The sequence below is a fragment of the Neophocaena asiaeorientalis genome, unplaced genomic scaffold (genome assembly GCF_003031525.2).
Source record: "Neophocaena asiaeorientalis asiaeorientalis breed wild unplaced genomic scaffold, Neophocaena_asiaeorientalis_V1.1 scaffold1, whole genome shotgun sequence".
Classification (NCBI taxonomy): domain Eukaryota; kingdom Metazoa; phylum Chordata; class Mammalia; order Artiodactyla; family Phocoenidae; genus Neophocaena; species Neophocaena asiaeorientalis.
Genome location: NW_020171981.1, coordinates 5,625,206 through 5,689,348, shown reverse-complemented (window position 1 = coordinate 5,689,348; position 64,143 = coordinate 5,625,206). Strand labels below are relative to the sequence as shown.

Below are 64,143 nucleotides of genomic sequence, written 5' to 3'. Positions count from 1 at the left end.
GGAAGAGAAAGCGTGCGGGTCACCTTCCCCTGGACCCGCCGCCCTCCGCCTCCCACCCTCTTAAAATGGCCCTCGTTTCCTTCTGGATCCGACGTCCCCGGCCCGCAGCCCAAGGCAGGTCTCCCTTCCCAACCACCAGGGGCTTGGGTCTGGGGGCGCAAGAGCGTGTTGATTTCCTAGAGGGGGAGCCAACGGCGCTGCGCGGCGACGCCAGACGCGGCCGTCCCCCGAGCCGTGTTGGCGCGTGGGTCACGTGCTGCCCCCGTACCCCCGCGGGTTGCCGGCCAGAGGCCAGGGAAGCCCGCGCGAAGCGCCCCCAGCCATGCCGGCTGGAGCAGAGAGCCCGCGGGGGAGAGGAGGCAGCTGGGACAAAGCGTGGCGCGGCTGTGACCGCTGCGGCCCGAGTACTGGCTGAAGACAGACGTCAGCTTCAGAAGGGACTCCATTAACAAATGGAGGGGACCCCCACGTCCCAAGCGTCAGCCTCCCGTCCCTCCCCCAGACTTCTGCCTTGACCTGCAGTGCACCCTAAGGTGGCCTCAGGCGTTGGAACCTGTCCACCACCCCCACCTCCGCGCCCCAGGCACACTTCTTGAGGCTGAGGAGTGAATGAAAAGTAAACCTCTCTCTCTCCAGACCCTCCCTGTGGTCCCCTGAAGCCCAAGTGTGGTTGCAGGATGGAGAGAAGGTGACTGCCCATCTCTGGACCTAGCTAGGAAAAGAGGCACTGGACAGCAGGTCTGTAGTGTCTCGGTGTAGCCGTGGCCCTTCTTCCAGAGGAGAAGGGGGAGAGCAATTCGGGAAAGACCTTAGCAGGGTGGCCTCCCCTCTCCTGACCCAGAGGCAGTGATACACACTGGGCCAGGAAGAAGGGGTGGCTGAGGGCGGGGCTTGGCCTGAGAAGATCTTCGCCTTTATCTGGGAATTTTGGCTCAACCGAGGTTGTGAGAAGGAGACAACGCCGCTCCTCTTCATAAGCCTGAGAGTGACCTCGATCCCTCTGAAACCCTGGCTCCTGGGGAGGGTCCCCACACTTCAGTTGTGTGGGGATGGGCTTGCAAGGGCCTGCCTTCCTCATAGACTAGCTCACAGACTCTGATAGCCCAGCCCAGGGAATGTGGGGCGCTAGGGAGTATCCCAGGTCTGGGTACCAAGCCCTGCTTGGCAGACTCTGCTACTAGCTTGCTGGGTAGTCATTTCTCCTCTCTGGGCCTGTGAAGTGAGGAGTGGATACTGAGCTTGCAGGCCCTTGCACTTTCTTTGCTAGTTTGAGGATCCTGGAGGGGGAAGGGTGGAATGAGTCCCTCCCGGAACTTTGCTCCAGACTCAGCTTTCCACACACTGGGCTTTCCTGACTTCCCAGACATAGATGTCGTGGAATCACAGCCACCAGTTTCAAGATATCTCCCCCATGCCACCAGGCTCTTCATGCCAGGCTCTTCAAGGACGTTATCTCTGCCCTCACAATCAACCTGCAAGGAACAGGCATGCCTTGGAATGTGTCTCTGTTTTTATGGATAAAGAAATTGAGACCCAAAGCGGTTCAGCTACTTGTCCAGGGTCAAGGTGGGCTCAGTGAACACAAGCCAAGGCTCTGTCTATACTCAGTTTGTGGCTTTGGGCAAGTCACGGGGCCTTTCCAGCCTCAGTCATCTTTAAAATGGGAATAATACTAGCCTCACACAGAGGGCTGGTGTAATCACTGAGTACAATAGCACAGAACTGGTACTCAGCCAGTTTTCAGTGATGGTTAGTTTCTTTTTCCATCCTCTTCTTCCTCCTGTGTCTACACTCTGAGACCTTCCTCTGCGTTAGGTATTGCAAACCTTTTTAAAATTTTTTTTAGGAGGAAGAATTACTTTTCATCTCTGCAAAGCCTTGAGAGCTGTGGTATGCACTGGTTTCAAGGAAGGTGAGGAGGGCTGGGGGAAAGAAAAATGGAAATGCCTAATGTGAGAGTTCCTGAGTCCGGGTAGCAGATCATGGTGACCAGAATTCTTGGGTCACTTTGAGGGAGTGGGTAGCTGGGCACATTGGCCATCCATGCCCTCCAACTTTCCTCCCTCATCCGTCAACCAACTCAGTTCCTCATAGCTCCCCAAGGGGCTTCCTGCCTGATCCCAGCATATCTGCTTGTGCTACATGTGACCTGCATGATTTATGGCCCCTGTGATTTTGCTTATGCCTTTGGCTACCCTGAGAAAGCCCTTAGGCCTTCCCCTTTGCCAATTTCCTCCCCTTCCTGTGCTTCAAAACCGGTCTCATACTGTAAACATAATTTATTGATTTTTTTAAAAAACTTCTTAGCATCAACCTATGAAAAAGTCCAGAAGACTTAACTGAAGTTAGGGAACAGAATGTAAATGCTACAAAACTTGGAAGTCACACTTGACAGTAGTGTTGAGAGGGAAGGGACAGGAGATGAGAGTGGAGGCAGATACTCTAACCTTACAAACTGAGGTGTCAAGAGATCCTGTTTATTGATGATGGAGCATGAAATAAAGGAATGTGTCATTTAAAGTTACAAAGCAACCAGTGTACGTACAAAAATAACGATAAAACTATATTAGAAGGACATGAGGAGGAAAGATGGGAGTGCGAATCCTTACCTTTTAAACAGAAAATCAAGAAATGTCTGAATAAGTATATTGTTTAGAGGTAAATAACAGAAAATAAAACAGAAACAGTTAAAGTAATTCAGATGGTTCCCTTTGGACTTTTCTTTTCTTCTGGCATTTCTATAACTTTATTGAACAAGCACAGTTAGTTCTCATCCACATTAACTGTCTGTAGATTTTTGAAAGTGGGAACAGGTACATAGGTAACCAACATATAGGGCTTGTTTGGTGAATCTTCAACTTCATTATGTTTTCTGGACAACCACACACAGAGATGGTATGGGGCCTTCCTTATTCCTTTGGCGCAGACAGCTTTGTTGAGCCTAGTGTCAGTGCGTACATCTGGAGTCCCCATCTCCTTCATGGCAAATGTCCGGATTTCTGAGTGCCTGAGGGGCACGCTTCTTGAAACCCGCTCCATGGATGTGCTTGTGAATGTTGAAAGTGTATTCTCTGGTCACCACCTCGTTGATGGCTGACCAGCCCTTCTTCTTCTCGCTGCACTTTGCAGGAGCCATCCTGCCGGGCTGGGGTTGGAAAGGATTCCCTTTGGACTTGAATAGACATTTCTCCAAAGAAGATGTATGAATGGCCCACAGACACATGAAAAGGTGCTCAACGTCACTGGTCATTAGGGAAATACAAATCAAAACCACAATAAGTTACTACCTCACATGCTTTAGCATGGCTACTATCAAAAAAACAGAGAACAGTAAGTGTTGGTGAAGATGTGGGGAAATTGGAACACTTGTGCATTGCTGGGGGGAATGTAAAATGGTGCAGCGGCTGTGGAAAACAGTATGGCAGTTCTTAAAAAAATTAAGAACAATTACCACATGATCCAACAATTCCACTTCTGGGTATGCACCCAAAAGAATTGAAAGTAGGGACTTGAGCAGACATTTGTACATCAGTGTTCATTGAAGCATTATTCACGATAGCCAAAGGCAGAAACAACCCAAATGTCCGTGGATGGATGGATGGATGGATGGATGAACAAGATGTGATGTATACAACAGAATATTATTCAGCCTTATAAAGGAAGGAAATTCTGACTTATGCTACAAGGGTCAACCTTGTAGCAACATTTAAGGTATGCTAAGTATGATGAGGACAAATACTATATGATTTCACTTATATGAGGAGTCTACGGTAGTCAAATTCATAGAGACAGGAAGTAGAATGATGGTTGCCAGGGGCTGCAGGGAGGGGGAATAGGGACTTCTTGTTGTAGGATACAGGATTTTAGTTTGGGAAGATGGAAAAGTTCTGGAGATGGGTGGTGGTGATGGTTACAAACAATGTGAATGTACTACTACTTTTTGTTAAAAAGCCTTTTTCTTGTTTTATTTTCCTAAGACGGTGTACATGTTTTCTCTTAATAAATTTTTTTATTAACAGCCCAAGGGAGGCATCCTGACTAGTGGCATTGATCATTTACAGAGACTAGCATGTTTCATGAGGTTTTCAATGGGTGCCAAGGGGTTACATAGGCCTGCAATCGGCCTCGGAGTCAGGTCTGGGAAGAATCCAGCTCTGCTGCCTTTCCTCTCAATGACCCTGAGCAACGTTCTTTTCTCTGGTGTAATTTTTCAAAGCTCTCTGTTGTAAATGACTGTTTCCAAGTAGTATATGAAAAATGTCTCTTTCAAAGAAATTTCTTCTCTGTAAGTCTGAGAAGGGAGCTGTCTAATAAGAGATGCAGTAGTCATGAAGGAAAGGTGGGAAAAAAGACACTGCTGGCAGCCACATAAAGAAGAAAAAGGAGGATGAGGGAGGGACTTTTACATAAAGAAGAAAAAGGAGGATGAGGGAGGGACTTTTAATTTTGAAAGAAGAGATGACAGTGACTTGATACATGATGCCTATACTCTACCAATCAGATCCAGTAGCCAGTATCAAAAAACAAAACAAAACAAACAAAAAAACAGGGCTGATAAAAATTGTTCTAAAAACGATGTTTCTGATTTTCTAGCTGAAAGTGAAAATAAGGAACTCGTTCTGAACTGCTGTGTAAAGTAAAATTATTTGATCACAACTGATGATGGCAGACACAGACAGTCATGATCTTAAACAATCAGTATTTTCTTGCTGACAACTCAAAATTGAAAAAACTAAAGAAACTGCAATCCCAGCAGCTGCCAAAAATTGTGAAAGCCTTGCTTTCATAAAGAGTGTGGTACAAAAATCTTTCTTTAGACGATGTAATTTTAAACTTTTCTTGGGTCAAAGTCAAGAGCTGAAGTCATCTGTCAAGACTTGAATAAGACCCAGTGTTATCAGACCAAATCTAATTTATCTTCCTTTACTCAATCATTGGTTCAACAGACATTCCCTGAGTGCCCACTAGGTACCAGGCAAAAGGCTGGGCTCTCAGGCTGCAGATATGAATAAGACAGGTGGGGCTTCCCTGGTGGTGCAGTGGTTAAGAATCCGCCTGCCAATGCAGGGAACACGGGTTCGAGCCCTGGTCTGGGAAGATCCCACATGCCGCGGAGCAACTAAGCCCGTGCGCCACAACTACTGAGCCTGTGCTCTAGAGCCGCGAGCCACAACTACTGAAGCCCGCGTGCCTAGAGCCTGTGCTCTGCAACAAGAGAAGCCACCACAAGGAGAGGCCTGCGCCCCGCAACAAAGAGTAGCCCCCGGGGCTTCCCTGGTGGCGCAGTGGTTGGGAGTCCGCCTGCCGATGCAGGGGACACGGGTTTGTGCCCCGGTCCGGGAGGATCCCACATGCCGCGGAGCGGCTGGGCCCGTGAGCCATGGCCGCCGAGCAACGGGAGAGGCCGTAGCAGTGAGAGGCCCGCGTACCGCAAAAAGAGTAGCCCCCGTTCACTGCAACTAGAAAGCCCACGTGCAGCAGCGAAGACCCAATGCAGCCAAAAATTAAATAAGTGAATAAATAAATAAATTTAAAAAAAATAAGACAGGTGTCTGCTCTCAGGGAGCTCACTGTCTAGTAGAGAACACCAACCCTGAGACTGATGGTGGCATGTGGTGTGGCCAGTGCCATGGGAGACAGGGGACAGGCACCTACCCCAGGTGTGTCACCGAAGGTCTCTTAGAGGTCTGAGCTGAGTGAGTAGTGTATTAGTTTCCTAACACTGCTGGAATAAATTACACAAGTTTAATGGTTTAAAACAACAGAAATTTATTCTCTTACAGCTCTGGAGGCCAGAAGTCTGAACTGAGTCTTGTGGGACTAAAATCAAGGTGTTTGCAGGGCTGGTGCTTTCCAGAGGCTCTGGAGAGAATTGTTCCTTGTTGCTTCCAGCTTCTGGTGGCTCCAGGCACCACACGCATCTCTGCCTCCTTGGTCACATTGCCTCCTCCTCTTCTATGTCCAACCTCCCTCTGCCTTTCTTATAAGGACACTTGTGACTACATTTAGGGCCCACATGGTTAATCCTAAAAAACCTCTCCATAGCAAGATCTTTAATTTGGTTACAGCTGAAAAGTCCCTTTTGCCATATGAGGTAACATATTCACAGGTTCCAGGGATTAGGACATGGCTAACTCTGGGAGCCATTATGCAGCCCACCCCAGATAGGATTGGGAGGCGAAACTGTGGACGGCCAATGGGATGTTTATAGGGGGAGAGTATATAAATGGGAGTGTGGAGAAAGTATATGTGAAGGCAGGGAGCACATACATTCTGGAAGTTACTAGTATTGTTATGGGAGTGCTTTTTTGGGAGTAGTGGGAGGCAAGGCGGGGCCTTAAGAGAGAGGCAGGCAAAGTGTATAATGATTACGGATTTTATTTCCAGCATGTCCTTAGCTGGCAGGTGGTATGTGGTAGGTACTCAATATATTTTGGGAGATTTGAGTCAAATGAATGACTCAAACAAGTTATATTCTTAGAATGCCTACTATATATTTGTTGGAGGTATAAATAGAAAAAGAATCCCCATTTGGTGGTATTCAAACCCTATGACCAATAAGTGAGGCCTTTCAAGGCCTAGGCAGTATGTCAGGATGCTTCCAGATGCTCGTACCATGACCTAAGCTAATCCATCTTGCCACTCTGCCACTTTCAGCGTACAGACAATGTCTTCTTCCCTGATGGTCTCACCATGGCAGTTCCAGGCATCACACACAGACAGAATCAGCAGAGAAGCATAGCAGCCTTTGATTAGCAAGGAAAGCCTTTCTCTTGAGCTCCCCAGCAAACGCCCTGGGGTTCAATCATTGTTATCCCTGCCAACAATTCGAATGCAACCAGGGCATGAGGTAGCCATAGGGCATCAGTGGAAAGAGCTCACTTTTGGTCAGGGTGATCAGAAAAGTATTTCTGAAGAAGGTGGCATCTAGACTGTGCCTTGAAGGATGAAAAGGATGGTGACAGTGGAGAGGGAGGAAAGGGCATTCTAAGCTGAATGGCATGAACAAAGAGGAGGAGGTGGAAACATACAAGGGTTGATTGGTTTTACAGGAATTATTTTTTAAAGTGCCTTCTAGGGACTGAGAACTTTGTGTATTTTTTCCCATTTAATCCTTATTCAAAATATAGCTTCCTCTATAGGTGGAAATTTATGATTGAGGAAATCCAGGATTGGAGAGATTCTGTGATGTGTCCAAAGTTGGCAGAACCAGGACTTGATCTCAAGTTATATCCAACCTACGGTGATTTTTATTCATTCATTCATTCATTGTTTATTTATTTATATTAAACTTTTCTACATTATAATTTATTACAAATTTATAATACATGTGCCTTGTAACCGATGTTCAAGGTAAGCAAGATTAAAAGTGTGGGTATTCCATACCTTTCCCAAGCTCTTATACACGTGTAGACATATGTAAATGTTTCTTCACCTCTCCCTTTATGTATTTTTTCCAAAAAATGAAATCATCCTGGAAAATTTATGAAATCTGAATAAGGTCCATAGATTGATAATAGTATTGATCAGTATTAACTTGTTGATTTTTATAACTATCTTGCGGTTATATAAGAGTTTTACTTGTACTTGGGAGAGACACACTGTTGTATTTATGGATGAAGGGATATCATGTCTGCAACATACTCTTAAATAGTTCAGAAATATGTGTATATTTCTGTAGTAAAATGTTAATAGTTGGGAAATTTGGGTGAAGGGTATCCAGGAATTCTTCCTTCTATCCTTGCAACTTTTAAGTCTGAAATAAGGTCAAAGTTTTAAATTTTTTAAAACTGAGATCATGCCATGCATCTTACTCAGTGACTTGCATTTTTTTGCTTGAGCGTATACAACAAACATTTTTTTTCCAGGTCAATACATGTAGTTCTATGAATTCTCTTTAATGGCTGCATCATGTCCCACAGTGAGGTTCCATTGTGTAAATACATTCTAATTTGTTCAACTACTCCCCTTTTGATGGATTTGACTTTAAATACAATGTTAATTATATATTAAGGACTCCTGTAAGTTTGTATCTGTTTCCACGCTCTCTATGTTGTTCCACTGATAACTGCCCATGACAATGCTATACTCATGGTGACAATAGCCCCCCTCATGGCTATTTTTTAATTTCATGAAGTGTTCTTGGCAATTCTCATACACTTACCCTCCCATATGAATTAGATTTTTTCCATCTTATATGCATTTTAAGATCACTTTTACCTAGTTCTAAAAACAAAACAAAAATCTTTTGGGGGGCTTCCCTGGTGGCACAGTGGTTGAGAGTCCGCCTGCCGATGCAGGGGACACGGATTTGTGCCCCGGTCCGGGAAGATCCCACATGCCGCGGAGCGGCTGGGCCCATGAGTCATGGCCGCTGAGCCTGCGCGTCCGGAGCCTGTGCTCCGCAACGGGAGAGGCCACAACAGTGAGAGGCCCGCGTACCGCAAAAAAAAAAAAAATAAATAATCTTTTGGGGATTTCTAATTGCAATTACTTTAAATTTGAAGTTCACTTTGGGACGGACTCATTTATAGGAACATGGTTTATCTCTCTACATGTGGAAGTATTTAAAGCAAATCTATGTAAATAAGTAAGCTATATATACAGAGATCATGTGCCTTAAAAAGCTCTTTGGGGCCTTTTTCAGAGGCTCTCTGAGTCTGACTTTTTTTCAGTCCACCTCTGGCTGTGGGTTGAAGCATGAAAGGAGCCAACTGCCCTCAGAAAGGTTGACGTCACTGCACGGTGCCATTCAGCTCTTTCCTGCATGTATCTCTCCGTGGGTCCTTGACACACTTTCCCATTTTATTATCCCCATTCGACAGAAGGCGAAACAGAAGCTTGGAGTGCTGGATCAACTTGCCAGGATCGCACTGGACCTAGCAGTGGCAGCGCTGGCCTGATGCCCAAGGTTTTTCCAGGAAGCCGCTGCCTCCTGTCCTGGTCCTGAGCTTTGTCTTCTCAAGGGCTATGCTACCTGTGTTCTCTTTGGCAGCTGCTCAAACAACCTCAGTATCCTGACACAAGGTGGCACTTCGTTTGAGGAGCTGCAGCGCAGGGCTAGTCTATCGTTCCTGAGGAAAAAGCTGTCAACAGATAACAGGCTTCACTTTCTCATGAAGTTGTGGTTTTCCAACCTCAGAGTGAAAAAATCTTTCTCAAAGTGAAGAGCTGCTGTCAATTCCTCACTGTGCTGCCCTGCTTCCCTGGGCTGCATCTCTGCCTGTCTGAATCTGACCCATTCTTTTTTTTTTTTTTTAAATTTATTTATTTATTAATTTTTGACTGTGTTGGGTCTTCGTTTCTGTGCGAGGGCTTTCTCCAGTTGCAGCAAGCGGGGACCACTCTTCACCGCGGTGCACGGGCCTCTCACTGCGGAGCACAGGCTCCAGACGCGCAGGCTCAGCAGCTGTGGCTCACAGGCCCAGTCGCTCCGTGGCATGTGGGATCCTCCCAAACCAGGGCACGAACCCGTGTCCCCTGCACCGGCAGGCAGACTCCCAATCACTGCGCCACAAGGGAAGCTCCATCTGACCCATTCTTCAAAGCCCAACTTAAATGCCACTTCCTCCATGGAGTCTTTTCTGATTTCTTCCTTCTTCCCAGGCTCCTCCTCCCTGCCATGCTGGGTATGACCCACCTTCTTCCAAATACACTCACTTGCTGTGACTGTCCTTAAAGAGATAAATAGTTGACTTCTCTGAGCCTTAATTACTTCCCTTCTAAAACTGAAATAATATCTGCCTTTTATATCTGGCTGTTATGAGTTAAAAGAAATAATATATGTAAGTCACAGTCCTAGGCACACAGGACGCTCTTACATATGTTAGTCTGGTGTTATCACACTCAAATGTACACCCGCACAGCCCTGCACATTCACACGCACATTTTCTCTGTATGTGTTAGGACCCTTATTCTTTCTACCTTCTATAATAATTATGTGTGTAGGTTCCTGGGGTGGGGGTAGGGAAATAGGGTGTAGTGAAAAGAAACAGGATTTGGAATAAAAAATTTGGGTCTTCCCCTCAACCAGCTGTGTGACTAAGGTCATGTTTACTTCTCCCCGAGTTTCTTCCTTCATAAAAGAGAGATAACAAAAAAATGTGCTTCATAGTTTCTTCATGTATCAATACATTATCAGAATAAGACTGGTGTATATGTATAGCTGATTCACTTTGTTATAAAGCAGGAACTAACACACCATTGTAAATCAATTATACTCCAATAAAGATGTTAAAAAAAAAAAGGATGCTCAAGGGCTTTAGAGATTGCCAAGTGCTAATGTATTGTTACCCAATTGCTCTTGTCTATCTCCCAGAAGCCTAGAGCACAGTGCCTTGCTGGGGATGGGGAGGGGTGCACACGATGATTTGTTAAATGAGTAGGCCACGGCACTGACTTCTTTTGGTCTTCATAATTCCCCTCTGAGAGAAGTTTTAATATCCCCATTTCAAAGATAAGCAAACTGAAGCTTGGAGTGGGTAAAGTGCCTCATTCATTCATTCAACAGACCCCTGAATGAGCAACTACCCTGCATCAGATTCTGGGGATACAAAAACGAAATCTCTGCCATCACAACGTAGAATGGAGGAAAGAGACATAAAGGTAAGTATAACACAAGGTGGATTATAAGTGATAGCTAGTATTTATTGGGTACTTACTAAGTGCCAGACACTGCTGTAAGCTCTTCATGTGTTTTACTCCTTGCATCCTCCCCAAACTCTATCAGCCAGGTACCATTGTTATGCGTGTTTCTCCTGTATCCATAGATGAAGCATGGTGATTGCTTAAGGATTCATAAACCTCGGGGAAGTTTTCCTGAAGGACTAGTAATTAGCTAGGCAGAGAAGGTGAGTGGAGAAGGCAAGGCCATTTCAGGAGAGGGAAAGGTTTGGAGGCCACCTACTGGAAGCCTCCACAGCATCCCAGGCAGGGGCTGGTCAGGAGGCTGCAGGAGCACGCAGGGCTCAGTGTAGAAAAGAGAGTGGTCCATATCCTACAGGTAGTTATTTGAAGGGTTTTAAGCAGAGGAGAGACTTGGCTAGATTTTTAGAAAGATCATCTGGGCAGCTGGGTGGAGGTGGATGGAAGGGAGAGAGACTCAGAATAGTAATCCAAGCTCAAGCTGATGGTCGCCTGGACCAGGGCTTGGGGCAGTGAGGAGGAGATGAGAGAGAGAGGCAAAGTTTTCCGGATCATGATGGTTTGGGGATTGATAGAGGACAGAGAGCAATTTTGAAGGACACCCAGTTTCGGCTGCTAATCCAGGGAGGTGGGGGAGATCTGATGAGGTCAGTTTTGGATGGGGCCCAGGTCTTCTGGCCCCCAGTCTTTTCGCCTCCTGGCGCTGCCAGCGACGACTGCCCGCGGGCGTGCTCTCCCAGCACCAGGGAACACAGCTGCTCGGCTGGCGACTGAACTCGGAGCCGGAACCTCACGCTGCCGGCGGTGGCGGGCGACAGAGGGCGCTCCCGCACACGCTCAGGCCGCTCTGGCCCAGCCCGTCTCAGTGGCCACGGAAGGTGACGTGGACACGGAAGTGGTCGTCGTCGTGGCTGCACCGGTGGGAACGGGGCGCAGGGCTCAGAGGGCGGGCGGACGGGCGGCGGCGGTCTCGCACCTGTGGCGGCCGGGGACGCAGGCTTTGTAGGTTGGGTGCGAGTCTGCTGAGCCGACGAGCGGCTTCTCAGCCCTTCTCTTGCTCGTCGGAGCCGGGACTCGTTCAGCCGGCGTCACCATGACCAAGGCCGGTAGCAAGGGCGGGAACCTCCGCGACAAGCTGGACGGCCACGAGCTGGATCTGAGCCTCAGCGACCTGAATGAGGTCCCGGTCAAGGAGTTGGTCAGTACAGTCCCGCGAGGCCCAGGCGCCCACCCACGACTGGCGCTGGCCCCTGCGTTGGTCGCTTTCTTTCGCATGTCTCAGTCTCCATGGCTTAAAATGAGGTGGGGGGAGTGGGACTAACTCCCCGGGGGAGGCCGCGTCCGGCCCCAGTTTTCTTCCTGGGATGTACACGTGTCACTTTGGCACAGTTCCAGAAGATGGGAAGGAGCTGCTTGTCTGGCTATGGGCTTTTTACGGGTCAGGAGTGAATCCCCCCCGCCCCATTTCAGGGGCTTTCGCAGCGCTCAGCTCCTTTCCCGACCTAAAGTAGGAGCCCTCAGAGCGCGATTGCTGGATGTATTCGGAGAATGAATGAACAGATGAATGAATGACTTGGTGCAAGTAGGCCTCCGGTTAGGCCTGGGTGTGGCCCAGACCTGGCTTTTCTTGGAAGCCAGAAATCCCAGCTGGCTGCCCCAGCCCTGAGGCATGCTTCCTTGAAGAATGTGACATCTCACTGCTTGGTTGGCAAAGTCTCTTCCCAACTCTGAAACTGGTGGGAATCCGCACCATCGTGGCCCACCCCTCCACCCGCCTACTCCCGTACCCCCAACCGGGGAAACAAGCCTGAGGCCCCAGGAACGTTACAAGACTAGTTTGTTGCCAAAGTGGAGTTAGATGGTACATCCCTGCTTTGCCCACCTGGTTCCCCACCCGCATCCCCCACAGTAGCCTCCCTTTGGATGACCTGCACTTTCCTCACTGCCTTTAACAAATTATATTTGCGTTTGGCACTTGGCCCAGTCTTCCCTCTGCCTTGGCTGTGTAGTATGGAGGTTAGAATGGGAGTCCCAGTTCATATATCAGCTTCATTGCTTAATAGCTGAGTGCCCTTGGCAAGCTTAGTTCTCCTTTAAGCCTAGATTTCCTCATGTATAAAATGGTGATAATTATTCCCATCGCATAGGGTTGTTGGGAGAATTAAATAAGACTGTAATGTAAAATACTTGGCAGGTAGCAAATGTTGATGCATGTAACTATTACCACGGTGTGCTTCCCACTGTGATATCTCAAACTTCTTTAGGTGGTCAAACTTCATGCTTGGGACTTTGACATTTGGAAAGTCCACGTTGGCCCAGTGTCCTTAACTGCATATTTGCCTTCTTCCCCGCCCCATGTTTCAGCCTGGCCCTAGAACTGCTGTCCGAAACCTTTTACTCCAGGCCTCCGGTTGGTGCAGCATTGCCCCTGGGAGAACGGAAGGGTCAGTTTTGCTGAGCCTGTCCATCCCAAACCCCATGGGAAAACAGAGCTGGGTTGTGAGGGCCTTGATTTCACTCTGCATTCACTCATTCATTCAGGTACGAATCAGCCAACGGGTATATTGAGTGCCTGGAAGACCCTGCACTGGAGAATATGGAAATCACAGAGCTATATTAGACACAGTCCCTGCCCTGAAACCTAATAAGGAGCAGTGCTAGAGAGAATCTTAAAAGTGCTATGGAGAATTTCTGAGAATCTGGTCTTTTTTCCTTGGATGTTCCCCAGCCAAATCCCTACTGTGCATTCTTCTCTAGGTCGTGGGTGACTGGCTCATTTTTCCTTTCATGTCTCCAGGAACATTATACTTCAGTGCTATTTTTTGTTTTTAAAGGCCTTTTTTTTTTCCTTTGTTGAAAAAAAATTTTTTAACATCTTTATTGGAGTATAATTGCTTTACAATGGTGTTTTAGTTTCTGCTGTATAACAAAGTGAATCAGCTATACGTATACACATATCCCCAAATCTCCTCCCTCTTGCATCTCCCTGCCATCCTCCCTATCCCACCCCTCTAGGTGGTCACAAAGCACCGAGTTGATCTCCCTGTGCTATGCAGCTGCTTCCCACTAGCTATCTGTTTTACATTTGGTAGTGTATATATGTCCATGTTAAAGGCCTTTTCTAACCATGGGAACTTTCTGTGGAAAATGCTTCATTAGCAGATGTCACTGAATTGTTCCATGTGTTGATCTGACATTTTGTTCTCATTCCCTTTCCTAGGCTGCCCTCCCAAAGGCCACCATACTGGATCTGTCCTGCAATAAACTGACTGCTCTACCGGTAAGACTGGCAAGCAAGCATGATTTCTTCTAGAGCCCTGCTGCTTCTCCTTCCTGTCTGGGGGAGTTGTGTCATAAGGCATAATTTCAGGATAGGCCTGCAGGCAGGCTACCACTAAAAAGGCCTAAGCCCTTTTGCACACACGGCTCACGGCTCACCACCAGGAGCTATGCCTGCTATCTCCATTTTCATTCGAGCTGGAGCAGCTAGTAAAAGGTAGAGTCAGGGGCTTCCCTGGTGGCGCAGCGGTTGAGAGTCCACCTGCCAATGTAGGGGACTCGGGTTCGTGCCCCGGTCCGGGAAGATCCCACATGCCGCGGAGCGGCTGGGGCCCTGAGCCATGGCCGCTGAGCCTGCGCATCAGTCCGGAGCCTTCCGCAAAAAAAAAAAAAAAAAGGTAGAGTCAGGATTTGCGCATAGGCGCCTCTGACTCGGGGCCTCCTGGACTGTTACATCGCAGTGTGTGAGCCCGAGGCCAAGGTGTTCTCTCTTTGGGTCCTAGTCGGATTTCTGTGGCCTCACACACCTGGTGAAGCTGGACCTGAGTAAGAACAAACTGCGGCAGCTACCAGCAGACTTTGGCCGCCTGGTCAACCTCCAGCACCTGGACCTCCTCAACAACAGGCTGGTCACCCTGCCTGTCAGCTTTGCTCAGCTCAAGGTAACAATTCATGACGCAATGTTTCATGGCCAGGTGCAGCAGAGGCCTCCGGGACTGAGGGAGTGTGGCTGTGAGAGAGGCCGAGAGGAATACCACCTTGTTGTCACAGCCTCGGACGGCTTTCCCTGCGGCCGGAACAGAGAAGGGCTTTCTCTCTGCTCGTTTCGTTCCACTTTGAGGGGCTCTTTATGTGAACTCGGGCTTACCAGACTCTCTGCCCCATCTGTTTAGAGTCTGAAGTGGCTGGACCTGAAGGATAACCCCCTGGATCCTGTCCTGGCCAAGGTGGCAGGGGATTGCTTGGATGAGAAGCAGTGTAAGCAGTGTGCCAACAAGGTAAGCACGAGGCTCCCCAGCGGCTCCTTCATACGTTCCCCTGGGACTTGCCTCCGTCGCCTCCTGTTTTCCCCTCCCAGGGCACCCATGGCTGTGTCTTTTTTTTTTTTTTTAAAGAAGATGTTGGGGGCACGAGTTTATTAATTAATTTAGTTTTGCTGTGTTGGGTCTTCATTTCTGTGCGAGGGCTTTCTCTAGTTGTGGCAAGCGAGGGCCACTCTTCATCGCGATGCGCAGGCCTCTCACTATCGTGGCCTCTCTTGTTGCGGACCACAGGCTCCAGACGCGCAGGCTCAGTAGTTGTGGCTCACGGGCCTAGTTGCTCCGTGGCATGTGGGATCCTTCCAGACCACGGCTTGAACCCATGTCTCCTGCATTAGCAGGCAGATTCTCAACCACTGCGCCACCAGGGAAGCCCCAAATAGCTGTGTCTTTTAAAGCATGAAGGCCTCTGAAGATGTCTACTCTGAACCTGTCAGGCAAAGGCACCTTTGTTCCTCTCTTTCCAAGCAGTAGAATACTGTCTTCTGCTCTACTGCAGTACTTCTGTTCCTAGAAATCAGGACCCTGCATGATCCAGCACTGCACTGTTGACAGTTTATATGGAGCAAGAGGGTTAGGCACTGTAGCCTTTCTGAGTCACAGTTACTGAATTTTGATAATAAAGGTATTGTTAGTATTTGTAAGTTTATACCTGTAAACAGACACATCCTGGGCACATCTGGCATTCGACTTCAGTTGAGTCATCTGACAGGAGGAAGGAACTAACTGGCAGCCTGGAAGGCAAATATTGCCAATAACCTTGAAGGTGCTTTGCATTGTTTCTTAAGAACGGCACTGTGCGCATCTCTCAAAAACTCTAGCTACAGTCATTTTCTCCCTCCAGCTTTAGAACAGATTGCTGCTGCTTCTGCTGAGCGCCAGATGACTTACTTGGCTATGTTTAGGGGGCGTTGTGAACACAAAAGAGTTAACTTTAAATGCTAGATTAATGTAAGCGAAATGTGGGTATGATGGGTCTCTGTGAATCTCGGGAGTAATGGCCTTTCTTTTCTTATCACTAGCTCAGGGCTTCTTAGATAGTCTCATCATCTGTGTCACCCTTTGTTACAAGAAACCAAGCACAGCCTCAGTGCATCCAAGAAGCCAAGGCAACAGTTTGCCCTCAGCTGGGAACAGTACAAGTGATCTGTGAATCCTGTTCTAAAAACTTGGTGCTTTAAGAATGTTGTCTGTTCTGAAGACTAACAGTAGCTACCATTGACTGCTCTTCCTCTGTTGTGCCTGCTTTGCATGTTTCATCTCATAACCCTCATGAACCTGGGAAGTAGGTGTTACTTCTGTATCTCTGACCCGAGAAACCCTCAGTATGCAACACCTTTCATTTATCCATTTATTCATTCAACTAATACTATATTAAACCAAAGTTGCTGATATTCCAGTTTTTGACCTACAAAAATAACTTTTGTTGAGTGTAAAGATCTTTAGTATTCACAGGTATTTTCCAGACAAAGCTCCGGGGAGCACGGTGCGTTGGGGACGTGGTGAGAAGCCATGCTCCGGCACCGCTGCCCTCTCCTGCACACACCTTTAGGCACGTACAGGAGTGGCGTGGGCCAGTCAGAAGGAGGTCACTTGCCTCCAGGAGTTAGTTTAGGTCTCGTCAGTTCTGACCTTGTGGGTGCATAGTAACTAATCAGCTTGGCACATAGTGAAGCACCTTTTAAAAATAATTTGCTAGTTCAACAGTAATCATCAGGTGCTTACTACCTGCTGTGGACTGGGATAGGTAGACAAAAGCAACCCTCCAGAGGCTCTAGAAGAGCCTCTCCCATTTCGGACTGGGCTGTGTTGTCAGGTAACTAACTCCTGATGTATTGTAGCCAAGCTAAAAGGGGCGGCTCTTAAACGTCCAGGTTCTTTATTTAGCCAGTTTTTACCCCCTAAAGCCAACTGAATGGTTGGTGCTTATATAAAATTCAGAGTTCAGGGTGAGACAGGGACTTTGAACTTGGGCCCCCTCTCCACATCATGCTTGACCTTCCTCCAGATCCTGCAGCCCCTTGTTGAGCGGCCATTTTTTAGTAAGCTTGACTCCTCTGGAGAGGTGCCAGCTGGTGCAAGTCCTGGGTTACTCGGGACAGGGTTCCTTGTGGCTTTAAGCCAGGCTCTTGGAGGGAGTGGCTTTTGCAGACCTGCTCCTGTGTCCCTCTTATGATAGATGTGGGCATGTCTGAAGTTTCCATGAAGTGAAATAATTACATTTGAATACATGTCTGTCCTGCAGGTTGTCTAGTGCAGTAGCGAAACAGAAAATTAAGACAATTTGCTGTCTTCATTTAGAATACTTGAGCTTTTCTTCTCCAGTGTTCATTGAGCTCATAAAATGCCTTTCTCTTACAGCCCTCCTGCGTCTGTGCACTATGCGTAAGAGGGACAAGCTCTGGCCTAGGGACTCAGCAGACGCCCACTCTCAGCTGTGCTACTTCCTAGCCCTGTGACACCAGAGCCTGGGTGTTCTTCCTTATTTTTACAGTGGGCATCCGGTCAGTTGCTCATCACACCTGTATTGAGTGCTATAACTAGCTAAACGCTGTGCTCGCCTGCAGAGCTAAGGACAGTAGTCCCTAGCCCTTAGGGAGCTTACAGTCTAGGACTGAGATGGACAAGAAAACTCCCACGAGTGGGAGGAGGGAGCCTGAGGCAGCCAAAAGAGGTCAGGAAAGTGTCTTAGAGGAAGTGCTGTCCCTGTTTAACACAAAAGTTGCTGGGAGAATTACATGAAGCGATTGTGAATGGCAGGACTTTTTAGATCCCAGTTGGCATTGTGTTTCACAGACTTCTTTCCTGACCACTTTAGTGAACTGGGCTTATATGGCTCTTCTAGGTTAACTCCATTAGCTCTGCACAGCTTCCAGGGCCTCTGGAAAGAACAGTCTCTTTCTTGAGACTCTCCGCAGTGAAGACAACTGCGGGGAGCACTTCAGCACCCTCCTCTCCCTTTGCAGGTGTTACAGCACATGAAGGCTGTGCAGGTGGATCAGGAGCGAGAGAGGCAGCGGCGGCTGGAAATAGACCGAGGTAGGTGGCCACCCGCCTCATGCTTGAGGAGCTAGGATCCAGGATAGGAGCCGTGCAGAGCAGTGGGGAACAGCGTGGTGGTAGATGGCAGCATCTCTCCAGTCCTGGCTTCTCCACTGAGCCCCACAGTCATAGTCAACTGCTTATCTTTCTGTCTGCTTGGAGGGTTAATAAGTATCTCAAATTAAACATGCCTAACCAGATCCCCTTCAGCACCTTGTGGTGTCCCCCCATAATGGGAGATCACCATCCCTTTAGTTATTCAAGCCTGAAATTGGGAAGATGTCCGTGATTGCTTTCTTCTGTTACTCCCACGTCTAGTCTATCAGCAGTGGCAACTCCAGTGCCACCACCGCAGTCAAGCCTCCAGCCGGTGGACTGCCATAGTACCTCCTAGCACCATGTCCTGGCTCCACACTTGTGCCGTCTCCACACAGCAGCCAGGGAGATCTTTTCAAAACACAAATCACTTCTGCTGCTATTTGCTTAAAACCCTCTCACGGCTTCCAACTGAACTTAGAATGAAATTCAAACTCAGTAACATGGCCAACAAAGCCCGCCATGACCCAGGCCTGCTTGCTTCTCCGGCCTCGTTCCACACACCAGGGAGAGAGTGCAGTTACCGTCAGCCACACGATCCTCTGCTGTTGCTTGAACACACCAAGAACAGTCTCATCTTAAGGGCTTTGTTGGTTTCCTTTTCCCTCAGGTCTTTACGTGGCTGCCTACTGGCTGCCTGCTGGCTTCATGTGGTCCTCATCTGTTGCCCCAGGTTAACCGTAACCGTTTCAGAACCACTCAAACGAGAAGAGCCAACCCACCTGCCACTCTCTGTCACATCCTCAGTTATTTCCTTTATGGCACATATCACTGTCTTTTCCCCTATTTGTTCACTTGTTTATTGTTTGTCTCCTTCTGTAGAAAGCAGATGACTTAGGCAGTAGAGCTTGACTTTTCTTCACTGCTGTATCCGAGCACTTGGAACAAGGCCCGGCACACAGTAGGTGCTCTGTTGACGAGCCGGCTGACTTCTGAGCCCGCTTGCTGGAGGACTCCCGCGGTTAGAGGGACATGTGTAGTACTGGTTACAGGCGGCCCCTGAGATTGGAACCCCTGAGTTGTGACCATTCCTTGTACACGCATGGCCGCTGTGCTACCCATGTTTACTGTGACCACTGCTGCTTTCGCCTCTGGATGGCACATGTTCTCTTGAGGCTGGGCAGAGTGTGTTCTTGGCATTCTTGGTGCTCAGCTGGAACTTGGAGCTTGTTTGTATGTAGAAAAGCAGTGGAAAGCTACAGTGACAAGAATAGTACTATTCAGCTCCATGATAGTTCAAATAGGCTTTTGAGCCCTAAAAGGACATTCAACCACCATTTGTGGCATTCTGGCTTTGGAAAAATGTGCTTCAGTCTTCCAAATAATTTGGGAATGCATTTTTAGAAACCAGTAATTTGTAAGGTGGGTGCTGTATGTAAACATACTTGAGCTGTGGAATAAATCGGAATGTTACATAGACTCCTGAGTTGAAGTCTAGGGTACCCTCTGACAAACTAGTAGTCTTGTTTTTTCAGGAAAACATTTCCATCTTCTCTAACCTTGAACCTGAGCGCTCCCTTTTTCTTCCTGCCCTCCCCATGCCACATTCCTTTCCGAAGCTTGGGAAGATGGGACTCCCATAGAATCAACACCTCCCTTGTTTCCTCTCCTCATAGTTGAGTTGTGCAAGGCTGTCAGTGGCTGTGTCTTCTGAATTAGTACCTAATTCTAAAGGCACACCAGACTCATCACCCATGCCTTTCTTATGCCCCCCACCCTTGTTACATCACCCTAGTCTCTGCTGCTTGCGGCTAGGAGTCCCTGAGTAAGAATCCACCGAGCAAACCCTGAGAGCAGCTTAGTGTATTTTAGGGAGGGCTTACTTCCAGAGAGCAGAAAGACAGCTGCTGCTTTTTAACGTATCTTATGTGATCCACAGCATAAGGGAAGGGAGCCTGACTCCATAATCACTTGAGAAAGCACACTGGAGGTTTGTGGAAGAGAAGCCACTTTTGGGTATACTTTCTCATAGAGGCCGAGAAGAAGTGGGAGGCCAAGCAGCGAGCTAAGGAGGCTCAGGAGCGGGAACTGCGGAAGCGGGAGAAGGCGGAAGAGAAGGAGCGCCGGAGGAAGGAGTATGACGCCCTCAAAGCAGCCAAGCGGGAGCAGGAGAAGAAACCTAAGAAGGAAGCAAATCAGGCCCCGAGTAGGTTTTTCTCTCAGTTGCAGGGTTCCAGGAGGGGTGTGGTGGGGACATGGCTTAGGTTTCCAGGAATGGCTGAGTGAGTGAGTGAGCGAGCGAGCGAACAAGCTTGCAGACCTTGTCAGGTACAGCATACTCTAAGGCCTGGGAGTAACTCAGAGGGTCCACTTACGGGGAATGGGGACCCTCCTACTGCCCCGAGTGGTTTGTTTCCCCAGTGTCACATGCTTATGTGCAGGTATTTGGGTCAGATGGAGCTTAGAACGTTTCCAGAACAGGGAGTTGCATTTTTGTAAGGGTTAGATTCTAAAATCACCCAGAAAGGTGAAGATTGCATATGGTCACATTACTCTTAAAAGTCCCTGACGTCATCCAGGAAGTGGACTGAGCTTTTGAGTGTGTGGTACCGTCTCAGTGGTGCCAGCACTGCCTGTGATTTTCTTCCCCAGTTGGACCCGATCACTCTGTTTGGTGAACACCAGGGGAATCACTTGGCCTGCATTCGGGGAGCCATGTCGTATATAAAACACGTTAGTGTTTTGCCTGAATATGTCCCGTTGGATTTGTATAGCAATGTGACTCGATGTATAAGGGAGGACCGTATATCCCCTGGGCCAGAAGGGACACCTGAGGGAGAGGAACCTGAGCAGGGAAGCTCTGGGGAGGGAGGCCTGCAGGGCCTGTCCCTGCTTGCCCCCGCTGGCCTTGAGCAAGTCGCCCAACCTCACCACCTTTCTGTTGCCTTGTGTAAATGAGGATCGTACCTACTTACAGATTAGTGATAGGATTAAGTGAGAAAAACCTATGACAGGATCATGTAGTTCTTGGAATGTGGGTGTTCAGTCAGGTTTTTTAAAAATTTGCCTAAAAATCTCAAAACCATTTTTTTCTTCAATAATTATATTCACTGCAGACAATTTCTTTATATATATCGGAAAATGGCAATCACCTGTAATCCCCTGTTCCCAGCATTAATCACTGTTACCAATATGGTATACTTTCTTCCAGGCTTTCTTTTTATAATAAAACCATTAACAGTATTCATAAATTTTGAACCTGTTTCCCCAAATGGGCAGCACTCTACCCACGCCTGATGCCTCCTGAGGAGCCCCTCCCCTTGGTCCCAAGGGGCCCGGCTCATCAGCATGTTATGGAGAACTTGGGACCCTGGGGACTGTGTGCTAAGTGAAACGTCCAGAATGAGATCCGGTTTTGAATCTACTCCCTGAGATCCAAGGGAGAAAGCGTTCATGTTTCAGTCTCCGCATAGCAAAGTTTTCAAGAGCTCAGATGGTCTGGAAAACGTGTTCTCCTCAGGGCCGGGGGAGTTATCATCAGAGCAGAGGGGTGTGAGTGGACGCGCACGGAGACTAGCATCGACCGCGGGGTGTGCGTCCTTAAACTGACTGGACTTTTTGCCTACTGTGACTTTGTCCCTCCAGAGTCTAAGTCCGGCTCTCGGCCCCGGAAGCCACCACCCCGGAAACACACTCGCTCCTGGGCTGTGCTGAGGCTGCTGCTGCTGCTGCTGCTGCTGTGTGTGGCTGGCGGGCTGGTCGCCTGTCGGGTGACGGAGCTGCAGCAGCAGCCCCTCTGCACCAGCGTGAACACCATCTACGACAGCGCGCTCCGGGGCCTGCGCAGCCACGACATCCTCCGGTGGGTCCTGCAGACCGATTCTCAGCAGTGAGCTTGTCCTCCACACCTGCTGCCTCCCAGCCTTGGAGCTTGGATTCCTATGGAATTGGGTTCTGTTGGACACAACCTCTTTTTAGTGTCAGACCTACCTGCCATCATCACATGGCTGCCGTTTGGTACTTGAGACCTCCTCTTTGTAAGACTTCTTTGTTCCTTAGGCAGGGTTCCCTGGTGGAATAAGGAGAAATAGGAGGTGGGGCCAGTTACCTGCATGCTTAAAAGAATAGGCTTGGGGTGGGGAGAGGACAAAACATAGCCTTTTCTAGTTGTTATACAAAGCTGTATAAAGGCAAGACTCATTTCTACTAAAGGTCAGCTGTCACTACATTTATACTTTCGTGTGTCACAAACCCTTTCTTTCATTCCTCCCTGGGGAGCCAGGGCAGATCAGGAGGCAGTGTGTTATTGGGGACTAGGGGAACACCATACTCAGCAAATCTAGTCTAAATTGGGGGGGAGGGGCGTACCTATTTTTTAAGGACCTCAGACATTCAGATATTTTAACAGTCCTACAAAATCTCAGGCTGTGACAGGACTTCCAGACCATCCAGTCCAGTGTAACACTTGTAGACAGGGAAACTGAGGCCTTCCATGACTTGCCTATGGTCTCCTAGCTGGTTTGAGGCAGAACTGGATTCCCACCCTGGTATCCTTTCTTCCCATCATTTTGCCTCCTTGATAGTGTACTGAGAGAACAAAACTTACACCAGAATTGTCTCTTGGCTGGAGTATAGAATCTTTCACGGGAAACAGATTCATGACCCACAGATAGAAATCTCATAGCCATGAGGGTCTTGGGCAGCTCTTGTAGAGTCCTGTGGCACTTCATGTGGCTTCTGTAAAATGGGGATGGTCCAGGCTCCTTGCATCAATTTGAGAGCATTAATTCCGATTGCCAATAAACAAGAAGGTGGACCCTTGCAAAGCCACATTGTCTGTGACAGCTCTCTTACGTAATCGGTGTGATTAAATACCTCACAGGCAACCTGAAAACTAAAGCTTCATAAGGGACTGAGGTTTAGAATTGATTCTAGATATAACTACACAATGAAGGGAAATAAGTAGCATCATGGAGTTTAAAAGTGGTACACTAACGACTGCATGAATAAGGGCAGAACTGTCCATTCTCTTGTCTGCCAGACTCAGCATTTTCTTGCTCTTTGGCCTCCTTTGCCTCCTTTCACAACAGTTGGATGAAGGGATCAGAAATGGCCGTCACGGTGCTCATTCACAGAAGAACCCCCGATTCCCCAGGGAGAGCAAGAACCTGTCATGTCCAGAGACAGAGTGGGGTTCGTCTTTTCACTGACACTTGTGACCGTCCTGACAGTGGAAGAAAAGACTTGTTCTTTTCTCCCTCAGGGAGAGCTCTGCTGCGTAGGCCCACACCTTACTCAGAATCACTACACATTCCTTTAGTCTTCCTCCAAGCTCCAGAGCCATTGGTACAAATGCTTTATTGAAACTAAACACATAGTACATAAAGTGAGATTAAGAGAATACAGAAGTCAGCATAGTGACCAGACCTCCCCCCGTTCCTTGGCTGCTTGAGGCAGCTTCCGTGGACGGGAGGAAGGCGGGAGCACGTCCAGCCTTGTCAAGCAGCCCGCTGAGGGCAGTTCACTTGGGACCTCAAGATTTGACGCTGAGGTTCTTTTGGATTTTTACAGTTATTAAATACGTGTCTGAGTGGTCTGTCTTTGTTCCTTTGTATTTTGAGGGCTGGCTGGGGCAGGGGTCGGGGTGGTTTGTACGTGGCAGTTGACGTGCTGGGAGGGGAAGGCAAACGTGAGCATCTCAGCCTCTGCCCCAAGCTCACAGGTAGGGACACTATCGCAAACACCGACGCCCAGGAAAGCCTGTTGTGGGCAGGACCCAGGCTGTGCTGCAGGAGGTGCTTCTGATCCCTGCACTGTAGTCGTGCTCTGAGGTCGGGGGGCTGGGCTGGAAATCAGCTTTTCATCCCTGTCCCTGAGGGCTGGCATCAGTCTGCACTGTCTAGAGAGAGATCTGGCTGCAAAGCGGTCATCTGAAGGTAGATACGCCTGGAGAGCTCTGGTCCAAGACGGCGGGAGGTGGCTGTCACACCTTCCCCACGGCGCACCTGTATGTCTGCAAGCAGATTCTGGCGTTCTTGCTCAGAAGAACACCGCTTATAAGCCTGAAAGTAGTAAATGACCTGTTAATACCATACCACCCACGGTCATTCCTCATCTGTGAATAAGGGATGGGAAGCTTGGGTTGGGGGATGAGAACCATCCTCCCTCCCTGGTCAGTGTTGACTCTGATCTCAGACCCGCACTGTTGATTTACAGGGCATTCCTGGGCCCTCACCAGTGCTGTCCATGGAAACTGGGAGTCCACTAAGGCCACAGTGCACTGGGCAGTGACCCCTGGAACGGCATACCTGGATCAGGAGCTGTGGGGAGGGGTAGGCGTCCACAACGGCACTGGCCATTTCCAGGCTGACTCGGTTCAGCTGCTGAACCTGTCTCCTCCAGACCACTGCAAGCCCCCTGCCAGAGCGGTCCACCTTTGCCCCTCCAGCCCAGTCACTCTCCGGGCAGAAGGAGAAACCAGCTTGATCTCGGAGCTTCCTGCAAACAGCACAGTTGAGCTGCAAGTCGCGTGTTACTGTGCTACACCTGTCCCCTTAACTAGGAACGTAAAAACCCTCCACTGCCATGGGAAGAGGTGGGAATGATGTTCTACCTGGCCAATCTGAATGCTCACTCTGTCCCCTAGCAGTGCTGGTTGCCGATTCCCATAAAAATGACATCTATTCCTTTTCATCAAAAAAGAAGTTACCAGAAAAGTACGAGGCTCTTGCTTGCACTGAGATTGGGGTATCTTGATCGGGGAGGCAGTGTGCATGGGGGTTAGTGCACAGCACTGGGTATCAGGCAATTTGGAGTCTAGTTTTTTTTTTTTTTTTGGATTCTAGTTTTGGTTCTTCTGATTTGCTAGGGACTTTGACAAGTCGGTCTCTTTAGGCCTCAGTTCCCTCAGGTATAAAATGAGGGACTTGGATTGGATTGTCTCTGAGGAATCACTGATTTTAAATTCTGACTATGAACAGCCCTTGAGCTAAGTAGGCTAAACAATTGTTTTACAAGGGCTTGTTTCATTGTGACCTGACCTGCAATGAATTCTGGTAAGCTGGCCCACTGATAACCCAGTACCAACCTGCAGAACACAAACTTACACATAAGCTACAGGAGAACATTTTAAAGGGACTGAGCTTGGGGGCTCTTTCCAAGAATTCCCAGGGTTAGGTCAACTCCTTCTGCCTCAAACTTGAGTGACAACAGGCTAGCAGCAGAGTTTAGGGGAAAGGGACATCATCTTTGGGTACCAGAACTACTGTAAAAGACAAGGCCAAGCAACCGAGCCAGGACTTGACGGGGGCACTCACTTGAAGGGCGCCTCAGCCACAGCCTTTGTGAATGTGCAGGCCAAGTCGGCCAGCTCTTTCCAGCTCTGCACAATTCGAGCCTGGGCTTCTGTGTGTAGCTGCAGATCTACCAATGCCTAGAAACCCCAAAGCAGATGGGTATGCAGAGGTTAGTTTGAAACTGTTCTCTCACCGTTCACTGAAGCTGCACCCCAGCCCCTTGGCTCCCCGTTTGGCCCCTTCTCTCCTACTCAGTGCCGAGGTAGAAAGTAGTGTCCAGCAGGCATTTTACTCTTTATCATGGTGAATCGGGTTAGATGAGAGCGGGCAGCCACGACGACTCAGGCAACAGAAGTTCTTACCTCTTCCATGTCTACCCTGGTCACCAAAGCCGCTGTGTTGGCCTCCGGTTGTCTCTGCTTCTTCTCCTTGGCCTGTTCTCCATTTGCCACCCCCTGTTTCCTTCTCCTTGGAGGATTCGGAGCCCTGGAGCAGGGAAGGAAATCAAAGAGCGGCAGCTCCAGGCCGAGCTCGGGCAGAAGAGGTGTGAGAAGACCGGACCAGAGAGTCCCACAGGGCTAGGAGGGATGCTATTTTGCAGAGGGACCCAGATCTGGGATGAATAAATTCACCCCCGTTGGCCTAAGAGCTACCCCTTTTAATGCTAAGTCTCGAGGACAAATCCAAACCTGAAGCATTTCTCCGGATCCACAATCACCAGTGACAGAGCTTTCCCAGCTGTCCTTGCTGTGATGTCAGTTACAAAGCTCCGAAGCGTTTTCTTCCCTTCCTCGGTGCTGCCCAGACTCCCCTGCGTGAAGGGGCAGAAATGCAAGCACGCCTGCTCCCTGCGGTCAGCCCTCCGCCCCAGCCTCAGCGCCTACCCTCTGGCTGTGCCCACCTGCTTGAAGTTGTAGACCATGGACACAAACGCCTCTGCCTGGAGCAGCACCAGAACCATCGGCTCCTCCACCCAGTCCTCCTCTCCATCCTGTCAAAGGGCGTGGAACCCGGCAGAGGGAGGCAGGTCAGCAGGTGCTTAGCACCTGCGAGAGAGACCCAGGCCTTCTGGGTGAATGACTTCATCCCCACCTCCGGATGCGCAGGCTCAGCGGCCATGACTCACGGGCCCAGCCGCTCCGCGGCATGTGGGATCTTCCCGGACCGGGGCACGAACCCGTGTCCCCTGCATCGGCAGGCAGACTCAACCACTGTGCCACCAGGGAAGCCCAGCCTAGTCCACTTTGCATTATCATTTTTCTTCTGGAATGAAGTCACGGTGGCAAGAAATAGGAACCCATAATCCTGTCCTTCCCAGTCCTCAACTGTCCAGCCTCAGTGCACCGCACCGCTGAGGCAGTGAGTAAGGAGCATTAGTGAGTTGAAACGGACTGAGAAGTAACTGCCAATATTTCTATGCATTCTGAATAGGGGAATGGAGGGAAGGAAACTCTTCCGAAGGATTTGGAACAAATAAGTAACTTGGGCTTTGAGGGTAGATGCTAAGCTGAGTGGCCCTTCCACATAGGTTTTGTGTGACAAAGATAAGAATCACCAAGGAAACTTCAGTCTCTTCGTCGCCATACTAGGGCATAATCAAGCACAGCCAAGGCCGCGTCACGGTCCACAATCCTACAGCAGTACAGTATTACAGAGCAGCCGTGAGCAGGGCTCGTGTGGAGTTTTCTGATTAGGTCCCTATAAGCAAAAGCCAAGACCCATAATATTGCAAAGCACAGGTGGGAGGAGCTCTGGGTTCTACTCCCTCCCACCCCCCCCAGCCACTACTCAGCTGTGATCCTTAACAAGGCTTTCAACTTCTCAGGGCCTCAGTTTCCCCACCTGTGATGTGGGGGATAAGCATTTCTTCCTTATAGGATGACTGCGACAGAAACGGGCGATTCCCCCCCACCCCCCAAGGGGCGTTTGGCAGTATCTGGAGACATTTTCAATTGTCACAACCGGGACAGGTACTGTTGGCAGCTACCAGGTAGATGCTAAACGTCCTACGAGGCACAGGACAGCCCAGCACGACAGGGAATTAACCAATCCAAAATGGCAGCCGTACCCGAGGTGGAGAAACCAAGTTAAAGCCGTTATCGTCCTGAGGTACGGCGCTGTCCCTTGTAGTTTCCTTGCACCCTGCCCACACCTTGGGAAACAGCCCCTTTACGAAATCCTCCTCAAATTATACTCAGCTGAGTGTGCTATCTGCCTTCCTGCTGGAGCCCTCACTGATAATATATCCTTTAGAGTAAAAGCGTATTTATCCCGTAACTCTACGGAGGAGAGGCAGCAGCCAGAAAACCCTTACCTCGGTGGACCCAGCCCTTCTCCACGTGATGCTGCAAGGCACGGCCGGTGCCTCAATCACACAGCAGCACTCCATGGACTGCAGGGCTCCGAGGAGCTGGCCCCCACCTTCCATCTGCAAGAGCACTGCAACAGACGGGAAAGGGGCTGTCAGTGGGGCCCAGAAAGCAGTTCCCCCGGCATGAGGTAAAGAAAGATGCCTGCAGGACCTGGATCCAGCAGCACAACGGTGTGCTTCAAGCATTCCTCTGGCCTCTGAGCTTTCAGCCTGTCAGCCAGGGCTGCCTTCTTCTTCCTTTCCTGTTGCCTCTGGGTGCTTTCCTTTTGGCCTGCTTGTCCCCGCTGCTGGCATCCCTGTGAGCCTCTCCTCTGGACCTTCTGATTAGGCTTGGTTCTCTTCTGAGGTGGGGGTACCTCAGCATTTGTTTTAGTTACTGTCACGCTGTTGCTCTGGACAGAGCAGGTAGTTTGGCAGGCTGGCAGCTGATGGCATGGACTGTCTACCACAGGGTCCTTGTTACTCGACGCACACCTCTCTGAGGTGTCACAGAGAGGAATATCACGGATCTTCGTGAAGGGCTGGTTTTGCCAGTCACGCGATGCTCCTTCATTATTTTGATGATCTAAAACCCTTTTAACTGGGGAGCTGGAGCCCTCAGGGCTCAGCTGCTTGTGGGTCAAAAACTTACAAGTAAGTCTCTCAGCCAGGGGAGCAAATTCTTCCTCATCCTCACTTCCACTGCTTAGCACCCTGACTGGCTCTGTTTGTGTGACAGTTTCAGCTGTCTCTGGAACAGGTGGTGGATCTCTCAATTTTGGTGATGGAGGACAGGAGGCCTCAGAATCTGAGGTGTCAACCACTACAATCTTCTCCTCCTTCTGAGGCTGCCTCCTCTTGGTTGAAGACGGTTGCTTCTTCAGAAAGGCAAATGTTGGCAGCTCCTCAGACTCACTCTCGCTGGAATCCAGCGCGAGTGATGACTTCTCTACAGCCATCGATATGTGCTATCAGATTAATTCCCTGAAAAGAAAAGAGAGATGAGACACAGACTGTAGCACTGAATTCAGTCCACTTGATGTGTTCTATGGCCAAGCTTTAAGGAAATAAATGATACACAGAGAAAGAGGATATGGTCCCAACACGGTCAATCTGGAACTCAGAACAGCTATGTCTGTAGTCTAACAGGAAACCTTCTCAAATCCTTTCTAGGTCAAGGTGAGGTGTAAACAAAGTGGAGGTTACTATTAAAAAATGTTAATGAGGTACGAACAAGACTCACTGGACACAACCTCTTTGCTGATCTCTGCATGTAAAATGGAGATACCAAGAGTCACTCTTTTTTAGCTGAGTATATGAACTTTTGTGACTGGCTTCTTAAGCATGATATTTTCAAGGTCCATTTATGTTGTAGCATGTGTCAGTACTTCATTGCTTTTTACGATTGAATAACACCTCACCGTATAGATATGCCACATTTTGTTTGTCCATTCATCATCTGGCGGACATTCTGTTTGACTCCATTTTGGGCCATTTTGAATGAATAATGCTGCCATGAACATTCATGTCCTAGTTTTTGTGGGGATGTTTTCAATTCTCTTGCAGACAGACCTAGGATTGCCAGTTGCTGGGTCGTGCACAAGAGTCGTTCTTTGAACAAATATTCACTAACATTGTAGGTGTGACCCGAGATGAGCCAGGTAACCTCTCTGGGCCTCGCTTTCTTTTTTAGTAAAATAGGAATAATAACATTACCTACTTTACAAGATTGTAAGAAGTTTAAAAAAAAAATTAAAAGCATGCATCTACAGAGCTTAGCACAGTATCTGGCACGCAGGAAGCGCTCAGTAAAGTAAGCTGAATGACTAGGGAGAGACCCGCAAGGGCCTTGGTAGATTCTGGCAAAATGCGGGGGTCGGACAAGCGGGCCCCTGCTGAGCGGGCTCCAAGCCTCTCCCGCTGACACCAGGGCGGGCGGCTCGCCCACGCACCGCGGCAGAAGCGCCGGACGCCCCGGCCACCGAGCCTCTGCAGAGATGAGCTCAGGAAGTAAGCCCTACCCGGTCCGCCCGCCCGGCAGCGCTCACCAGCAACTTCTCGCGTCACTCTTTCATCCGCTACGCAGGACCCGGAAATAGATCTCCGGTAGCGGAAGCAGATCTCTCAGACCGGAAGCGAGTGCAAGGCCAACATGGCGTTAGCTGTGCTGTCGCAGAGGACGCGGACAGCTGGTAAACGGCCGCCGTGGCGGTCGCGGGGCGAGGGGTGGAGGCGGAGTGGAGACGTTGCAGGGATCTGGGGGCTTGGAGGTCGTTCCCCACGGAAGACCCTGGGGGCGGGAGGGGACTGGGGGGAGTGTGCGGGGCCCACGAGGTTTGAGGGGCGGTAGTCACTGGTCGTGTGACAGCTAGGGCGCGGAGCACGTGACCTTTCCCTGCCAGGCGTGCAAATACAGCTTCCCTAGGGGTGGGTGACGGTTCTCCGCTTCCCCTGTCTCGGTTTGTTTGAGTCCCATTATCTACAAAAATGGGTTACTGCTTTTGGCACATAGGCGCGCGAAAAGTTAATCTGTTCATTCAACAGATTGAGGTCTTTGTGCCAGACACTGTGGTAGGTGTTGAGGATCTCAGCAGAGAAGATGAAGACATAGTCTCTACCCGCAGGACGGTTACTTCTAATAGATAAGCACGTAAATGAAATAGTTGTGAATTGTTGCAACTACTGTGACAGAAAGGGAAAAATGTGTCTGTGTCTTTTTTTTAGGTTGGGTGGTCAGGGAAGCCCTCTGAGGAGGTAACATGTAAGTTAAGACCTAAAGGATGACCGGAGGCCTGGCTCTGTAAGAGAGTGAGGGGCAAGAGAATGACTCGACCCAATTTTCCATTTTGAGAAGCAAACTATTGCTCTTATGTGAATTTAAAGGGAGTAGGAGTGGAAATGAGGAAACCAGACGGGAAGCAGTAACAGTAGCCCTGAGGAGAGATGATTTAGTCAGGGTGTTAGTGTCAGTGAACTTGGAGGGAAATGGGTGGATTTGAAATCCGTTTTGGAAATAGGATCCACAGAGCTTGCTGGTGAACTGGATATGTGAGATCAGCAAAGGGAAGGAATCTGCAGTGACTCTTTGATTTCTGCCCGAGCAGCTGTGTAAGTGGTAGCATCATTTACTTTGAGGAGGATGGGGAATAGGGTGAAGGGCAAAGATTCGTGAGTGAGCTAAGTTAGGTAAAGCAAAGTCCAGTTCCTGAAATTGAGTGAATAAATGAATAGGTGTTTAAAGGTAGGTAGATCCTGGTGCTGGTCATTTCACATGTTGTCTCTGTAAGTCCTCTTCTCTGGTCCTTTGCCGCAGGTAGTCTCTGTTCTCATTAAAACTTCAGAAACCTAGGTTTTAGGAACCCTGAACTTGTAGATTGCAGGACCCACAAGCCTTCTGTAAAGACTCTGGCATGACCCTGATTAACCATAGCTGTATCTGGAGACCTGAATGCTGGGAATGCCATTCCTGGGCTTGTCATATAGCACAGGGCTTCCATCCTGGTCATTATGAATTTTAGTTCACTTTCCCTTTTAAAATAAATACCGTTGAGCACTTTGGAATGAGTATGGAGAGGTCAGATTAACAAGGGCAGGGTGTCAGTCTTCTTGGTTGGACCTGTGCTTGATGGACTTGCCGAACAGAGAAAGGGTCCAGCCTTCTGAAATGGACAGGAGCCTGCGGGAGTCACCCTCACAGAGGCTGCCCTTTTTGTTTACAAGTATCTGATATGCAGTGGATGGGTGATGGCTAAGAAAGTGGTGGGTGAGGTCAAAGCAGGAGCCTCTCTCTGGGTGTCCTGTTGCTGGGCTCTGTGGTCTGGCCCCTCCACAGTGCATTGAGCCTTGAGGGCATAATGGTGAGTGAGACTGAAACAGGCAGCTCTGTGGTGTCCTCTTGCTGGCTTCTGTTTCTGTGGTTTTGTTTCTCTTTAATAGGACTGGATGTGTAAGGACCAAGGGCACATGGTGTTTATTTTTTTTCCAATAATATTTTACTCCCTCCCCTCAACCCTAGGCCACACACAGACAGCTCATGTAGTGCTTGCTTACACCATGGACAATACAAGAATGACTTATCCCCTGTCGTGGGGGAAGGCCAAGGACCTCAGACACTCCCCGAAAACCCATAAAGTCAAGTTCTGCTCACCCATCTTCCTCACCCCCGCCCCCGACACTGCCCCCTGCCACCTCTCAGCTTAGCAAATGACCCATTGAGGCAGAGAAAGAGTCTGATGGGGAGCCGCTCTGTTTGAACAACATTTCTGTTCTCTCTGCAGTTACCGCCCTGCTGAGCCCCCCTCAGGCTACAGCTCTTGCCGTCAGATATGCATCCAAAAAGACAGGCGGCAGCTCTAAGAACCTCGGTGGAAAGTCACCAGGCAAACGCTTTGGCATCAAGAAAATGGAGGGTAAGGGTCTGACCTGGCTTCCACTTTCCACTTAGCACCCTACCCTGCTGTCCTGGCGTTCCTTTGAAGAGCGGGCAAACCACACAAGTGCCCTGTCCTGTACTCTCCATTTTGCTCACCAGAACATTTAGTTCCAAATGGAAGAAACAGATACGACCTGAGGCGGGGTGGAGGGGCTGAGGAAGAGCAGATAGGTGGGAACTTTGGCCATGCGACTGGAGAGGAGGCTGCCAGGTGGGAGACAGGGGCTCCTTGTGTCAGACTGGGAGTTGGTCTTATCCAGGGGCAGGCGTAGAAGTTAGTATGTAGCATTTGGGCCAGGAAGGCGAGGGCTGCCCTGGTTTCTTAGCAGTTCGCTGTGTTGCCTCATCATGGGGGCCCAAAGGTAGCACACATGTGGACTTCTCTTCTAGGTCACTATGTTCATGCCGGCAACATCCTCGCGACTCAGCACCACTTCCGCTGGCACCCAGGTGCCCATGTGAGTTGCTCTGTCCCCTCCTCCCGTGTTTTCTTCACCTCTCCGTGCTCCTGAGCACAGTAATTGTAACCGTTGCAATTATTGGGTGCTTGCCAGATGCCAGTGTCATGCTGATTCCTGGGCCTGCATCATCTCATTTCCTCCTTACCCCATCGCTAGGGTAGGTAGGTGTCATCTGTGTTTTACAGGTAGGATGCCAGAAACTTAGAAGGGGGGGTGGGTAGTGACAGAGCTAGGATTTGAACCAGGTCTGCTTGACTCCCAAATCACTTTTTTGCTTTGGTAATAGCATCAGCTTGGTTCTCTGGGGTCCCCTTTCTAACCCCCAGTTCTTGGAAGAGGATATTTCTCGTGATTTAAGAGATTTTTTTAATCTTGGGAAACTAATTTCAATTTATTCATTTTTTATTTTTAAGAATTCCTCCTTTGATTAAAGGTATTATTAGATGGCTGAAAGATAACTTGAATTTAATAAAATAGAATTCAGTTTGTGGGCCAGAAATTAGGTCCATACCAGGCAGGGATTTCAGTTTCAGCAAGTTGGTATTACTTGCTGAGGTAGGAAAGTTCTTTAACACAGATCTGTACTATATTCTTTACATTATTTAAAATATTAGTTTCCTCTGTAATCAATTTCCTCCTGCCTTCTTACCTCTTTTTTGGCAATTTTAGTAGGCACAGAAAGACTGATAGTAACCTATAATTATTTCAGAAATGCTAATTTGTATGTGAATTGATTGTATGTGTAGTAGCTTTATTTTTTTAGAACTCGAGACATGCAGTATGTGGCTGTGTTAACTCTTCAGACTTAATAAAATAATGGCAACAATAATAAAGACTAATACGTTGTGACCTGGGCAGTATTCTAAGCTCTTTCTGATGATTAACTCATTTAATCCTCAAGATGACCCTATGAAATAGTTAATATTTATCTCCATTTTGCAGATGAAAAAAGTGAGATACAGTGAAGTAAATTAACTTGCCCAGATCACACAGTAGTAAGTAGTAGTGCTGGGATTTGAACCAGTCTGTTCGTTTAATCAGAGAGATATCGAATAATACTGGGTAAAAATTGCCACACATGCAATCTCAAGTTCTAAAAGAAAAAAGCTATGACATGTATAGTTAAAAAATAAAGAAAACGAATATGTAATACACAGTTTATTTAATCTCTTTGCTCATATTTCTCACCTGAACATCAGGGTTAGCGATAGTACCTACTTCACAAGGTGAGAATCGAGTGAGTTAATGTATATAATAGGGCTTGGAACAGTGCTTACACACAGTAAGCGTGACCTAAGTATTAGCTGATATCATCTTGTTTAATTAGTGTATGCCTTATCCATATAGCGTTGAGCCTAAACTTTACAGATCACCGTATAGACGAAAATGTGTATCAGACTAGTGTTGTGTTAAGCCTCAGTGAAGCAGACTCCCAGGAGCAGTGGTTAGAGACATTTTCCCAGGCCTGGTTTGGGCATCTGTCCAGCGTGGCTTCTGGCCAGCTGCACAGATATGGGTCCAGGTATCAGCCCTGAGTAACCACCAGGATTGGCTGTTGGAGTTTTCTTTTCCCGCCTTTGTGATGGAGTAATTACCAAGCAGTGGGAAAGGGAACCTGAGATGGAGCTTTCTGAATCCTCCCCTCTGGCCCCAGGGCCTGAATCTTTGTGAAAAGTCTATCCTAGAACTCTGGGATGGACCCCCTGACTGTCCAGCTGACCAGGTCTGTGTGTTGCAGGTGGGGCTGGGGAAGAAGAAGTACCTGTATGCTCTGGAGGAGGGGATAGTCCGCTACACTAAGGAGGTCTACGTGCCCAGTCCCAGCAACTCGGAGGCTGTGGATCTGGTCACCAGGCTGCCCGAGGGGGCTGTGCTCTACAAGACTTTTGTCCACGTGGTTCCTGCCAAGCCTGAGGGCACCTTCAAACTGGTAGCTATGCTTTGACCTCCTGGTTGAGGCCTTTGGACAGAGACTGGAGCCCAGGTGACAGGAGAGGGTGGTACCAGACGTCATCAAGGGTTGGAGTGACGACAGGTCTCTCAAGGAAGAAGTCTGCTTGGTGGTGACTGCAGGAGACTGTGAAGTGACTGGCTGGGAAGCCCTTTGGGAGACCTGACCTGGGGCCAAAAATAAAGTTTAGCCGGAGTCGTGAGTCTCTGCTCTTTGGGGACAAACCTGGATGGAGTGGCTTACTGATCTGTTATCCATGTTCTCAAGTGCACACAAGGGGGAGCCTCAAAGCAGGAAAGAGGCCTGTCAGTGAGGAAATGAGAAGAGGGGACTTCATTTCGAGGAGGGGATCCCTTTAGCACCATCCCCCAAAGGGTAAGGAAGAGGAGTGCTTGTGCTTGAGGGTGTTCCTGCGCCTTCCCCTCCTGGATCCCACAGAAGTCACTGGGGAAGAGTGGGCGGGGGGCGACCAAGGGGCCAACAGAGGAAGCCAGTGTGGTCATGTTCCTCTCCTGGAGCCACATTCAGAGGGAGCTGGGGCGGCAGCCCCAGAAATGGCCACATGGCAGACCCCTTCCTGCCTCTGTGGGTCCAGAGCGGAGAGGCCCCATCTGGCCTGGAATACCAGGGTCCTTCCAGTGATGAGGCAGGATGGGTGACAGATGGGCTTCTTCCTGTTACCCAGAGAGACACCGAGCTCTCATTCTTTCCTGATTCTTAGTTTATCTCAAACTGTAAACTGCAGCAAGGAATCTGGCTTTAGGAGTACTCAGTCTGGGCCCTGAGTGGGCTGGGGGCAGGCCTTCATTGTCAAGCCAAGACCTTTAGAAGCTTGGCTTCGAGTGCAAGGGTGAGGAAGGAAGTCTCAGCAGGGGTGGACAGACGTCCTGGCTGTTGGAGGCAGGCGATGCTGGCTGCAGCCCCAGAGAGGGCTTGCAGAGTTAGTGCCTTCCTCCCAAGCACTCTTCTTTGTCCTGAAGGCAGGAGCTCCAGGGGTTGAGGGCAGAGAAGTCTAATTCTGGAGGTCTGCCTTGAATTTGTCACCTTGATTCTCAGGGCGTGACCCCAGATTTCCCACCTCCTGCAAAGGTGGCCCAGGGTCTGTTGAGGTTCACTTTAGCTTCCTTCCCGTAGGGTTTTGTACCAAGGCCCAGCTCGGGGAGATTGTTGGAAGCGTCTCCATAGGCTCAGCGCTGTCCCTGCCAGTCCCCGCCAGTCCCCTGGAGAAGTGGGAAGGGGCGAGATGGAAGAGCGTGTTCCCTCCTATAGTGTTTCCCTGAAGGCAGGTGGCTGCTTCCTGGGGTGGGTGAGCAGAGCCATGGTTGGGTGGTAGTGCAGGCAGTGACCTTAGGGCCTCCTCATAGCTGGATGGCAGCTGGGGGAGGTAGAGCAAAGACATTACCCATTCACCCCCATGGAAGCTCTTCTGCCCAGCCTAAATCACTTCCCTGGACTGGGGTCTGCCATCCTTTTTTCTACCCAAAGAGGTGAAGTGAGGCCTCTAGCCGAATCCTGGGGCTCGCCATCCGTGGTCCTTTCCTTGTCCCAGAGGCTCTGATTAGGCATTTACATACAGTAAAAAAAAGTAATAAGGAAAAAAACTCAGTTCTCCCACTCAAGGCTCGGAGGGCTGAACGTTGACCTACCTCTCTGCAGGCCCAGAGCCAGAAGCACTTTGCAGTCAGCTGGTGCATCTGCGGCCGCCGGGCCGTTTGAACACTTTCATAGCTGGGCAGGCAAGCTGGCTCCCATAGGGATAGCTGGTAGCTGCTGTACAGTCCCACACAATACCTCACCCCCCTGGGGATGGCCCTGTGACTAAGGGAGCCTGACAGGCTTGCGCAGCCGTTCTCCAGCTGCCATCTGGACCCTTTCCACCAGGATGAGCCTAAGATCAGGGTAACACACGCTTCTCTCCAAGGAGTCTCTCTAGGCTTCCTCGCCTTCTTCCCCTAGCCACACTAGGCCCTGGCACACACCTCTCCCCCCACTGTCCTCCCTCACCTGCATCCCCTGCGACTCGCAGCACCTTTCCACTGCCTGGACCTCGGTGGGGCATCCCATGGTGCTGAAGCAGGGAGAGGAGCAGTCCTGGGGATCATGAAGGATGACTCAGAATGAAGCTCAGGGTTTAGGGTCAGCGAGCAAGAGAGCAGAGCCCAAACCCTTTCTTGTCCCCATGTCCTCTCCCCACCTTGTTCTCTCCCTCCGCCAGTCCAAGGCACAAAGCCCAGACCCTTAGCATTTCTGAAATGCACTCGGGTATAAAGAAATTCCACCCCTTTCTGGCCACTAGCTCATTCTTTCACAATCTGGCAGCCAGCTCTGATGACCCTTGTGGGAGAGTCAAAGAACACCTTCTGTCCCCACCTCTCCGTCCTCTGTCTGGTGCTCAGAGTTGGGGTTGGAGCCTAGGGAGGCTGCAGGTCTGAAGATTTCTTTTGATTTTTGTACCCAGCATCCCATGTGGTGCCCCGTCCCTGGGAAGAGGACTGACAGTATGGCAGTCACCACCCACAGAAGTTGGCTCTGGGCTTTCCCCTGGGAGCTAGGAGCCTGTGGGCCTTGCTTGGAGAGCTGGGAAGACCACTGTCGTCACCAGCAGCTCCCAGTACTGGGTCCTATTTCACAATGGCCAGAGAGGAGGCTGGCCAGGATGTTGCTAACCCTTTCCACACTACTTCCTTGGTCCAGAGGGAACCCACACTGGAAGATGCGGGTCCATAGAGTAGATCCGAAGGCTGCTTCCATACTGAGCAGAGAGCAGAGGACATGGCAGCCCTGGGGCTTCGCTGGTACAGCAGCACAACAGGATGGCCATGTTAAAGACCGGCATGAAACGCTCCTCCCCACCAGAGACAGCAGGCATCAGAGGCTCAGCCTGGGCCTGGCAGGCACAGACCCATCTCACCTCCCCAGATTGAAATTGCACTCCGGAAGTCGAGCAGGGATGACCTAGCTGGGACTAGTACCAGCTCGACGTGCAGGGGGAGCAGGGGCAGGCGGCTCCCGTTCTGCTGTGGCATCAGTTCCCTGTGGCAGAGATTTGTGAGGGGGGACCGAGCAGCTATGTCCTGTCTTCCTGCAGCCCAGGGGATGAGTGATGTGTGTACGGGAGTTTACAGAGGGACACACTCGGGGGGGAGAAGGGGCTTGTGGCGGGGCAGACACCCTTCGAAACTGGATCTGAGGAGGCAGGAGAGGGAGCGCTCGAGTCGGAAGTCAAACTCCTGGTGCCGACTCTCTTCCGCTGTCGTAGACTGTAGCATCATAGAACACAGCAGGGAAGGGACCTCAGGGTTCATGTACTAGCCAAACACAGCCTTCTCCCCAAGGGGCTTGCTTTAGGTGACCCTGTAGATGAAGAAGCTGGACTTGGGGCCTCTGGTGAGGGGCCAAGTGTGTATCTGCCCCAACTCTGAACTTGGGACAGCAATGGGTACTCAACCAGTGGCCACAACTATGCCTAGGAGGCTGTTCTCCACGGTGATCTCTGCACAGGGAACAGCAGTGGCAGAGCGGTGCCAAGAAAGGGCACCGGCCTTAAATGACCTTGAAGACAGCCACAGGATGGGCTCCCCCCTCTGCCGGCCCCACCCACCATCCCCACAGGGCCAACCCTCAACCCAGGATCCCTGGCCCAGAGGAGCAGCTTCATTCAGAGCCATGGTATCTGTGAGCAGCTCTCCAGATTCTCAGCTTCTGCCCCTGCTTGTCCTGGTCAGTACCACGCCAGGACCTAGTGTCCCACAGATGGCACTCCACTCTGCAGGCCTGGCAGCCACGAGGGTCCCTCAACAACCTGCAGAAGAAGGGGTTGGCGGGAACAGGCTAGGCTTCTGCTAAACCCAGAAGACAGCCAGGAGAGCTCCACCTCGCCCAGATCTCTGCACCTCTCAGTCCCGATCCCCTCCCAGCCCTACTGTGCACCCCCGCTCCCACGCCACTTCCCATCAGCTCAGGTGACAGGGCTCCAAATGCCAACTGTCCTCTGGTCTTTGCTCCCATCTCTAAGGGAACTGAGGTGCCCCTGGTTGTCCTGGAAACCAGGCACAAAATACAAAAGCCTCTCTCCCCAGGCGCCTCCCCTCCTTTCAGAGGAATTCTTGGGCAGCTCTGGGGGCCCAGGCCGCACGCCCCCACCCCACTTCCGCCTGGCTGTTATTCCGATTTTGACCCCAGGGGCCCAGCCAGGGGAGGATTTCAAAGCCTCAAAACGCTCAAGCCTCTGGGTTGAGCTAACCCTACAGAAAGATGAGGGTGGGGGACACTGTTGGCCAGGAATTCAGTCCAAGGAGCTGCACTCACACTTGCCTCAGTGACCTGGACAGGGGAGAGGATGGAGTCATGAAGCCTACTCCTTGTCCCACATTGCTTCTGACTCATGGGGCCAAGACAAACCGGCCAGAGCAGTGGGGCTGGGGCTGGACTTTAGTTTTCCTGCCAGCCTGCAAATTAGAATTGCCCGAGGGACCTCTGAACCCACACCAGTGTTGGGTTGCCACCTCAGAGCAATTAACTCAGAGCCCTCAGTCTGGATCCCCATCCACTGGGCTAAGCTCGAAACGGTCACAGCAGGTGACTGGGACCTGGTGTAGTAGGATGGGAGTGGCAGGGCTGAAACAGAAGGCATGTCCCACCTAAGTTCCAAAAATAAGACTTTGGAAACAGTTGTACTAGCCCAGCAACTGCATAGCCACAGCCTGGGTTAAACCTGCTGGCTGGTCTGTGAATCCTTAGTCAGCAGAGTCTAAATGCTCTGATGTTTACTGCCTGTGCCTGATACGCTAAACACAGTTATTAATTTTTTTTAATCGATCTAAAGGCTGATGTAAAACAAAACAAAAAACTCTTAGAGAACCAGATTAGAACTTCAGATGTTCTATAAAATAGGAGCCAGAAAAAAGCAATCATCTCAGCCCTTGAACCCAAACAGTATTTCCTTGGAGTGCTTGCAGTTAGCGCCTTCCTCGTTACCTGCCTTAGGACAGCAGGAGAATGCAGTGACAGAGTGGCGTGGAGTCCTCCTGCCTCCACCTGAAGCCTGCAGCCACCAACCAACAGCTTTGACTTTGGGTTCATCATTGCAGTTTCCTGGTGTGCTAAAGGAAAATAATAAAATTGCCTGCCTTCAAGGGCTGTGAGGATGAAATGAGATACTCCACGCAAGGTCAGCACAGTGGCTGGACAAACCGAAACGCCAACGCTGCCACTGGTGGTCAGGGGTGCCCTCTCCTGGCAACTTGAAAAACTTGACACATGGCAGCCTGGGCTGGATCTCAGCCCTTTGTTTCCCAAGCTGAGCTGACCGGGTCAGCGTGACTGGCTGATAGGGTGATTTTAAAGGTCTAAGAAGCCTTCACCTTTTCTCCCACACTAAGGTGTGAAGGACTGATACTGAGCCATGGCAGAGAAGTGGGAGGGGAGAAAGGGCTTGAGAAATGGAGGGAGGCTGGACAAACCTTTCCAACATGGCCCCCCCAGGTCCTAAGGCAGCGGCTAGGAACCCATGCCGCCGCTGCTCCTGTTCGTAAATGGGGCAATGGTAACTACCAGGCCCTGGCTGGGACTGCCTCCGTTCTTGGGGCTGCCCCGTAACTCAGAACTGGGCAGGAAACAGTGAGGGCTTCCGGGATGGGCCCTGGTGACTCCAAAGACGGAGAAGCAAGCCTCTGCCTTGGCCTGGCAGCAAGGGAGGAAGTGCCGTGTCAGGACTCTGAAGAACTGTCTCCTGCTGGCCCACTGGGTGACAATTAGGAAGTCTCTGAGCCTCTCCGGGGCTGTTTACCCCTCAGAAAAAGAGGGATCTGGATTAGATGGGTTCTTGTGTCCCTTCTAGCTCTTTGATGGATTCTAAACTGTTCCCACTCTGGGGGAATGAGACCTCCACCTTCTGCTAAAGTACCAGCCAAGACTTTTAGGAGAAGAGGGCCCAACAGTGATGGCTGTCTGACACCCAGTAGGAAAAACACAGAGGCTCAGTTGAGAGAGATAGAGATATATTTCTCCTGTTGCATATTTCAGACTTCACACTGAGCTTCAGGCACAATGCTACTCCAGGTTCTTCTGAGAGCCTTGGCAGAGTCTTCTTCCCATGCTGCTCATGAGGGCTCGCCCCAGGCCCTGCTTGCAGTTCTGGGTACCTGGGAGACTCCGCAATGGTCTCAGTAGGCCCTGGTGCCCTGCTTTCCCATCAAGGGGCAGGGGATGCTGGAAAGCCCTAGAGCCAACCCCACCCCCTCTTCTATGGTCCCCTGGCTATAAGAGGAGAGGCTGACCCATTAGATTCCAGCTCTGCAGTGCTCCCCTAAATCACCTGTTCTCCAGGCCTCAGAGCCTGGCATAGCACTTGGACCCCTGCAGAGCCTCAGCAGTTAGCAGCACAGGCCAAGGCTGGGGGATGAAGCCCTGGAGAGCGAGGCAGGCCCAGCCCCCTCCAGAGCAGCAGCAGATGGGCTCGTCAGGCCCCTGCTCCCCAGAGCCATGGCCCACTTCCTGGGGCTGCTCTGAGCCCTATTGCACATCTTTTGTTTCCAGTTCATCCCCCGACTACCCATTTTTCTTAAAAAAAAAAAAAAAAAAAAAATTAGAGGGGAAGGTGAGGAAGAGTGGGCTGTGGAAGCTGAAGCCCTTCACCCCACGTTCCTGCCAACATCCTGGTCCCCAGCAGAGCCATTTGCGGTGGTAAATACTAAGCCCACCTTCCCTGCCATCTACAGTTCTTGATGGCTGACACGGGTCTACTGCCTGGGCCTCTGGTTCTTGCACATGAAGGGGACATCCCTCCATCGTCTGTAAGGTGCAATTCCCCGGGTCCTCCGGAGGCGCTGGCTGGGACCCTGCTACCTGAGTCGTCCATCTGCTTTGACAGGCCCCAGCTCTGATTTGGGGTCGGGAAACACAGAGCTCCAGCTGGTCAGTCTGCACAGCTCCAGGGAGGAACAGGTAGAGGGGCCCATGGCACACAGTCCGGCCACAGACCAGAAGCCACCCAGCTCCCCATCTGTCCAGGCCTCCAGCGCAGGGCCTGTGAGCTCCGCATGCAGCCGGGCAGCCTCCTCTGCGGGCTCTGGCTGAGGCAGGTTCAGGATGCCGCTGAGTCCCTGGAAACTCTGCTCCATATACTCGTTGTGGGGTGGCCCAGCGTGCAGCCAGCTGGCATCATCTGGGGGTACAGAGCAGGAGTAAGCATGCCCCACCCAAATGATTCCATGAAGGCCAGACCCTGGGAGTCAGGTCTGGGCACCCCAGTTCCTGTCCCAACTCTACCACTGAGTTGCATCTTGCTGGGTGACTCTGGGCTAATCCACAGAATTTTCTGTGCCCGTAACACTTAGTTTTATAAAATCAAGACAGTAATCCCTGTATTCCTGACTTGAGGGTTAAATAAAACAGTGGGTTCAAGGCACCTTAGAAAGTAAGGTTACTTTCTGGTAATGGTCTGGTTTGTGTCACCCATGCCCCTTCTCAACCACCTCTAGTGGTTCCCAGAGCCCTCAGAAGCCTAGTACTCAGGCCCTCCAGCTGTGGCGCCCTTCTTACTTTGCCAGCCTTCCTTCCCACCACCCCCTGCCATCCTACTCCCCTCCACCCTCTGTTCCCCTCACGCACCAGACACCTGCTAACTTTGTCCCCTCAGTTTAGAATACCCTTCTCTGTCTATAAAAATCCAGCTCCTTCGAGGCTCAGCTCCAGTGCCCTCCTGCTGTCAAGCTTGCCTCCCCTGCCCCGTCTCCTCCATCAGGCTATGAGTCCTAGGAGAGCAGGGCGCAGCTTGCCTGTTCTGATCCGCCTCAGCCACTGCCCCACCCCAGCACCCCGTCCTCCTCTGGATTACCTCTGCTCTGACCCACCTTCTCTGTGATAGGATGTGGCTGGAAGAAGGAAACATCTACCTACTTACTGAGCGCCTACTATATACCAGCCACTTTTACCCACATACTCATTCCTAATATCTCCCAGGGGGTAGTTACTTGTATTAGGGCCCCCTTGCAGGAAGCTGCAGCCTATGCCTGTGTTCAGAGTCTGCTCTCTTATCCTTAGCCAAGTGGGTGGAGGGCCATGTGACCCTGCCCACCTGGCTACCAATGGACTGGGAGGATGGCCAATCAGATTTGCTGTCCTAAGAATGTGGAACTTGCAGACCAAGAGGCCCTGGTCAGTCTCTGTTGCACTGAGAGGCCATGTATCAATATACTGAGAAACCAGAGCCTGAGGCTGATACACAGAGCACAGGATGAGGGACAAGGTGGCCCCAGAGAGACAGAAAGCACCTCTAGGTCCCACTGGGACCTGAGTCATTTCCTAGGTTCCGTGGGGGAGAGCTCTGCATTTTTCCAATAATTTCCCCTTTTTCACTGAAGCTAGTTTCAGTGGATCTGTGTTCCATGCACCCAGGAGGTCTCTAACAGTTGTATTACTCTTACTCTACATGTAATAAGACTGAGGCTCAGGAAGGCCAAGTAATTTGCCAAGGATAAAAGCCCAGTTAAAGTGTCAGAGCTGTGTTCTAGAGCCAAGTCTGCCTCCAAAGCACCATACCATACTGCAGGGCCCTGGGATGCTTACGGATGAATGATCAAGGCCACAACATGTCCCCTTCCCCTACTCTGATGGTCAGCTTCTTGGGGTCACCTGTCTGGCAAATCCTATTCGGCCTGGCTCCTGGGCATCATTTGGGAACTAGATCCTTACCTTTCCTGAGAGGTAGTTTGCGGTTGAAGGTCAAGGGCAGCACGAGGAAGCGGGTCTCACCCAGGGGTTCCCAGAACTGAAGCAGTCGAACAGTCCAGGCCCCTGGCCGCAGCGGCCGGCTCAGTGGGGGCTTGTACTGCGTGACCTCGGTTTCCGCGTCTACCACGATGTCGTAAGATGTAGCCACCACATAGGTGGGATCGATCCACACCACAGTGGCTGTGAGGTTGGGGCCTCGGGCCCAGCGCTGCATGGCCACAGGCTCGTCCAGCGGCCCCAGCAACCCCCCAAAATTCCGGAAAAGACGCTCTTTGGGGTCCCACTCGGTGCCAACCTGTAGCAAAGGAGGCAGCTGGGCAGGAGCCGGGGTAAAGTCCTCTCTACCTGCTGCTACCTCTCATTCCTATGTGACCTCAGGCCAGTCACTGTCTCTTTCTGGTCCTGTTTCCCTATCTGCAAAACGATGGGCTCAGACTAGGATTTCTTTACTAAGCTCTGAGATTCATTCTAGGCTCCTGTTCTGACCTGCTCTGAAGTTTTGGGGGCAGTAAGACAGAGATGAGGTTCGAAGCCCTGCCCAGAGACCACCCCCACGCTAAGGAGACCCTCAAAAGCCTAATCTTCTGGCCCGACTGGAATGTCCAAGTCCCTTTAGCAGAAAATCCCTGGAGTTTAGAAGACTGGGCTTGCACTGTAGTGGAACCAAAGCCCCTCCCTGCTGACTGCATGTCCTCTGTGCACCCCAAGGCTGCCATCACTGGGAAAGAAGACCCGTGAATCCATTTCTGAAAGGCCTAACCCAGTCCTTAGCCCTCCCTTAGTGTCTGTCCCTCTCTCCCCACTACCCCGAGTCTTGCTGGGGGACAGGAGAAGGCAAGGGGAGGACCTGTCCCACCTCCAAACTCTGGAGCCGGCTGGCCTGGTCACTGCGCCCCAACAGCTTCAGCGACCCCTGGGGCATCAGCCACATCTCAAGCGTCTCTGCCGGCCCCTGGGCTGAGGGCTGCACCGCCTGCATCACCAAGTAGCCCTGGAAATGGTCGTCATAGAAATACAGGTGCACGCTGGACGGCAAGCCCCTGGGCTCAAACCTAAGAAGGTTCCAGCAGGGAGAAAGGGAGATGCCATCAGCACACCTGGCTTGGCCTGGAGTCCCAGGGAGGGGGCTCTGGGGTTTCCCATCCCCAGGTGCTTTCTTTGCCCCAGATCTCATACCCCCAGATCCAATGTGCCTGGCTTTTGCCCCCTTTGTTTTGTTTGCGTTTTTCCCTGCCTCAGACTGGGGGCTCCCTGGCGGCAGGGGCTGTCTCTTTCTGATTGGCCTCCTCGTAGGGCACTACACACTGGGGGTCTGCAAAATGTCAGAAGGAGGTCTCACCTGCAGAGTGGGTTGGCCAGCGGGGACGCAGCGGTGGCGGCGTGGCGCAGGCTGAGGCGGGCGAAAGCGGTGTAAGCAGTGAGCATGACATCACTGAGCCCACTGGGGCCATCGGCCACGTCATAGGTGTTCTCCCAGTAGGCCTTGAGGGCTGGAGTGCCGGGCGGGTAGCTGCCATATAGGTGGAAGTCCAGGATTTCCAATACCTCCTGGTTCACAGTCGACTCAAACTTCCGGGCGAAGAAGGTGGGTCTGGAGACTTGCTGGAGCGAGAGAGGCAAGGAGGGTGAAGGGGTCTGGAGGTCCCAGAGAACACAGCAGGGGAGCCGCCCTTCCCGGCACTGCCTGGAGATCAGCCTCCCAGGGCCTTTCCTGCTGCCAGTGTAGCCCCCGACCCCTGAGGGCTGCTCCCAGCGAGGGGCCCCCAGATTCTCTGGTTGGACCACCGTGGATCATTTCTGGCTGGAAAGCACCTGGCGAAAGCTGGGGTGAGGCCCTATCAAGGGGCAGAGCTTGGGGGCCACAGGGAAGCACCTGCAGCCGTAGGAAGTCCTGCGGCTTGAAGTCGTTGGGGGAGCAGCCGCACCAGTCCACGATGTGCTTGTACTGGCACTTGCAGCCCAGCTTGCGGTTCCAGTTGGTGACCCGCAGGTTGTTGTCCACGAGGCTCTCGCAGGCTGGGCTGTTCTCCAGCACCGTGTGGAAGAAGGACTGCGGGTGACAAGGCAGGGTGGAGGGTGAGCTGGGGCACCCGCCGCGCGCGCTCTTGGCCTGGGTGCGGGCCCGGCCACCCACCTCGGCTGGGAGCAGCGTGTACGTGTAGAACTGACGCAGCTGGGCCACAAGTGGGTCGTCCGTGTACACCACATACTCCACAAAGCTGCGCGTCAGCACGAACCAGTCAGAGCCGCCATCCACCACGATGCCCGCTGGGATCTGCCGCTCACCCAGACGCCACATGTGCGAATCGCACTCGTGGAAGAGCCGGTCCAGGCCCTGTTTCTTGATGAACCTGTGGGAGGCAGATGGGCCCGTGGCTGAGGGTTTTGCAGAGTGGGATCCAGGCCGTCATCCTTCCAGGAACTAGCGCTCCTTCATCTGTGATTGGTTTGGAGGTTTTGCAACCCAAGGCTGGGGCTGCAGAGCCAGCCCCCCTGTGTGGGAGGGCTTGTGGCAAGACCCCAGGACCAGGGCCTCCTCCCCCGGCTCCTCACCTGGAGTTGTCCCGGCCATGCGACTTGAGGAAATTCTTGTCCCGGTTCTTGGACAGGAAAGCTACCAGCTCCTCGTTGGTCCTGGAGTGGAAATGGGATGTGGGGAGCGTGTGTGAGAGTGGCTCAGTCACTGGCCCAGAGTGACTTTACTCCTTGGCCCCTTCCTTTCTCACTGAGAGTCGTCCTGACCAAGCGACCTACTCCAGGTCGATGCTCTGGGGTGGTGGGCATCTGAGGCCCCTGAGGAAGACCACCCCATCCTTCTTCCACCCCTTGCTGTCTGACCCATGACCCCCAGTACAGACCTCTGGGTCCTCCTCCTCCCCACCTCTTGTCACTCTCAATCCTCACATCATCTTTCACCAGCTCCTCCTCTAAAACATTGCTGGGGCCAAGGGACCATGTCTGAGCTATGCAGATCCCAGAATGAGGCTTGGGGGAGGGAAGGAGTCCATCAGGACCCTTGAACCCCGAGTGCCTCGACGTGCCCCCCTCCCATCTGCAGGGCTCATAGCACCACCCCACACCTGGTCGGGTAGTCAGTGGCACTGAGGTTGATGAAGAAGTCCCAGGCCCAGTCGGGCACCTCCAGCAGGTCCTGCATGCTCCGCAGATACATCCTCAGCAGGCTGGCCCCGCCCCAGATGGTGACCATGCGCCAGGGCGTCACCCGCACGTTATCATACTGCCGGGCCAGCGCTACCACCTCTCGGTGCAGGTAGCTGGAGCGCTGTGGGAAGTGGGGAGGTGGCGGCGGACACTCAGCAGTAGAAGATGGATCCCCAGCATTACAACCTTCCCACTCCGCCCCACCCCAGAGCAGAGTACAAGTGTCACAGAATGGAGAGAGCATAGGCCAGGGCTCCAGCTCTGAAGCAGCCACGTCACCTGGTGCTGGCTGCTCCCCCAATTTCCTGTTCCCCTATCTCTGGGCCACCCGAGCAGGTCAGAGACACTGTCTGTCTATGACCTGCTGAGTCTCTGCTCTACTTACACAGATGCCCTTGGTCTCCCCGGACACAGTACGTACCTTGTCCACGTGGATGTAGAAGAAGTGCTGCTCGTGGTAGACAGCCTTGAGGAGACGCTTCAGCTGGCGGATGGCGCGGCCGTGGACCACCAGCATGTAGGCGATTCGTACTGGGGGGCCATCCACAGGCTGCTGGGCCCGAACGTCGTCCCACTGGATGCCGGGGCTCATCTTCCCTGAGAGTAGAGAACAGGGGCGTCGGTGAGGTCTGGCCCCAGGTCACAGGGTGGAGACAAGACGGGAAGAGGGGGCTGCCTGCCTTCCAAAGGAGGAGCCCTGCACTTAGAGCCCACTGCTCCTAGGCCCCAGCTCCACCTCAGCCACTTAGTACACTCGTCACCCAACCTGGGCAGCAAGGTGAGCCCCTCTGAGCTTTCATCCCTGAGAAATGGAGGTGAGGATCCCTGCCACGGCCCCTCCCGGGCTGCCACCTCTCTGCCCATGCCTGTCTCTTACCAGCCCGCTGGCAGTGCCGGGGCACAGCCTTGGGCATGAGGCTCCCGGCCTGGTGCAGGCACACCACGTTGGCAATCTCCTGCTGGCACTGCTTGGAGCTGGCCCGGGCCAGTGCTGACAGAGCATCCTTGCCCACGATCTCGCACTTGGGCGTGAAGCTGTTGTCTGTGGGCTGGGGGGCGCCCTCCACACTCCCTGTGTCTTGCTGGTTCTGTGCCGGCTGGTTACTGCCCGTACCACCTTGGCCACGGGCATGCCGGGGCTCTCAGCACGGCCCCGCCAGCGCCCATGCTTTCTGCCCGCGCCGCCCCGCCGCCCAGCTGAACTGTCTGTGTCCTTGGAGCCCTCACCGGGGTCTAGCGGCCGTGGCTTCTTCTGCCTTCCTTTCTGTAAAAGATAGGCGGACACAAGTCACTGGGACAGTCACTCTCCTCCAGCTCCTTCAGCTTCCTGCTGGGCCTCAGGCCTGGAAGCCCCTGCCACCCTTGATCTAGAAAAGTACTGCTTGCCTGAGGACTCTGCACAAAGAGCACTTCTGCTGGGAGGCCTCCCTGACCAGCCAGCGGAGGAAATGTCGCCCTCCCCGAAGGCACCGTCGCGCCCGCGTCCCCACAATCGCACAGATCACAGGGCACTGAATCTCTCTTGCGCTTTGGATTCAGACAACACTTTCTTTTTCAGCAACTATGAAAACGAATATCCACATATATCCTAAGAGAAACATGCAGAGACCCTGCAGACAAGAGCGTCCACCTAGCACTCCCACCTGGGCCCGACTGGGAGGAGACGGTGCTCTTCAGAAGGAGAGCATTCTACTGACTACAGTATTCCTGCGTGGGAGTGCTGAGGCCACAACAGAGCAAAGGGGTCTTGCCTGGTGGGGAGGACAGAGGTGGAATCTGAGACCCCGTTACTGGTCAGGTTCTCTGGGAAGCAGAGACCAAGAGAGAGTCAGAGTGCAAGGGATTCACCGGGGGGTGGGGGGGTCACACTCTGGAAGATGAGGAAGCAGGAGCAGGAAGCAGCAGGGCAAGCCTTCAGATAGCCAAGCCGGCCTGACACCTGTGCAAAGAGGGGGAAGGAAGAGCTTCAGACGACAGCTCGGCTTGGAGAGGGCCTCGACCACCTAGTGGGAAGCTCCAGGGCAAAGACGGCCTAGAGATGGGAGCCGCGGTACCACTGCTGGGGGTGGCCCAGGAGGTGCCTGGCCATGGCTGGACGGCTGAGGCAGAGCCTGAAGGCCCCTGCAGCTGCAGGCTGGCAACTCACTGCTCCTTGTGGCAGGGTCTCTCTCGAAGGGAAAGCTGAATGCTGGCCTCAATATCTCCACCCCTGCTTCCTGGCTCCTACAGCCTCTTGTCAAACCCAGGCACTTCCGTAATGGTCCGGTCACACTCGAAAGTGCGTATACCCACCCTCTTCCCAGCTCTCCCTGTCCCCCTTTTGTGACACCCCCCCCCCCACTTCCCTGCCTGACCAAATCCCATCCATCCTTCAAGATCCAGCCCTGAGTCTCCTTGTGTGAAGCCATCCCGTGTGCCCCAGGGTGGGACGTTCTTCTACCCAACCAACCCCACCCCTTGGGGAGAGGCTGTCATTTCAGCCCCATTACCCCAGTGCCCGGGGGAGTAGCTGGCGCATAGGATGTCTGGCTGGTGTCAGGTGGATGAAACACGGAAAGGATGGAGGAGTGAAAGGCACTGTTTGGCTACTCTGAAGTCACCAGAGCTCCCTGGCCAGCTCTGCCACTCCCCCCCAGTCACCTACCTTCTCTGAGCAGGTTCCCTCCGCTTTAAAATACAGGAGGGAAGTGTGAGTGTCCGATGAGATAGAGCATGAGGTAGTGCAGCTAGAAAGGTGGCGCCACCAGCTGTCCCCTGGCTCTCTCAACACTCTCTGTGCAAGTCCTCTTCTGGCCTGGCCTTCCAGCAACAAGACTCACTGGACCACAGCCTCCGAAGCACCCCCCTCCCTCCGCTTCCAGGATGCCCTCCTGGTGTTTCCTTGGTGTGGCCACTCCTTATCAGTCTTCTTGGCCGACCCTTCCTTATCTCCCAAGGCCACCCTGGGGCCTTGCCTTGTCCTAGGTCCCCAGGTGACCTCATTCAGTCTCCTAACTCCATCCACTCCCAGATTTCTCTCTCTGGTCTGGGGCGCTCCCTTGAACCTTCAAATGTCTAACTGTCGGCCTCCTTGATGCCTCCCTTGGGAGCTTGCTAGACCTGTCAACCCACAGATCCAAAAGCGAACTTCTGATCCTCCCCCAGTAGGCTCCTTCTTCAGTCTTCCCCGTGTCAGTTAATGACCTCTCCATCCTTCAAGTCCCTCAGGCCAAAAACTTAGGAGCGTCACTTCCACTCTTGTTTCCCTCACACTCCAGCATCAGTACCTCCTGTCGGGGCTCCCTTCAAAGTACATCCAGAAGTGGACCGCTTCTCACTGCCTCCATCGTTACCACCCCTGCCTGGAAGCCCCCTGCTCTTACTCTGGCCTCCTGTAGCCCACTCTCATCACAGCAGCCAGTGTTTCCTTTGAAACAGGTCCCAGGTCCCCACTCCTCTGCTTGAGACCACCCATGGTCCCCCTCTGAGGACAAAGCCCGTGAACCTACGAAGGCTACGCGAGCTGTGTCTGGCCCCCCCACCTCTGCTCACCCTTCCTGACCTCATCCACCACCCTCTCAGGCTCACTCTCCTCCAGCCTCGATGGCCTTCTCAGCGTCCCTCCGTCCCACCTGGATTCACTGTCCCCTGTGCCTGGAATGCTCTCCTCTAGATGTACCCACAGCCCCTGCCTCCAATTCCTTGCTCAGATGGCATCTTCTCAGGAAGGCCACCCTGTCCACTGTATTTAACTCCAGCTCTCCCTCAGCCTCCACTTTGTTGCTCCCATAGCACTTATTACCTTCTCTCATCCTATAATGTATTTACATGTATAAATGTATATTGTGTTATCCCGTGTCTCTCCCCTTACAAGAATGTAATGTCCATGAGGACAAAGCTGTTTGTTGTTTTGTTCAGTGATGTATTCCTAGAGCCCAGAAGAATGTCTGGCAATGGGAGACACGATATATATATATATGTATATTTTCTTTTTAAAAAGTTTTTGGCCGTGCCGTGCAGCTTGTGGGATCCTAGCTCCCCTACCAGGGATCAAACCCGTGCCCTCAGCAGTGGAAGTGCAGAGTCCTAACCAATGGACCACCAGGGAATTCCCTCAATAAATATTTGTTGAATCAATGAATTTATGAATGAGTGAATGAATGAAAAGCTCTTGGCATAGGCTCAGCATTCAGTAAATGCTGTCATCCTTACTATTATTATTAACGGAAGGAGAATAGGAAAGAGACAAAAGTGAAGTTAGGAGAGAAGCAAAGGCCTTCAGATACTTTGGACCATCGGTTTGAGTCTTCCCTGTCCCTCCCCTCCCTAGGACCTCCCTCTCCTCCTCTGTCAGAGCACGGCAACTGCCTTAGGGCCAGGGCCCCACCCCTACCCTGGCACCCCAACCAGCCCTCTTGGGAGGTGCCCAGTGAGAGCCAGGGGTGTCTATCTCCATCTGAGAAGAGATATCTGCAAAGGGGAGGGCAGGTGAGGGGGGGCAGCAGATCCCAATCTGTTACCCACATTGGGGAGGGCACCCTGGACTGGAAAGCCCTCAGGAAAGGTGGCTGCAGCCCCACTGAACTGGGCATACATCAACCTGGTGATGTCGGACCTGGCCACACAGTGGTCAGAGGAAGACATTCTCAAGCTTAGGTGGGTGGAGATGGCAGAGGAGCTGTGGGTTCTCAAGACGGAAGTCAGTATCAGCGAGTGAGGAAGCTGGTCAGGGCGGCAGGGCACAGGGCCAGGCTCGCTGTGGTGGGGGATAGGATGTGGGAGGAGATGGGCATGTTGGCGCCCTGCACTGCAGCAGGGAACTGGCTGACCCTGAGAAGAACAATCCCAGAGGGGGTTGGGAGACCAGAAGGCCGCAGTGAGAACTGGGAGGGGGGCTCCTGGTGGGCAGCCAGCCCCCACCACATATAAACACCCCAAGAATGTCTATATGTGCAGCAGCAGGGCCCATATTTGTGCCCCCAGAGGAGCCGACCCCGGTCGCCCCTGAGGTCAGAGTCCCCTCTAATTACTGAGGATGGGGACTGGCCCTGAGACACCTGCCTGGAGGCAGTCTGGCCTCCGAGGCCCCCTCTCCCCACTGAGGAGGAATTCAAAGTCCTCTGACATTTCCTAGCTCTGCAGCTTCTCCTTGGAATCCTTCTCTGGGCCATGGAGACAGAGAATACAGCAATGCTTATCCCACACCCCACCACCTTGGACTTCTCAGAGCGTTTAAAGTAAGCGGTGAGGGATGGAGCAGCGAGCTGGAGCGCGGAGCATGAGTGAGGGAGCTGAGCGGCCTGCCCGCCCGCCGCCGCCTCCCCTCCAAAAAGAACAGCAAGAAGCAACTGAACAGATTGATGAAGTACAAAATGAAATAGACAGACCTAACGAACAAGCCAGCGAGGAGATTTTGAACGTAGGACAGAAATATAACAAACTCCGCCAACCATTTTTTCAGAAGAGGTCAGAATTGATCGTCAAAATCCCAAATTTGGAGGCAACAACATTTGTCAACCCCCCACAAGTGTCTGCACTGCTCGGGGAGGAGGATGAAGAGGCGCTGCGTTATTTGACAAGAGTCGAAGTGACAGAATTTGAAGGTATTAAATCAGGTTACAGAATAGATGTTTATTTTGATGAAAACCCTTACTTTGAAAATAAAGTTCTCTCCAAAGAATTTCATCTGAATGAGAGTGGCGATCCATCTTCAAAGTCCACTGAAATCAAATGGAAATCCCAAAAGGTGCAGATGAGTTAGGAGAGGTCATCAAAGATGATATTTGGCCAAATCCATCACAGTACTACTTGGTTCCGGACACGGATGACGAGGAAGGGGAAGGAGAAGATGATGATGATGAAGAGGAAGAAGGACTGGAAGATATTGATGCAGAAGGGGATGAGGATGAAGGTGAAGAAGATGAAGATGAGGGGGAGGAAGGAGAGGAAGATGAAGGAGAAGATGACTAATGGAACACTGGTGGATTCCAACTTTCCTTTTTTAATTTTCTCCAGTCCCTGGGAGCAAGTTGCAGTCTTTTTTTTTTCCTCCTTCTCCTCTTGTGCTCAGTTGCCCTGTTTCTGAGGTCTCTTTTCTCCTTTATACCATGGCTCACAACTTATTTTGGGGGGAAATACCTTGAGCAGAATTCAGTGGGAAAAGAATCTCTACCCCTTTCTGTTCCAAATTCATTTTTATCCCTTCCTGTCTCAACAAAAACTTTATGGAATCAACACTACCATGCTCTGTGGGAAAAAAGAAAAACCTTCTGCTCCCTTAGCTCTGCTGGAAGCTGGAGGGTGCTAGGCCCCTATGTAGTAGTGCATAGAATTCTAGCTTTTTTCCTCCTTTCTCTGTATATTGGGCTCAGAGATTACACTGTGTCTCTATGTGAATATGGACAGTTAGCATTTACCAACATGTATCTGTCTACTTTCTCTTGCTTAAAAAAAGGAAAAAAAAACTTTAAAAAATGGGGTTATAGAAGGTCAGCAAAGGGTGGGTTTGAGATGTTTGGGTGGCTTAAGTGGGCATTTTGACAACATGGCTTCTCCTTTGGCATGTTTCATTGTGATGTTTAACGGACATCCTTGCAGTTTAAGATGACACTTTTAAAATAAAATTCTCTCCTAATGATGACTTGAGCCCTGCCACTGGATGGGAGAATCAGCAGAACCTGTAGGATCTTATTTGCAATTGACATTCTCTATTGTAATTTTGTTCCTGTTTATTTATTTATTTATTTATTTTTGGTATGCGGGCCTCTCCACCGCCGTGGCCTCTCCCGTCGCGGAGCACAGGCTCCGGATGTGCAGGCTCAGCGGCCATGGCTCACGGGCCCAGCCGCTCCTCGGCATGCGGGATCCTCCCGGACCGGGGCACGAACCCGCGTCCCCCGCATCGGCAGGTGGACCCCCAACCACTACGCCACCAGGGAAGCCCTGTTCCTGTTTATTTTTAAATTTTTCTTTTTGTTTCACTGGAAAGGAAAGATGATGCTCGGTTTCAAACGTTAAAAGTGTACAGGTTGCGGGCTTTCTTGGTGGCACAGTGGTTGAGAATCTGCCTGCCAATGCAGGGGACACGGGTTTGAGCCCTGGTCTGGGAAGATCCCACATACCGCGGAGCAACCGGGCCCGTGAGCCACAACTACTGAGCCTGCGCGTCTGGAGCCTGTGCTCCGCAACAAGAGAGGCTGCGATAGTGAGAGGCCCCCGCACCGCGATGAAGAGTGGCCCCCGCTTGCTGCAACTAGAGAAAGCCCTCGCACAGAAACGAAAACCCAACACAGCAAAAATAAATTAAAAAAAAAAGTGTACAAGTTGCTTTGTTACAATAAAACTAAATGTGTACATAAAGTGAACGGTGAGACAATGTTTGTAAAAGCTTTGAAAACCATAAAATGGCTCTTTGGATGTTAATGGCCATCTCTGGTCTCCAGTCTAGCCCTCACAGATGGGCAGAGTGTGCCTCTTAAATGCACATCTCACCCATCGCTGCTTAGACCCCTTTAGTTTAGAGCCACTTAGAATAAAACCCCAGCCCCTCACTGCGGTCTCTAGGATGTGCCCTGGGCTAACTCTTGAACCTTCTTCCAGGGATCGCACCACACCCTCCTTTCCATTCCTTGAAGGCACCCAGCTAAGCCCATTCTCCTCAGGGCCTTCTTCCTGAACTCCGCCTACCTCTTCCCCAGGCTGACTGGGTCTTTCAACTCACAGGCCAATTCCTGCAGAAGCCTTCCCCAACCACCTATCTAAACCAGCCCTCTTGTTATTGTTTCCTTTTCACTGTCAGTCTCTCCCTGTCTGCCCACGAGGGCTGAGACCTCGTCTGTTATATTTATTTCTGTATCCCCAGTATTAGCACAGTGCCTGGTATGAAGGAGGACTTAATAAATATTTGTTGAATGACTGACTGACTGAATGAATCCCTGTTACCACTATGCAGTACTGAAATAATAATAAGAGTTATTTACTGATGCTTTAGCATGGGCCAGCAACTCCTGCAAATACTTCACAGGTATCACCCAACGAGGGAGGTGCTATTATTGCCCCCATCCTTGGGGCGCGGACACTGATGAGGATGAAAAAGAGGTTAGGCGATTTGCCAGGGGTCACACCACTTACCAGTAGCAATGCTGGAATAGGACACAGGATGGTGAAGTGGCATGGTCCAACTGAGGTGGCTGCTGAAGGGGTCCAAGCCCCAAGGGCTGCTTGGACTACACAGCCTTTAGGTCATCAAGGATCTTTTCCCCATTCTAGTCCAGGGATTCCCCTATCAGGTTCTGCTAGGAAGCTGGACGAGGAGGTGGGGAGGCAGGATCCCAAGCACTCTGCTGCACCAGTTCTCCACCCCAGGCTGGAGGTAGGGCAGCAAGGGCCTTGAGGCCTGGACAATCTCTCATCCCATCCAGAGATTTGTCTCTGGGAAGCCTCTGATGCTCTGCCATGCCCCTCGCCAGAGCGCTCACTGGCCTCTGCTCACATATTCCAGGGTCAGAGGGTCCCTAACTCCTTGGCAGCCCTTTCCATCTTAGAATGTCTCATCTGCCCAAAAAATCTTCATACACTCTCTTCCCCTTCCTGCTGCTTACTGGACCACAAAGAACAAGCTCACACCCTTCGGATGTCACAGTGCCAGCCTCCCCCAACCCCAACCTCAGCTCCTTTTGGAGTTATGGTCTCATGTGACTCTGTCCCAGCTCCCTTCACCATCCTAGTCTCTTGGTTCTCCCCAAAATAGGCGAAAGCAGCAATTCTCCCAGTCTCCACACCAGGCCTTCCAGACTGCCCACATGCAGGAAGGGGAAGAGGACATCAGGGCTCCCTTGGCCTTCACCCTGCGAGGTGGAGAGGCCCAAGAGGACGGGGCAAGCAGAGTGTCTGACTCAAAGCCCTAGAGGCTCGAGAACCAAGGGGTGGGGGCAGGGAAGCCCTGTCATCTGGCCCACAGCTTAGGGCCAGGGTTTGGCCTATCCTCGCCAACCTTCCACGATGGTCTCAGACACCACTGTACCCTCCTGACCACACTGGGGAAGGCATGTCTGGGCCTCCAGCTGAAACCACATCAGTCATGAGTGAGTGAGACCCTCAGAGCAAGGACCTGGGGATTAAGCGGGGTTTACCCCTACTCCAGGGCCTGGGGTTCTGCTAAACCAGCTGCTGCTGTCCCCATTCCCTTAGAGTCAGAGGGGGCGAGTCCCCAGTTCCCTAATGTCCTGGGGCCCCCTCAGCAGCTCAATTCCCCTGCCATCCTCTCCTGAAGACCCATCCAGGTTCTTCAGACCCTTGGCTGAGGAAGCCACGTCTCAGGGACACTCCAGTTCTCTCCCTCGGGGTCACTCTCCCTCTCCTCAGTTGCCACACTGAGTTCCACCCCCAGGCTCCACTTCTTCACTGGCTACTGCCCCTGAGGGGCGGCTGGGCGCGGTTGCTCGGGGTCCCTCGGCCCCAGTCCTCCGCCCACGGCGCGCACACTCCCGCCCCCTCCCAACTTCAGAAAGTTTGGCCTGGGGTTCCCCACCTCCGAGCAGGCTCGGGCCCAGCCCCGCCTCCCGGCCCCGCTTCCCCCGCACCCGCGCCCGACCTTCACTGCTCCCCGGGGTGCAGACCACCCCACCACGACTCCCTCCTCCCGCCCCGCGCCCCTGCCGGCCCGCGGCCCGGTCCTCCGGGTCACGCACTTTTTTCGCAGGCCCGAAACGCCGCGCCCGGTGGGCCAGGGGCGGAGCCTGGGCCTACAGAGCTGTTGGTCCCCGCTGCGCAGCGCGTCGGGCGGTTTGCTGGCCTTTCGCGCCGGGTCCGCTTCCCGGGTTGTCCCTTCCCCGTCTTGGTCAGTGCCCCACCTTCTGCGTGTGCTCACCTCCTCCTGGACGGCAAGCCCATGGAACCAGGGGGCAGAGAGGTCTGCAGTCGACCTCTCTCTGGCTCGCCGCCTGGGGTCGGGGGTGGGGGTGGGGGACTCAGCCCCGCAGAAATCAGCTGGCTCTCCGCCCTCGTGCAAGCAGAGAATGCTAGAGCTCCCAGAAACGCCGAGTTGGGAGAGATTGTCTAAGTGCCACAAGCCCTGCTTAAAAAGCACGGAGGCCGCACCTACGGGGCAAAGTCTAACTCCTTTGACTGGCATCTGAGGCCCTTCACAAAGCCTTGGTTCCTCTCTCTTCTCCCTCGTATCCTAGGCATCCTCAGACCTCAACTAGAGCCGTGGTTACCGAACTCCGGGGTATGTCAGAATCACCCGCAGGACTTAATAAAACAGATTGCTGGTCCCTACTCCCAGAGTTTCTGCTTGGTAGGTCAAGAGTGGGGCCCAAGAATTAGAATTTTCAACAAGTGCCCAGGTAATGCTGATGCTACTAGTCTGGGAACACACTTGGAGAACCACCAGACTTTTGCGCGTGCCGTTGGCTGTGCCCAGCCCTAGCAGTTGCTCCCCTGCTCCTCTCCCCCTTCCCATCGGTGGCATCCTCCTAAGTGCTTACCCAGCACTGTCTGCATATCTCGTTGTGATTTCTCTGGAATCATGCCTTCTTCACCTTCGAATCCTTGGCCCGGTAATGGACACCCAGCAATGCTCAGTAAATGTTGCGAAAGAAAGATCAAATGAAGCCCAACTTCCTGTTCCATGAGCTGATCCTAACATTTTTGAAGAGGCTGCTGTGTTCAGGCACCGCCATAGACAAGGCCTGAACCTCTGCAGCCCTCCCCTGAACCTGGCAGGTCTACTGAGAGAGGGAAGGGGAGAAGAGGGAGAGCAGTGCCCAGCATAGACAGGTGCATCCCCAGCAGTGAAGCCAAGCTCCGTGAGAAGGAAGCAATAAAAAGAGCAAAGCAAAGGTTTAAAATTTATAATGAAGATTTTAAGAATCACTGCACAGACGTCTGGGAAAAAATGGTTAAAAAAAAAAAAGAAAAAAAGCTTGAAAGTGATGATAAAAGGGTTTGGAAGGTGCCTGGAGATAAGCTTAATGAGGAAATTCTAAGCTGTGATGAGCACAGGAGATGCAGTTATTTGATGGCACTTAAATAAAACCTCCTTTATTCATCTCCTGCCCCTTTGTATTTGTAATCATTCTGTTCTTCAGCATTAGTTAAGTGGGAGAATTGTAAACAATGTTTCAGATGACAGTTTGGCTACTTAAGAGAAACTACACTTCAAGATTTTGAAGAACATCAGTTGGCATGCCAGCGATTGATATGTTAATTAAATATTGATCTTGTGTGCTCATTAAATCAGGTCCCCCAGGGGCTGTCTACCTGCCCATACTCCCCTGCACCCAACAATGAAAATAACTTGATTTTCCACTGATTGTATAAATAATATATACTCATTATATAACATTTAAAACATAGGGAAAAAATAAGGAAAAAAGCAAAAGTCACCTGCAATCCCACTCCCTGAGATAATCATCATTAATATTTTGGTGATGATCCTTTCCCCATCTCTTTATGTGTATAGATTTTGCATGGACGGCATCACATTACACACATGGTTTTTAAATATACAAACTTACTTTTAAGTATTTCTCTCCCCTTCCCTTCCATGTTAACAGTCTGGCTTCCTTCCTACCTTCCTTCTTTCCTTTCTTCCTTCCACCTTTGTAACAGTTCTCACACACACACACACACACACACACACACACACGCGTTTTTTACTTACATACACTTTGTATCTTGCTTTTCTCCCTTGACCATAAACACATAGTAGAAATTCCCCCAGAACCGATGGGACAGGTCTAACCCATTCTTTTTTTTTTTTTTTTTTAAACCCATTCTTTTTTAATGGCTGCATAGTATGCCACTCCTTTCTTGAATGGGCATTCACTTGGTTTCCAGTTTTTGTGACTACCACAAGGCTATCATAACGTGGTTCTACACTTATCCCTATGCACTAATGTGTTCATTTCTGTGGTCGAGTTTCCCAGGAATGGGATTACTGGGGAAAGGGGAATTTTACATGGTAATAGCTATTGCCAGATTGTGTTTTCAAAGACAATTCAAATTTTCTGACAGCAATGTATGAGAGTATGGTTTTCCTGCATCCCTTCCAACAGCAGTTGTTATCACCGTTGAATTTCTGCTGATCTGATAGGTGAGAAGTGAATGCCTTGGTTTTAAATTTGTGATTTTCTGCTGGGGAGTGTCTCAGTTGGTTTCCTGACTGGGTTTTCTTTTCCCAGAATTGCCTCTTCATAATCTTCATGAGTTTATCTATTGCTATTGCATTATTTGTCTTTTTCTTGTCAATTTTAAGACTTTTTTTCATCCTTTTGAAATTGAAAGTTTTCTTCAATTTGTCACTGCATTTTGACTTTTTAAGGTCTTTTAAACATTTTTAACTTTTTTTGGAATCAATTATGTTCCTCTTGTTTTATGTCTTCTCATTTTCTCTTCTGGTTAGGTAGATCTCCCTGATCCTTGATGAGGTATATGGTCTCATATATTTTCTCCTACAATATTTATTTTACATCTTACATTTAAGTCTGTAATCCATCTGAAATTTTCTGTGTGTATGGTACGAGGTAGAGGTGTGGAGTCCTGACTTAGTACTTATTCCCTGTCACTCTATCAGTACCCACTTAGATTTTACTATTTTTTAAAATGAATTGGTTATTGGGAATTCCCTGGTGGTCCAGTGGTTAGGACTCCATGCTTTCACTGCGGGGGGCCCAAGGAACTAAGATTCCACAAGCCAAAAAAATTAAAAATTAGGACTTCCCTGGTGGCGCAGTGATTAAGAGTCCGCCTGTCAATGCAGGAGACATGGGTTCGAGCCCTGGTCTGGGAAGATCCCACGTGCTGCGGAGCAACTAAGCCCGTGTGCCACAACTACTGAGCCTGCGCTCTAGAGCCCGCAAGCCACAACTACTGAAGCCCGCGTGCCACAACTACTAAAGCCCGCGTGCCTAAGAGCCTGTGCTCCACAACAAGAGAAGCCACCACAATAAAAAGCCCGCACACCACAACAAAGAGTAGCACCCGCTCACTGCAACTAGAGAAAGCGAGCACGCAGCAATGAAGACCCAACACAGCCAAAAATTTAAAAATTTTTTTTAAAAATTAAAAAAATAGAATAAATTGGTTATTGAGGTATAACATGCCTTGATTGATTTAGATTTGACCATATAAAATGCAAGGCTCATTGCTCCCCACTGTCTCCTCTTCCCTCAGGTTCCCCTATAACTTCCACTGTACTTCATTTTCTTTTATTGTAGGAAGTCTTGAAAATACAAAATGGCTCCTCAGAAAATCAGAGCGGGAAAGCATTTTTTAGTTTTAAGTGGGCTGCTTCTGTGATGTGTCCTTTCTCATGTGACGACATTATCCTTAGACCTTAGTTTTAGGAGAAATATTATGATATGTGAATGCTGAATGTTTTCAAATGTCTCCAGTGTTTTCAGCAGCTAGAGTCCAAACTTGACTCAGGACCAGATGACAGGGAGGCTCCTGCAGTAAAGTCCCCAGGCTGTGCTTCCCAAGCATCTCCGCAGGCCCTGTCTTCTTGCCTTTATCTAATTTCTGCTTCTGTGTCCAGTTCTTTGGATCGACACTTCACTGGGCTGTATGTCTGCTGGGCCTGGGCCTGGCTTTACCCCTATATGCAACATTTGGGACATACTTTGCCAGCTCACACCCAACCCAGCTCTGGATTCCTGGGCCTCCCTTTGTCACGTATTAAGTTCCAACATCTATTGAAATGATCATATAGGTTTTTTCAATGTGAGATGATGGATTATTTTTAAAATAATTTCCACATATTAAAACGTTTTTGCATCCCTTAGAGTAAATGTAACTTGGTCTTAGTAGGCTTTTAAAAAGTTGTAGTGTAGGTTGAATTTAACTTGCTAGTATTTTATTTAGGATTTTTACATCTATCTTATAACATAGATCAACCTGTACCAGAGGCTGCAAACTGGTGACTCATGGGACTTGTTTATGTGACCAGCACAGGATTTTGAAGCATTTGGTTTTGAATTCTTGAATAAGAGGTGCACACTTTTCAGTTCCTGTAGCTCCCACTTTCCCCAGTCATTTCACACACCAGTTGACTTCACCCATTTATAGTTTCTGGAGCTTACAGACACTTGAGTTTGCAATCCCTGGTCTATGGCTTTCTTTACTTTTTTTTTTTGTGTAGACTTAAGAATCAGAGTTTACATCACAAATTGAGGAGCATTATTTCTTTTTTTTGTTGGGGGGGTACGCGGGCCTCTCACTGTCGTGGCCTCTCCCGTTGCGGAGCACAGGCTCCAGACGCGCATGCTCAGCGGCCATGGCTCACGGGCCCAGCCACTCCGCGGCATGTGGGATCTTCCCGGATCGGGGCACGAACCCGTGTCCCCTGCATCAGCAGGTGGACTCTTAACCACTGCGCCACCAGGGAAGCCCGTAGCATTGTTTCTTTATTCTGTGTTTTGAAATAATTTATACAACAATAGGAATTGTTGTACATAACAACAATAGACATTCCCGTTCCTTAACCATTAGAAAAGTCTTGTCAACAAAAGCACAGAACCCAAGAGTCTTTTAGGGAGCTTTCTTCAGTAACTTCTTTTTTTTTTTTTTCTTTTCTTTTTGGTTATTGATCTATTCAGAATTTTGTGCTTCTTTTTTGGGTCAATATTGAAATTTATGAATCTTTTTCTGGAGAAGAATTTAAATGCTCCACTATATCTTTGTTATTTTTCTTTCTCCATTATTTTGTATATATTGTGTGTCAACAGTATGGATTATTCCAAAATGAAAAAGCCATAGCTCTTTCATTTTTCTATTTAGCCAGCTGAGAGCCCATATACAGTACTATCTTTCTCTTTGGTCCTCTGAGTTGTCTAAAAAGCCTGTGGTGGACACATGCAGTTCACAAAGGAGGTGTCAGTTAGGCTCCCAGCTCCAAGCAGGGGAGTAGGAAAGCACTTTGGGTAGAACATTCTGCTCCGGCAAATCATCTTACTGCCACATGGGATCTCTGTAGGAAGCTGGTCTGTAAATAGAAGTTGTCCAGATGGGGTTTTACTGGTCTGGTCCACATCCCTGCCCAGTCCCCTAAGCCCAGACAAAATGCCCATTACTTGGACTCCCAGGGTTGCAGTCTCAGTGCTCTGCTCTTTCACCCCGAAATGTATCTGCGGGTATGTTTCCATTGTAAGTAGAAGCTCCATCTCCAAGAAGAAGGCTGGAAAGTTCATGTTTTGACATACCCTCTGTATGCTCCAAACATATAACAATGAGAGAAAAAGTTTCAAAAGACATTAATAAGACATAAGCAGGCCAGAAAACAGGATAAACATCTCAGCAGACAAGAAGGAAAACTAACTGATGTTGAGTAAGTCCAAAGCCAAAAGCCTGTGGGGTAATGGGAGCTAAAATGTTGCACACGGAAGAGAGGATAGAGCCAGACTCTCTGGCTGAAACCAGGGACTGGAGTGAGGCCACCTTACTTGTGAAAGGAGGCTGAAAAAAAGGACAACTGACCAGCCCTAAGGAGCTATGGACAAAACTGTAAGCCTAAGGAGACAGCAGAGGAATGACAGCTTCACAACCAAGAAGTGAGTTAACCCTGTGACTGAGTCTGCAAGACCCCCAAATCAATGAAGAGCACAAGTTCACAGTGGCCATCAAAAGACCAGTTCTGGACTAATCTTGTGGATATGACCATAAAATTAAATCCACCAGACAAGAAAGAAGAAAGAAAAACAGAGCACAAAGCAAAATCAAAAGCTCCCTGCCATAATGAGCCTGTAAACCAAAATCCCAAAGCATATGAGCAGATGAAGAAATCAAATACCATAAAAGACAACCAACTCAACAAGTGAAATATGAGCTCACAGATGAGTTTGACTTTTTGGACTAACCTAGCAAAGATTTGAAAATAAGGATGCTCAAAGAGATAAATGAAGACAACATTTGACAAGAAAATAGGAGTCAATGCAGATGAAATGAACATATAGATACAAAATATAAGCAATCATAAATCTCAGAAATAAAAGTATAGTCATGAAATAAAAAATATCTCAAAAGATGGGATGAATTTTATACCGATATAGTTGAAGATAAAAGTAGTGAATTGGAAGATAGTTCTAAAGAATCTACACAGAATGCAGCAAGGAGAAATAAAGAGATTAAAAATAAGAGAAAGCAGTTCAAAGGGCAGGAGAATAGCTTGAGAGACCCCGAAATATGTCCAATAGGACTTGCAGAAGAAAAGAATAAAGAAAATGTCAGGGAAGTAACATTGAAGATATGATAGCTGAGATTATTCCAGAATTATAGAAAAAATTAATAACATACAATAGAATTTTTATTTTTTACCCAATGTGATAATGTGTGTCTTCCTAAGTCTGTTTAAGCAGTTCACATTTATTGGTATTAATTATTTATTTGGACTTTCTTTTACTATTATGCTATATTTTCTGCTCATCATCCTTTTGCTCCACTTTTTTTCTCCTTTTCTACCTTCTGTTGAATTGATAAAATCTTCTATTTTCTGTTTCTCTCTGCAGTACCAGGGTTGGCACAGCTTTTGTCAACTTATTTGATGCCTTCTGCTTTTTTATATCTTCTTGTGTTTTAATCACCTCCTGTTCACCCCATTGGTGAGGGAAGGATTACCATTCATGGCTGAACACATGACACCCAATTCTGGGCAGTTTTATTAGTCACATATGCTTACTGTCCAGGGGAGGAGGGCACAGCACACTATGCAGAGCCATATGGGGGTTACACTCAGAAACAGAGTGAACAACCAGGGGCTGTGGGAGGCAAGCGTTATAGTATCAAAAGGGTGAGATAAACCCTGGTTTTCATGGGAGGGTGTTATTGGCTTATTTGAATAATTGTGCAGGTTAGAGGGAACTGAAACCCAAGGACCTTCTCCTGGTCCCCTTGATAAGGAGGGTTATTCGGCTAGGGGACCTTACTGGAGGGAGGAGAGTAGGGAAGAGAACTTATAGTTAGGCCATTCAAGGCCCTCCCAGTTTCACCGCGTATCAAAGCAACACTTAATATTGGGTCTTACAACTTCTCTGGTGGTGCAGTCGTTAAGAATCTGCCTGCCAATGCAGGGGACACAGGTTCAAGCCCTGGTCTGGGAAGATCCTACATGCCGCGGAGCAACAAAGCCCATGCACCACAACTACGGAGCCTGAGCTCTAGAGCCCGCGAGCCTAGAGCCTGTGCTCTGCAATAAAGAGAAGCCACTGCAATGAGAAGCTCACACACTGCAGCAAAGAGTAGCCCCTGCTTGCTGCAATTAGAGGAAGCCCGCGCACAGCAACGAAGACCCAACACAGCCAAAAAATTAATTAATTAATTTAAAAAATATATTGGGCCTTAGTTTTAGGCCTAACACATTTTGCTCTTAATTTTCTTTTTAGCCTGTAATCCTTAATAATTTAGAAAGCAAGAATTAGAATTCTTTATTAATTCTACTCTTATTTACTGTAAAGGTTTTTGATATGATAGTCATTGATCATAGTCCTTATAGAACTATATTTTTTGCTCCCTGTTGTGGAAAATAAATTTGCCCCCACCCAGTCCCACTTTTTCTTAATTTTTTCTGAGATTGTAAACTTCATCATTTTTATTTATAATAGATAATATCTTTGAAGGAAAAATACCTTTTTTGAATCTTCAATTTGAAACTATTAAAAATATCATTATTTAGAGTAATGCATATGTATTAACTTTAAGTTATATAACTAAACTTATAACGTTAAGTTTTTTTTTTTTTTTTTT

At 50.3% G+C, this 64,143-nt stretch overlaps 5 protein-coding genes and 1 pseudogene across 9 annotated transcripts; 3 read left to right on the top strand and 3 right to left on the bottom strand.

Moving 5' to 3' along the window:
• Positions 1–2,763: 2,763 nt before the first annotated feature.
• On the bottom strand, positions 2,764–3,136 carry LOC112400041 (60S ribosomal protein L31 pseudogene; annotated as a pseudogene).
• Positions 3,137–11,531: 8,395 nt separating this feature from the next.
• Positions 11,532–23,636, top strand: LRRC59 (leucine rich repeat containing 59). The gene is made up of 7 exons (XM_024743411.1): positions 11,532–11,842; positions 13,865–13,924; positions 14,427–14,585; positions 14,817–14,921; positions 17,930–18,002; positions 20,074–20,247; positions 21,687–23,636. The coding sequence occupies exons 1-7, from the start codon at positions 11,738–11,740 to the stop codon at positions 21,932–21,934; spliced, it is 924 nt and encodes a 307-aa protein (XP_024599179.1). The 5' UTR covers positions 11,532–11,737; the 3' UTR covers positions 21,935–23,636.
• Positions 23,381–29,765, bottom strand: EME1 (essential meiotic structure-specific endonuclease 1). Of its 5 annotated transcripts, none has more exons than XM_024743377.1 (9): positions 29,735–29,765; positions 27,859–28,670; positions 27,651–27,775; positions 26,238–26,327; positions 26,026–26,147; positions 25,699–25,822; positions 25,358–25,473; positions 24,350–24,539; positions 23,381–24,103 (listed from the first exon to the last, which is right to left on the bottom strand). In XM_024743377.1, exons 2-9 carry the CDS (start codon positions 28,643–28,645, stop codon positions 23,927–23,929), a joined length of 1,731 nt encoding a protein of 576 aa, XP_024599145.1. In that variant the 5' UTR covers positions 28,646–28,670; positions 29,735–29,765; the 3' UTR covers positions 23,381–23,926. The 5 variants fall into 5 exon arrangements, with proteins under 5 accessions (XP_024599145.1, XP_024599174.1, XP_024599152.1 ...); XM_024743406.1 differs by having other exon boundaries at positions 23,381–24,054; XM_024743384.1 differs by having other exon boundaries at positions 29,708–29,759.
• A 45-nt stretch (positions 29,766–29,810) lies between these two features.
• MRPL27 (mitochondrial ribosomal protein L27) lies at positions 29,811–34,758 on the top strand. The gene is made up of 4 exons (XM_024746200.1): positions 29,811–29,878; positions 31,964–32,095; positions 32,509–32,576; positions 34,318–34,758. The coding sequence occupies exons 1-4, from the start codon at positions 29,839–29,841 to the stop codon at positions 34,522–34,524; spliced, it is 447 nt and encodes a 148-aa protein (XP_024601968.1). The 5' UTR covers positions 29,811–29,838; the 3' UTR covers positions 34,525–34,758.
• Positions 34,759–40,512: 5,754 nt separating this feature from the next.
• Positions 40,513–47,979, bottom strand: XYLT2 (xylosyltransferase 2; the record flags this gene model as incomplete). Its single annotated transcript, XM_024744512.1, is given in 12 exon segments — positions 40,513–41,695; positions 43,225–43,558; positions 44,120–44,315; positions 44,603–44,865; positions 45,137–45,313; positions 45,398–45,614; positions 45,817–45,897; positions 46,344–46,546; positions 46,847–47,022; positions 47,303–47,506; positions 47,509–47,689; positions 47,812–47,979. Coding segments are annotated over 12 exon segments (2,523 nt in total), but the record flags the coding sequence as incomplete, so codon positions are not given.
• Positions 47,980–48,784: 805 nt separating this feature from the next.
• LOC112398406 (protein SET-like) lies at positions 48,785–53,190 on the top strand. Its single transcript, XM_024742922.1, is given in 2 exon segments — positions 48,785–52,142; positions 52,145–53,190. Coding segments are annotated over 2 exon segments (717 nt in total). The 5' UTR covers positions 48,785–51,655; the 3' UTR covers positions 52,375–53,190.
• The last annotated feature ends 10,953 nt before the right edge of the window (positions 53,191–64,143 follow it).

What these genes read in the sequence shown, in the direction of transcription:
- LRRC59 (XM_024743411.1), top strand. Translation starts at nt 11,738, where the DNA reads ATGACCAAGGCCGGTAGCAAGGGCGGGAACCTCCGCGACAAGCTGGAC. An exon ending in AGGTCCCGGTCAAGGAGTTG is followed by an intron (nt 11,843 to 13,864) that starts GTCAGTACAGTC and finishes TCCCTTTCCTAG; the next exon opens with GCTGCCCTCCCAAAGGCCAC. An exon ending in ATAAACTGACTGCTCTACCG is followed by an intron (nt 13,925 to 14,426) that starts GTAAGACTGGCA and finishes TTTGGGTCCTAG; the next exon opens with TCGGATTTCTGTGGCCTCAC.
- EME1 (XM_024743377.1), bottom strand. Translation starts at nt 28,645, where the DNA reads ATGGCTGTAGAGAAGTCATCACTCGCGCTGGATTCCAGCGAGAGTGAG. An exon ending in GAAGGGCTGGGTCCACCGAG is followed by an intron (nt 26,328 to 27,650) that starts GTAAGGGTTTTC and finishes GCCCTTTGACAG; the next exon opens with GATGGAGAGGAGGACTGGGT. An exon ending in GTGGCTGAGGCGCCCTTCAA is followed by an intron (nt 24,540 to 25,357) that starts GTGAGTGCCCCC and finishes TGCTGTTTGCAG; the next exon opens with GAAGCTCCGAGATCAAGCTG.
- MRPL27 (XM_024746200.1), top strand. Translation starts at nt 29,839, where the DNA reads ATGGCGTTAGCTGTGCTGTCGCAGAGGACGCGGACAGCTG. An exon ending in TGGCATCAAGAAAATGGAGG is followed by an intron (nt 32,096 to 32,508) that starts GTAAGGGTCTGA and finishes CTTCTCTTCTAG; the next exon opens with GTCACTATGTTCATGCCGGC. An exon ending in GCTGGCACCCAGGTGCCCAT is followed by an intron (nt 32,577 to 34,317) that starts GTGAGTTGCTCT and finishes TGTGTGTTGCAG; the next exon opens with GTGGGGCTGGGGAAGAAGAA.